The sequence below is a fragment of the Sinohyriopsis cumingii genome, chromosome 11 (genome assembly GCF_028554795.1).
Source record: "Sinohyriopsis cumingii isolate HCF-2022 chromosome 11, ASM2855479v2, whole genome shotgun sequence".
In the NCBI taxonomy this organism is placed as follows: domain Eukaryota; kingdom Metazoa; phylum Mollusca; class Bivalvia; order Unionida; family Unionidae; genus Sinohyriopsis; species Sinohyriopsis cumingii.
The window spans coordinates 39,908,179-39,964,587 of record NC_142971.1 but is presented as its reverse complement, the minus strand read 5'-3'; the positions used below and the strand labels follow the sequence as shown (position 1 = coordinate 39,964,587).

The following is a 56,409-nucleotide window of genomic DNA, read 5'->3' as shown; positions in this document are numbered from 1 at the left end:
ACCTATAATAAAAAGATGCTATTCATACGTAGGCTATTAAAGCAAAATGCTTCTCTCCCTTCCTTACAAGTTGGAAAACACACGTACAACGTGAGCTGGTAAGAGTTTATTGAGTAAACATAAATACTTTGTTAAACATAGTATTGTAATATATTGAATTTAAAGAGTAGTGTGATGACCATTAACCCCAGATTTCAATTAGACTGAACACAATTTTTCTTCCAGGATTTGCCAAAATGTGTTTATCTCCTTATGCAAGTGTCTCAGATTTACAGTTATATATTTTCTTGTCTTCTCTGAATTCATGTTTTCTTTTCCTATCCTTTGCTTTTCCTTGCGTTTTCTTTGGATTCATGTAGGTTGTTCTTTATAATGTTTTCTATCATTTTATTGTGCCTGTTCTTTTCACGTCGTTCTGTTACATTTACAGTTGATTTGTCCTTTGTATATTTTGCTTTTTTGAAAGTTCAGAACTTCCTGATATCGCTCTAAACGAGTGACTTGGCACAAGCGCATTTTGCTGTTACTCGTCAAGTTAGAAACCCATACTCGATTATTTTCTTATTTTTACTTTTGAAACTCGAAGAGACTGTGCACACTTGTAAACCTCCTTATTTTTTAAATTATCACTTTTTTAAAATTAGGTTTGTATTTCATATGTTGGAAAACTATACTCACTGGAGAGAACGAAATGAAATGGAGGGGGGGGGGAAGCGAGATGGTGTGTACAGAAAGGATAAAATAATCATTTCGATTATCAGATACACTCATTTTTGCTAAGACAGCGAGCTCTTTGTTGTTTATGGCACACCAAAAATACATCATTTCTTAATCTTAAAGCCAGAATAAATTTGGTAATGTTGTGGTAAACATATATTTTATGCTGCAAGATGTTATGTGGATGAATCTGTTGGTATATGTATTTTATAATAGTCATGCTTCCGTTATTTGCAGGCGGTTTAGGTCGTACTCCTGTTGTACAGATAATAATTAGAGTAAACTATTCCAAACATCCCCTGGCGTCAAATGGATGTGTTTCAGAGCAAATCCCGCGATACAGGTTACTAAAATGTCTTAACACTGGGAAATTCATCAGCTATGGAACACGAACGTTGAGGGAAATCAGTAACCTCAAAGACAACTCAAGGATGAGGGAAATCAGTAACCTCAAAGATAGCTCAAAGATGAGGGAAATCAGTAACCTCAAAGACAGCTCAAGGATGAGGGAAATCAGTAACTTCAAAGACAGCTCAAGGATCCACATTCTGAAATGTGCAACTGAATGAAAAGATTGGCTTCCCAGCATAAAGAGGAGGCATCTTCAGCCTCCATTGTTTACACGTTTTTATTTTCAGGGAGGAAAACGACAAAGGTATAGCTCAACTAGGGCGCCAACAACCCTTTGTGTATCTTGCTTTTTTGAAACTTCATAACTTCTTGACGCCAAAGTTGTAGTTCAGCTAGGGCACCAAAAACCCGTGGTCCGACCCTAGGTAAAATGTATATAGTTTAATGGGCTTTTTTTCCTGTTGTGTGTGATGAGAAATTGAGCCACAGAAAAGATTAATTTGAAATCTGAAAATGAAGAGTTGAAAATTGATTTACAGTTCGTGAAAATGTAAATGTTCAACTTGATGCAGGACTGACCATTCTCTTGTAAAAATGATGATAGCTTTCAAAAAGGAATTTAAAAGGAAAAATTCAAGAAATTTAATAATTCAAGATTAGAAGACCTGGAAAATGTTATAAGAGTAAAATAAGCCATCTTAAAAGATAAACATTAATAGGTTTGTACTGAACAACTGGACAATTTTGAGCCTGTATCTTCATCGGATTCTGAATGTATAACAAATGATCAACATCTATTTAAAATGCTTCTATTACAATTTATTGGAACAACAATTTCGTATGCATCTTGTATGAAAAGAAAACTCAAGATGGACAGGAACATCAACTAATTGCAGTTATAAAATTTTAGACGAGAGTTTTTAGTGAAGCATGACAACTTGTGGAAAAAATAAAAGAGTTAGAAGATTTTAGGAAGGTAAAGTTGGATGGAATGAGGGTGCGGTCTAGAGCTATGTAGACGGAAAGAAAGTAACTAAATTTCTCTGTCATTTGGAAAATAGAAATTATACGAGTAAATTGCCGCATCTTGCAACAAGCAATGTTTTTAACACAGAGTCAACAAGACATCTGAGGTTGAGCAAAACAAGTTTATATGAGTTTATATAAAATTCGTGAAGGTGATTCTGTTTCTCTTGAAATGCTACTTAATTGCGCAGACATTCAAGTACAGAAACATTACTTTAATGGTATCGTATCACATACAGAAGCTGCACATTTTTTAAAAATGCCATGAAAAATCCCAGGATCTGGTGGATTATTTTGGAAAGATGTTGGATAGTGTCTAGCGAGGGTCATTAATTTTAGGTATGAATTGGTGAATTATCTTCCCTCAGGAGTTATTACATGTGTACCACAATGTGATAAACCCAAGTGGTACATTTCAAACTGGAGACCCATTTCACTTCCAACTGTATCATACAAGGTTGCTTCTGCAATTATTGCAAGTAGGGTTGATACTTTGTTTCCCATAGTTTTTCATATGGAATAAGCAAAGTTTCTATAAGAACAAGAAACTGTAGATAACACAAGAAACCAAAAAAGCTCACTTTTTCTTTACTATATATATTTTGATTCGTTTTGAAAAGATTTTGTTTGTGTGGTTGTGTGTGATTTTAATTTTTGACGTAGCTTTAAAACTTTTTAAGTCATATCGCTACGATGTCTGCAGTGTGGGATAAACTACTTTAAGATCTGCGTTGACCTTCAGATTTTGCCATCATATTTATAATCCATGTAAGTGTCACAATGAATGAACAATGAATGTATCATACCCCAGCTGCAAAAAAGCACTTCTCAAAATAATGTATTTCCTGTTCAGTTCAAAATTTTGGTCACTTGTACTGACTTTTATGCAGAATAGACCTTTAGGACCTGTCAGTCAACCTTGCTGAGTAACTGCTTATCTAATTACCTAGTCAATGTGGGAGCAATATGAATCACCACAGGTCAGTTGGGAGTACATGTACTTAATTTGTATTGCACAATGTAGGACAACCTGTGGGAAATGTTGCCACAACATGACTAAAACCTGGAAGCAGGAGTTACTTTCTTTTACGTAATATAGGACAACCTGTGCAAATGTTGCCACAATCTGGACTGAAATATTCAAAATGTATAGTAACCCTAACCCAAAGTATCTCATTTTACGCAAATGTTTTAAAATTATCTTATTGTTGCATGAAAAAAGATTTTTTTTGCAAATGAGCACAAAATATAAAAAGGTGGAATTTTTATATAAAGTAAGATTTTTACAAAATCAAAATTTGTGCGTGTGTGTGTGATTTGGATTTTTAATGTAGCTTTAAAACAATTTCAGTCCTATCGCTACGCTGTCTGAAGTGTAACAGTTCATAGTGATGTGTAGCACTAGGACATCATGCCGCAGACGCGTAACATGATGCCTCACCCAGTCACATTATATTGAAACCAGTCCGACCAGTCCTTAATTAACCTCTTAATGCTGAATGCCTAGCGAGTGAGAAGATTTTGACTAAGATGTATGGTCATATATATATATATATATATATATATATATATATATATATATATATATATATATATATATATATATATAATTGTATGCAACTTTAATGTCGAAACAACAAATGTTTTCGAATTAGTTTGGTATCGATAGAGGGCGTTGACAGGGATATCCATTCTCCTCATGTCTTTTATGCTATGTGCGTTCTTGACCGTTCAGAGAAATCTCTAATATCTGCTTTACATCTTTCATATCAATATTCCAAAGTTTCCAAAAACGATAAAAACCAATAGTAGTACAGGACTGGAAATATAATATGATTCTTTGATTGTTTACCTGAAAGTCCTATAAACTGAATAGTAGTTGATATTGATAAATTGTATATTGACCCTAATAAACGATCTGAATCAAAATTGGAAGCATATAATAAAATGGCAAACGTTTTTTTTTTTTAAAGGAAGAATGTGGACCATAATTTTATTGATCTAATAATGAAAATATGGAATAGTAAAAAGAATTTTAGCGACAAAGCATTGAACATTTTCAAACAATTATATAACTTATTTGGGTTAGCAACGAAAATAACAGACCAAAAAGTCCACCTTTATTAGTAAGCGACATATTGGTATCGCTACGTAAGTTATATAATTTAACTAAGCGCACTCCTGGTTACATTTTATTCATATTGAATATTTTAAAATGTAAACCTTAGGATGAAAACTCGTCTGATTTTATACGATTTTGATGAATATATTGTGTCTTAAATTACTACCAATGGTATACTTTGAAATATCAATTTTTGCGAATAATAATAACCACAAAAAATAATAAGCTATTTTCTCCATATTAATCGATGTTTACCTGTGACGATTTTCTGTACGTTAGTAAGATGCTTACCTGTTGCAAATTTCTCCACAGTCCTTGTAAGGTTTGCTACTTTCAACATCAGGATTTCCATATCATTTTCCAATAAAAGACGTTTCTCCTTTTCTTCTTCAAGACGAAACTTGACGGCGCTGACGTCACTGCTAATCATGCTGTCTAAAATGCCGAAAGAAGATTGGGCGAACAGAAAATGTAGAGCAATACAGAAAACCTCCATTTTCTTCCAACCTTTCTAAAATTATTGGTGGCAAAAGCAAACTCAGAATGTAACTAACATTAATTTGTTTACAGACTTTGCTAAACCCAGTAAATAGAACACGCAATTCAGCATCATTATCTATATACCAGATGGAATTCCGGAAGCTGTTTAAGCGTTTCTGCTACAATTTAATGAGACTAATTTGAATTCCTTGATATGCATGACATCATACATTAGGTCACAAAATCAAGGTCATCTTTGATTATCCTGTTTTTCGTTATCTCGACGAACTGCTTAAACAAGTACTGTCACAAACCATTACTATTAGCTGGCTAGAATCTTTCGACGATTTGTAACATTTAACAAGCCTCATTTCGTCCTCATAAAGGGGTACATCATATTAAACACAGTGATAGATTTGTCCTATTTAAACCCACTTCTCTGACATAAAAGTGTCAAGCATTTATATTTTAATATTAAGAGACGTAAACCAAGAATGGGAAAACCATGGCAACCTAACCAACACATTGGTAATATAGTGTCACGTTCTCTACCTAGAGACTTCAAACATTTGTGATACTTACGAATTAACAACATAATTATACAGATAAGAGAATTTTTAATTCGTATTCAACTGCACCCATCGCCTTACCTGGAAGCACGGACCTGTATACCATCTCAGTCATGCACACATCACCACAAATTACGCTATAAAGTCGCTGCCGTTGTAGGTTTTAAAACCCCGGAAAGAACCACTGACCCACGAGAAGCTATCAGCAAGTTTTCTTACATATACATACCCGCATTGGTCGAATATATATATATATATATATATATATATATATATATATATATATATATATATATATATATATATATATATATATATATATATATATATATATATATATATATATATTAGATGAGAATAATTATTGGATTGATATGCAGATGTGTCTTCTGAGAACGTGTATTTAACATTAGTATCGATTATACTTGCTGAGAATTTAGAAACTCGCCAAACCAGACATCGATAAGAAAATATGTACCTAGTAAAAAAAGAATGAAAATGAATAAGAATAATGAACGAAAGGAGAAATAACATAAAGAAAAAGAAAACAAATGTAAATAGTTCAATAATCTGGATTTACTTAGAATAAAGAGGGCCTTAACCGTTGTATTCAAGAATTGTATCCTCACAGCATTCGAAAGTTTCCATTCACTTGTGTTGTGGTTAAATAATAATAATGATAATAATAATAATAATAATAATAATAATAATAAGAAGAAGAAGAAGAAGAAGAAGAAGAAAAATAGAAAATTACACGAATGATGAGCAAAATGCTCAGCAAATATATATTCTACTTTGCTGCATCCAACCAAAATTATTGGACTATTTGCCTCAAGATACAATCCAAAAGGGTCATAACTCTTACTAAAGTCATGATGATCATGCAAAGTATTGTATACCAAGTATCAGAGACGTCTCTCAGCAACTACGAGACAAGCTTTAGTCCCAGGATTATGACAAATAGAGCAACCAGTTTTAAGCCAAAAGGGCAATAACTCAGTCTACAAGCACAAGTGCACAGTGATCTAGTGGTTTCATGGATTAAACATATTTTATTGTCGCAAAAAATACAATAAGATTGGACACAATTTAAATATTTGCCCTCTCTCTTTATACTACAAGTATCACAACATATTCAACATGAATACAGTGACTAATAATGACACGTGATTGGAGAGAGAGAAAAAGAGACAGTAATCGCATTTTGAGTAAGTTATTGCAGTCGTCAGGCAAAGGTTATATATTTAAATGCATGTATAGTTCTATATTTTTCAGCTTGCATCGCCCTATCCCCAAAGCAGTAAATCTAAACTATCAGTTGCATTTGGCAATGAGTAATTTCTCATTAGCTCAGTTTTTTGTCAACTATACCTGGGACAGAACAAGAAATGCATGGTGGTTTCAGTTCTATGGCAAGAAGAAAAAGGGGTGTCAGCAAGCTGAACACGATAAAAATCAGCATTTAATGAACTTACAATATGTCGTAATCCAGTATGGATAATATCTAGGGTTCGAATAAGAAAACTTCGCTTTTTCCAAGATACGATTTTTGGACACAAACACTTTTTTCAAAGCAGAAAGACATGCAACACAAGGTATCCTATTCCACAAGGCAACCAATGAGTCTGTAAAAGATGATTTGGTAGAATTTAGCCTGAACTTGACAATGACCATATTGTTTGAATGTCGAAGGTTATAATTTGTTTGTTCTGACACGGGGCGGGGAGAAATTCACTGAGATAGAACGGAGTTTGTTTCCTTTTAATGTGGTACAGTTTTAATTTTTGTCTCATTCTTCTAGACCGCAGACTTTCCCACTCTGTTTGAAAATAGAGATATTGCTTACTAATGTTTAGTTTTGTTGAAGTACTGTAACTATGTGGAAGTCCTGTAACTATGTTGAAGTCCTGTAACTATGTTGAAGTCCTGTAACTATGTTGAAGTCCTGTAACTATTCTTGTCGCTTAAAGCAGTAGTTTTTTCAATTTTTCTGAATCCGTCAACGTGCATAAGTCCTAGACTGCACTGGCATATTAAAAGATGGGCCTTATATTAGTTTCATAAAGTTTTGATAAAATTACCTACTAAGTTGGTATTTAAGTTTTCGAAGAGAGGCTATTCGAAATGATGTTGTTTTTAAAATGCTATAAATGCTACCAATGTGAAAAGTCAGTTTGATATTTGCTGAAGGTAGTAATCCAAAATGGCGAAGAGGATTCACATACTTGAGATGAATATTTTCAAAAACAGCTTCAGGAATATTTTTTCAGTTTATATTCTTGAAAAACATAGCCGTTCTTTTTTTCCTGGATTAAGAATGGAAGTGGTGGAATAAAAGTTGAATGATTTATCATTTCAAAACTGATCTTGTAATTTTCCAAAATGTTTTTGGAGCATTTTTGTTTAGAATCTGTAATATGTGTATCAAATATATTGATTTTTAGCATGCATTTTAATGTTGCTTACCTTATTTCTTATTTGTTTGAATTTATTCCAGTCGATTAGCTACCACGATTCAGGGCAAATTTGCGTGCTCTGTCCCATTTCCTTGTCATTTTTCTTAATTGGCAACCAAATCACGGTTCATTGCACGGGCGAACTGCTGCAGATTTAAAAGGAAAACACAAAGCTGTCAATTGTAATAATTTGGTTTTGAATACATATGTTGGAACATCATTATCCGTTGGTGCTAGCAAAAGATCTGCCCAGTTAGTTCCTGTTATCAGAGCTTTTCATTAGCTAAAATCAACTTTGCTGTAAACCCAGACAGGGTAGGCCGTTTGGAGGTAGACGTTAAACACTGATTGCTGTAGTAGAAGCATCACGGTCACTAAATTATTTATCAATTTTTAAAATGTATGCATGAATATAGTTGTAGCATTATTTACAAAGATTGGATCAAGCAAAATTCTAGTAGTGGAAGTGACTCGTGTAGGATATGCTATCACATTTCGTCGACTATATATTTCCATTAAATGAACTAAAGTTGCAGAGATAGAAGGTACAAGTAAATCAGTATTATAGTCCTTGATAGTAATAATATGTTTGTACGTGTCACTAACGATATCAATCGAAGATTCAAAATTTTGCCTGAAACTTGTAGGAGAGAAGTTGGCTCTGTGCCCTGCCCCAAAGTATAATGTATCTGAGGGTAACGTAATCGGTTAATGTGCACATTTTTCTACATAATACTAGGATTTAAACTAGCCTATCAAGAAACTAAAGAAGACTGTATCATTAACTTGTGTTAACCTCGAGATTAGTCACGTGTGTATTTATATACCACATGTAAATGAAATACGGGATCCAGTCATCCATATTTATCTGCGTCATGGTTTGCATCAGGAATTTGAAAGCACATTTGATATCTGTTGCCTCTGTTGATTGTCTGGATTATGCGCCTTGTTGCTGTGATAATTTGTCTGGATTATGCGCCTTGTTGCTGTGATAATTTGTCTGGAATATGCGCCTTGTTGCTGTGATAATTTTCTGGATTATGCGCCTTGTTGCTGTGATAATTCGTCCGGATTACGCGCCTTGTTGCTGTGATAATTAGGAGACTCTCCCCAAAAATAAAATCGACAAACGCTCTTCTTTTTATAACGGCAATGTGTAGCATTGCCTTTTTTCTGTACACAAGCGTGAGATTTCACCTGACAATCGGGTATTTTGTCACGATATCAATAAGTAAGCAAAAATACATAATGGAAGCTTGACGGGATTTAATATTTGACATTATATAATATATATATATATATATATATATATATATATATATATATATATATATATATATATATATATATATATATATATATATATATACTCTCTAAGGAAACTCATATATAGATTGGCCTAGACGGATATAGAACAAAAATAAAAGCCTGTATCATGACAAACAAATAAGGTATAGATTTTTATGCTGTGAAATCTGTTTTACAAACACCTTGTCATAATGAAGATAGACCATAAAAATACAATTTAGATTGCTGCAGAAAATAACCCTGTACGGCATTAACTATCTTAACTATGTTTTTCAAACGACTTTTATTTGATTTTGACCTTTATTTACTTCGTGGATGTTAAATGTACTTTGTAAATTCCATACAAGCATAATTATATGGTGTGACTTATTGTTGCTTTCGGGTGTGATTGCAAGTGCGCGTAAATTCAGCTTAATTGTTCTCGTAGCAACATAAATAATAGCTATTACTTACAACATGTACTTGTTTAATCAGGATGATGAGAGAAACACAATTTGGTATATTGCATACAATTAACATACCATTCCTATGGAATGACACTTGTTACACTTCCATCAATATTATTCAGTCTCTGGCAAACAAGCTTCGGCCCAACAGTAACTGGGGCCAAAATAACAAGCATTAATAAATGATACAATGAATAAAGAAACAAAAAGCGATGGTTAGCAGCAAATACTTACATCAGCCTTCAACAACGTCTATATGCCTGCCTTTGATACAAAAGTCAAGAATTAACAAGCTACATAAATGTGGTTCTTGTGCATTTGTATAATCTCTGTACAACTGTGTCACGGCATATTGGACGGAATGACATGCAGTGACGTCGGTGCCGTAAAGTTGCGTCTGGAGGAGGAAAAGGAGAAACGTCTCCTGTTGCAAAATGACGTCGAGATTTTGATGCTGAAAGTAGCAAATCTTGAAAGGAAACTAGAGAAAGACGCTGACGGTAAGACGATTATTTTGATACAACATTTCACTTTATAAATATTTTATCCTTCTGAGTAAGGCAATGAGTTCTTTCTGAACAACTCAAAAATGACATGTTCAAATATAAATACACAGTAAAACAGTAACATTGGAAAAATCACACACCTGTTTGGCATTGTTTTGTCGACTAAAGACAGCGTTTATTTGGCAAATTACTATGTAGTCAAGACTTTTTACTCACACAGCTCCTCCCCACGCTAAATTTACGAGAAAGAATGAATATATGAAAATAAAAATACTCGGAATTTCGATTATTTCCTTTAAAATCTAGTCACAGTCAGATTTTCATCTAAAACGAGAATAACAGAATTGTCATGTTCTATAAAAAAAAATTCTGGTGGGTCTCTATCATTAGCAAACCTGAAACCTAGATAAAAATGCTAATTTAAAATTAGAAGTCAGGTCTTAAAAGAATATTTTCATAATTCCCCATTCTCAAATACAGCACGTATTCAACTGACCTGCACTTTCTTAAAAGCTACTGGACCGGATGTTGTTAAGAATCAAATAGTGAAAGTACTTTTGCAGACATATGTTCTGCGGTGGAGTAGAGTCATTGGAAACATTTCATTAAAAACAGTAACCTAGCCGCATAATAATAATATTTTGCATTTATTTCATAAAGGTTCATCGTCCAGGTGCAGAAATGTTGCCTTTATGGCTTATCGAGACACATCTATGACAAATCTCGGACTGAAACAGAAGCTAGTGTTCGACAAGGTAGCTACGAATGAAGGTAACGGATATTCTGCGATCACAGGCATATTTACTGCCCCCGTTTCTGGCATCTACTTCTTTACCTGGATGACTTCCCACGCAATGGGTATTGCTTCTCCTGACACCGACCTTGTAACCGGGATCGTCGTGAACGGCGAGTACAAAGTTCATGCGGGTATTGCCATTACACATGGTTTCCATATGGGAGGTAACTCTGCAGTGTTCCGACTCAATGCAGCCGACATTGTGTGGATAGGTGTTTCCCACGGAAATGGGATGTTTTCTAATTCATTTGAACGCTGGTACTACCCAGCATTTTCCGGATTTCTTGTGCAGCCTTAAGGATTAATACCCGTATCCTTAGTCCGAGTTTCCTCTGACCCTTGCCACCCCAAAATGTCCAAACGTCAAAAATGGGGTGGCAAGGGTCAGAGGAAACTCGGACCACTGTATCCTATACCGTGCATATAAAGTTAGACAAGTTCCATCAGTACTTATTGATATAACCGGGATGTACAGTTGTCAGTCTCAGTCCTAAAATGTACGACATCGACCCCGATATTAATGTCTGGAGGTGGGGTCGAGGTCTTACTGCCCAAGAACGCTGTGTAGCGTGTTCTGATATCGACTAGCATGGAAACATGAAGTCGCATTTTCAGGAATATTTCACACACTTGGCAGCCCTTATCGACGCTTTTCTACAAATTAATGTCATAATGTTTTAGTCAGACGGTTCTTTCTCTGATGTCTATATTTCTAATACATTCAAATTCTCACACAAGCAAATGAACGTGTTTGCAAATCCGTTGTCCTACAGTTCAGCTGTCTGAAATGCGACGGAAGCCGGGAATGCTGAAATTGGATTAAGCTGAGCTATGTTTCTTTAAAGAAACTAATAAAAATACACTTAAAACGTGTTCATTAAAAATAATTATTATATTTTTAACCGATTTCGGCATTTCCGGCTTCCATCGCTTGCAAGTTAAAGAGTGGGAGATATTTCTGAAAATTTGGGAGAGATTTTTTTTTCTTCTGCTTCTTATAGTAAGTTGTTGACTTACCTCGCTTCAGAGTAGGAAATGGTTCTACTAGAGCTTTTTTGAAAGTTATTTGGTTTCTCACAGTTTATTTCTTCGAGTTACTTCCAATACTGTCATGCAATTCTTGTGGTTTTTATTTGAGTCTTTGGATTAATAGTTACATATATAAAGTTCACATTATTGTTAGTATTATGTATTTCATATATATATATATATATATATATATATATATATATATATATATATATATATATATATATATATATATATATATATATATATATATATATATATATATATAAAAAACATAGTCGGTATACTTTACCTACAGTGTGTGCAATGTAATAATTTTGGTATTATAACATGTTAACATAACACTTTATAGATTGTAAGAAAAGTATAATCTACTTTTAAACGTCTAAAAGTAGATTATGCTTTTCTTACAAACTATAAATCAAAGAATAAGCGTCCTTCCGAATAAATAGAACATTTTACATAGTCATTTTTGAACACAGAATGTTCAATGTGTGTGATGTCGCATTGTTTGATGCAGTACCCGTTTGAGTACTGTTGACACTCAATGTTTACGCAACCTTAAGTGTCATCTTCACAACTAAACATTACATTGTTGCGATATCCATGTGAAAGAAGGTTTACTAGATCGAAATTTCCATATTTACTGTAATGTAGTCGTGACCGGATATTTACAGTATTTGATTTGGAACAAAAGGCTACCGAATATGAGAGTCGGAATTGCATCACAAATGTACAGCATAAATATGCTGTGTTTGGATAAAGTTCTGTCAGATGGGAAACCGGTTTATGACCACTGTCTTCTGTGAAAAAAGGTGAGTTTATTTACTTCTGTAAGTTAATATTTAAACCACGCTTTAAAAAAGGGTGGATATATACCGAACCCTCAACCCCCACCCCACAGACCCACTATCAAATGTGCAATACCTTTAGTTTTACTTCTTGTTTTTGTTCTTGCCTTGGGATTTTACGTCATGTTTCATATGATGATATTGTTATTCATGGCGTCATAAACCACTGTGTGTGTGTGTGGGGGGGGGGAATTGACCGTATTCAGACAGACTAGACCATTTTTCCTCAATTCCCTTTCGTGAGTCGACTCGAAAAATGGTAGCCAAATTGTTAATTGAAAACAAAACATTCTAGAAGGTGCAGTTGAAAAAGCTTTCCCACGATCGCAGCCAATCAGTAACGAGAATATTGCATCATAATTTCCAGGGCTTATTTGGACCAATCAGAATCACATAAAGTGATAGGTAACACGTTGTGATATTTAAAAAAAATATGAAACTGCACATACTGTAGGAAAACTATACCGACCATGTGATAATACACAAAAAGAAGTGCCTTGATGTCACAAAGAGTCGACGTCGTAACATCAAGAATACTAGAATAAAAAGTTGCTATTATAATCGAATGATTTCGTCAAACTTTTTCATCTCAAATTGCAGGAATAACACCAGAGTTTGAAAATACAGGTATTTCATTGATAGTTGAAACATCGTCGAGTGTTATTTTCAACACCTGTCATTTTATAGGTATATATTCTTTGCATATGAATCCGAATGTACGTCCGCCAAAAATTTAGTAATTTTTCGAAGTATTACTGTGATTACATAGGAGTTTCGTTATCGTCGCAAGCCTCAGACGACAATCCACTACGCTCCGTATTGAGATTTCTCATGACTATGCATAAACCTGCTTAACCAATCACTCGCCATTGTGATCAGACAGGGCCGGCCTTAAGGCAAGGCGGTTGCCTTGGGCCCCGCCCCTTCGGGGTCCTGTGCTCGAAGTTACAATTTTTTTTTATTTTACGCATAGTACAGTAATGCACCGGCTGGGCCCGCTGCTAGCGTGACTCCTTGGGCATCGCCAACTATACGACCGGGTCTTCCAACATCATGCTGTTGGAATGAGCCAATTGTTTCTTTTCCAAATACAAGCCTTCTTCTGTTGGTTACATGGGAGCTTTCACTGATGTGTAGGTGTCAGCTACACTGTGTTTTTGGTGACGTATTTTTGTTCATGTGTACTCATCGGAAGCGGGAAATTCTAAGCACAGGCAGCCACGTTTGATAAAGGAGCGTAGTGGATCGATGTCCGTGGCTTGCAACCATGAGACTACTTCAGAGAATCGAAGTCATTTCAACTTGATAGGAAGGAGACGAGGATGTTCCTGTAGAGTCTGGCAGAAGACATATAATGTAACCCTTCCATTGGGATTTCTTTGTCTCGGTGCCCACCACATTATTGATTCCATTATTCTCCACACATACGACAGCATCAAGATTGTGTCTATGCTGAGATATATAGGTGTAATAAAACTTGTTTATAAATCTCAAGTGACTGAATTTTTTATATTATTATGTTGTTTTCATACTTTTACTATAGAAGTAAAATTAGTACTTTTAGTTATGAAAACGAATCGGCGTAAAGTAGACAAACCGAAAAGGGAGAGCTCTAATATACGCGACTAACGTAATACGTGACGCAGCCATTTGTATATGCAAAGGAAAAATTATTTATTTTATCATCCATGCTACACGCAAGTTACCACCGCTACAACAGCTCCAATTAAAATAAGAAAATGCAGACGAAACCACGGAAATATCCTGTAAGTATGTAAGAAAAGTTAGACTTTGATCCTTGTTTTTTGTTTGTTTTGTACATGCCAGACAATCCAAAACAAACGTAGTCTGGATAAATGTGGCTTTACCTGGACAATTGGTCTGAGTCATATTACATGGTATTTAAGACGTTAGCAAACTGAGAAAATTTTAAATGAAGTAATGTAGATATTATTATTATTATTATTATTATTATAGTTTGACAAAAATGGTTCCTAAAACTATTACAAAACTTACAAAATTAGTACAAAACTAATACAAAATTAATACAAAATTAATATCTAAAAGAATGTTAATAACTATAGTAGTATTCTAAAATAATTTATTGATTACAAAATGATGAAAAGTGACTTAATTGTAAATTATGATAAAATAATTTGCTTGAAATATAGTTTCAATTTTTCCTTTAAATCTTTTATTAAATTTTGTGCTTTTTTACTGTTAGACTCCAATTATAAGCCTGTATGTACGGTACTGTTTTACCAGCTAGTGTATACTCGTGCGCTTACAGATATCGTACAGTATTTTTTTAATTTTTTTTGGTTGTTTGTTTTTGGCAAGAGATAGCAAAACAACACTGATCATATATACGTACAGCTTCAGGCCCGTCGACCATATACAAATATATGCGGACTAGGCGGTCGCCTAGGGTTCCAGGTTTAAGCGACGCCAAATTAGACTGAAGTGATTTTTCGCGGAGGGGGAAAGTTGGGAGCGCCAAAGTCAAAGGTCGTCAGGTGCGCCTAAAACCCCTAGGCCGACATTGTACATCATTATTAGCGATGTGTTTTATCATATATGGTAATATAAAACCACGTCACTGCCCAACAACAACTGAGCAAATATGTCAAGGTTATTCTTGAGAATATTATATGACACAATGATTTATATCACATGTGGAGTTTGTGTCACTGAAACAAGGTGGTTAAGTTACTAATCCATCTAAAAACGGAGAAAGAGAACGAGTGGTATACTTACAAATGCGTCTAAACACACACACACACACACACACACACACACACACACACGTGCAAACCCGCGATGAACCATCAACTCGCAGGAAACTGCTAGTAGGCTCTCTCTAGCATATCTGGAATGGGATTAAAATTAATTTCTCTTTATATTCTCTACATTTGTTTCTCAGTACTGAACTTTCCGTTGTGTCCAAAAGATAATAAATCGCATCTTATTCTAAGGTACTTTCAAAGATAAACTCATGATACAGGTCTTGTCATATGTCGTCCGACATTTGTTTTGAGAAGCTGAGCTATAAACAAAGCATCATAGATTGGTTACAGATTCCACTACCGGATCATTATCAATGCCTCATTACTCAGTGTGCACTGTCGCCGAAATGCACACAGACAAGCACGTCATACTGCTCATAATTCTAAATAATAAACAATTACCTTTAAATCAACAGCAAGAATGCCTAAATCTTACTCTTGGATCTCCACCAAAAGGAGACAGAAAAAATACTCTAAAAATAGACTGGGATTACATTCGTGGGTTCTGAATTGGAACTTACAATTGTGATCCGATTCCACCTATGTTGGTCAGGCCGAGACCCGAACTCACGTGGACAGAGTTGAGATGTGTTTTCTGTTACTGCAAGCGCCTACTGTCTATCATTCGGCCACGTGGGCCTCTGAGGGAGAAAGAGAAATCCCCATTTACCTGTCAGGAAACAAATATGCACAGGTACAATTATTCTATATAGTGTTTTATGAAAACCCCAATATCCATTTAGAGTAACAACTTTTTAATCGTATAAACGATTAGAAACAATTGATGTTAATAACAAAAACAGAAGTCATCTGTTTTATTCCATGTAACTATGCTGAGAAAGTTTACAGTTAAAGTCACGCCTCAACCATGCAAGAGAATCAAACCAGGTTATATGACGGCCTAACGTTGCAGAGCTATATGTATCAAGTATAGATTTTAGTACAGCTTTTGGACAAGATTGCTGCGATGATCGACAGGATAGATTCTAAATCAATTTGCCCAGTGCTAAATGTCATAATACTCGACCAGACACCGTGTTGAACCTAGCTCGTATATATTGAACATACATTTCAAAAAGGGGTGGGGTGGCGGTAGTGACTTAAACTATTACGTTGTCAAATAAAAGATTTCATAGTCAGAATAAGAGAAACACAATATAGATATATTGCTGGGGTTTTGGACATTGACTAAAAAAAATATTAACGGCACTAGCAATATTATATATAGTTTTAGAATATATGGATGATAGATTAATACACTTGAAATAATAGCTTTACTTTGTACATACTTTATTCTTTGAACTTCCGTTGATATTAAAAATGAAGATATTTTATGTGAAATTTTAAACATTTGTCCTGCTAAATACACTGATAAAGTGACAATTGAAAAAATGTAACCTTTAATTTTCTTGTTTAAAAAAAGGAAAACTCTCTTCAATTCGAAACAAACTTCCTCATGGTTCTAACACGGGACAAAACGAAGCACTGTCGACCTGCACTAGACGAAGAGTGTAAGCTGTTCGATACAAAATTGCGGCATATTTTCCAGGTAAATCACCGAACAAGATTCCGGTTTTAATCTTATGTCAAAGGAAACAACAGCTTTCTCATCGTGTACGACAATAAAGGTCAATGCTCAAATGGTGTTGACAAAATCCCTCCAGGTGCAAAATTACTTTAAATTTATGGTTTGAGGCACTAAAGATAAATCGTAAGATATTAGATTATATTTTTAGGACAAAACTTTCTATTTTAAAAAATGAAATTGGAGTAAATGCCCCCCCCCCTTTATTCTCCTTGGTGAAGCATTCGTGTTCTGCACTATGCCTAAAGAAATATGTTTGGAAAACGTTCCATTATGTGGAAGATCAAAATTATGTCATATCGTGTATTGCTAGAGATCTCCGTAACTTGCTTGTATTGAAATACAATGACGTGGTAACAAAACAAGAATATTACATTCATGTCTGTGAAAGAGTAACCTCGGAACGACGCAGTCTTACTGTTGGGCCCCTGGAATTGTTTGTATAAGAAGTGTTTATTAAAAAAATCTGAAGTAAACTCCAGGATCTTCCGTCATAACGCCTTGTCATTTAAAATGCACCGATGGATCCAGTTATTTCGGGAGGGGGACAAGTAAACAAGTAGGCATGGGGTCTGCGGGATGGAACCTCTGAGCTCCTGCATTTTTAACTGTTTTCAAGGCATAATCTTAACCATTTAACTGTCAAGACAACTTACCCTTTGAAGTGTTCCGTTCGTTACGCACTCATTTTTATTTATTACTTTTTTGTTACTAATTTTTTAGGGTGCGTCATCCGCGCAACCCTATGTACAATTCATGAAGGTGATGTGTATCTAAATTCCCACAGTCGACATAGTTATGGCAAACATTTACATTAATTTGTTTATTTGCTAAATGTTCTATAAGCAACCCTATATATAAACCATAAAATTGCCGCCATGTATAGCCTGGCATGTGCTGAAAAATGGCGTCATGTCCACAACAACAACAAGACATATACTAGGTTTATAATAACTTTTATTGACTGGCAACTCTTCCAAAACTCAACATACACCGTCTTCGTTCTAGAATTGACTCGATGATACAGAGAAATGCGATTCGTTTGTGGGTTAGGCGGTATGTCATGCAGAGACATCAGGCCGTTATGTTTCAGCATCCATTCTAATTAAAACGCAGCGATTCTCGTCCGGAAGACATGACATTTATAACGAATATTTATTTTAAAAAATTCGCGTTATTTATGATAGTCTTTGATTTTGTATACCAAACTCGCCTGTAAGAAAGCAATTAAAAGGTCCCTACCAAACAACAGAGTTGAGTTCGAGCAAAAATTTTGAATTGTGTCTGAGTTAGAGGAGGCATTTTAAATTGTCTGACTTAGAGCAGGAATTTTAAACTGTGTCTGAGTTAGAGCAGGAATTTTAAACTGTGTCTGAGTTAGAGCAAGAGAATATGTCTCTAACACTGAGGCAATCTCATTAACGTTAACTACAACACATTCACGAGGATTTCATTTTATTCATATTATCTGAAAATGGTAAATTCAAGACAATTACGTTTTGCGTTAAATTAGTTAAAACATTTATGAAACACATGCATATAATAGATGATGCCGTAAAACTTAAAAAGTTCAAACACCAGTCACCCAAATACTCAGCACCATTCGAATATTCGAATGACTAGCTCAATCACAGTGTATCACCTTTTCATTTCTTGCGACTTCCGAAACTCAAGACTTAAATACTTAGCAAAAAAAAGAAAGGAAGAAACAAAAATTTGTAGGTAGCTATTCCTGTTTTACATGAAGTATTTTTGTTCTCTTGTTTTGGCTCGATCTTTTTATTTATTGCTGAAAATAGAACACTTTCTTCTGACACTATCAGTAGTAATGGATTTAATGTTCCTCCTGCTGATACAATTCCTGATGTTGTTAGTATCATTGGAATGTAGTTCAGCATGCTTATTATTTTAATGTAATATTTTCTAGCTTGTCTGACGCAGTAATTTTTTTTTAAATTGTACTATTTATAGTATTTGATGAACTTATCCCTATCATTGTCTGACAGGCCTGATGATATGTGGTTGAAATCAATAATTTCTTTTTCTTTGCCATTCTGAAACTGTTTCCGTAATTATTTCAATTGCTGTAGTGAAGGTATTTCAGCGGCAGCCTTATCGATCGGAACACTAAATTTACTATTAACAGGATTAGCAAGAAAATATCTCTACTTATCATACACTTCATACATTCCATAAACTTCATACACTTCATACACTTCATACACTTCAGACACGTCATACACTTCAGGCACTTCATACACTTCAGACGAGATCTCATTATATTTGCTATCAATTAAAACTTTACGATCTGAGGATGAAATTGGGGGGGGGGGGTCAAAATTTGTATTTCAGTAATAGAATTGACTCTATCACGATAAATATCATCTATTTCATCGAGATAACTAACAACATAACATAAATGTCCCAGTTTAAATTTGTTAAAATACTCGATATTGCCTGAGAATCGCATGTGCTGTTGTAAGACTCAAAAGACCGCAAATATCTGCTTGGTCTATATTTATGTCGCTGACGGGCAGGTTTAGGTATTTAGTAATCAGCTCTTTGATATTTCTGTATTTTGCTTCTGTGAGTAACTTTCCAGCTTCTTTTTTTTTTTACAGTTTTTCAATGCAATTTTTAAAAACTATTATATATTTTATAATCTTCATCAATACTTGATTCTACAATTAAAATATCAAACTCCTGATAAAATATATCTCGTTCGACATCATCATACGACTATCCTGGACTAAAGTATCTGATATTGCGTTTAGTGCTGCATTAATATGATATACTTTATACTTTTGTATAGCGGTGAGAGACTCTATTAGAACTAGATATGCTGTTGTCAGCAGGTTAGTGTCAGTATTATTATCTACCATTTCCAACAGTGTCTTTTTGTCATAGTAGTCCATTCGTAGCACACTAAATACTCGACGTTTAATGTGTCTTTGAGTTTACGCTTTTTAAGAAACTTGTGTTTTCTAGTTTGTCAAGCTCGTCGTGAATCTTCGCTCTTGCTCTAGCTTTTACCACCATGAATTTATTAAAAAAATAAGGTTAGATTTGTCGATCGTCAGAACATTTACTTCGTGTAGCCCAAACAGTGTATTTATCAACAACTTTTCAATTTTTACTCGTCGTTCCTCACAGTCACTCACAGGACAGTATTTGCTAATTATATCGAAGTCTCTGATCGCGTATCTCATTTGAGGGCCTCTCATTCCAGCAACTCTAGCAAAATTGTCACTGTTCTCATTTAAACCCGTTGAATATAAAGTTAATTTTTTTATTCGAGCATTTGTATTTACCGCTTTGCTTCCTCAACATTTTCTGGATCTAGCTGATCAACATCAGCTATATTGATTTCGATCATCGACGCAATAGATCTGAAGCATCATCAAACCTGGATATGGACCCTCAACGTCGACAACATAAATCCGAAAATACGAGTACTTATTTGTGGTTACTGCGAATCAAGTGTAAATTGCAGAGAAGCACTAACATAAACATTCGATGCCTTATGCAGCGCAGTCCATTCCGAATCATTATTCGATCCTCGTAATTGCCATATATAAATTATTCCGACATTGGCATTTATTAGACCTCGTAGTTGAAATTTCCATATTGAAACGACTGGTAAACACTTTATTTTGATCCAAAAGTTAAAAAAACTTTCTGCGTTTGTGACCACTCATATATATATATATATATATATATATATATATATATATATATATATATATATATATATATATATATATATATATATATATATATATATATATATATAGCTGTTGAACGCAAATGCATAACTTGGATTATTCTCCCAATAATATCTTGACAAAACCCGATTGATTGTTTCTAGCATCAGCGACATTTAGAATATGACCTACGCTATTTTAATTCGTTTTGTACTACCACAAATCGCATGCGATTGGGTAACACTATGCTGTTTATTGACAAACTCAACTGTCGAAACGGGTACATACGTAGAAGTTATCTTGTTGGCAGCCATATCGATCGCACCTGTAACTGTTCCTCTGGATTTTTTAAAAACATAATTAGCATTCACAGCATTTATTGTTCTTGCATATGCTACATTTATTTCAGAGTCAACATACCATTTATTTATAAGCTCAGACGGGGCGACTGGATTATAAGTTGTTATTTTGTTAGCACCCATATTAAACTTTTTTCCCGCTCATATTGATATTTCCCGTCATATTTCCACCTGTCAATGATAACTTGCTATTACTGCCCGCGAAGTTGGGCAAAACCTATTGATGGTAAGTTATCTACGTGGATACGTGGATATGTTGTTTCAAGGTCTAGCACTTGCTGACCTGAGATACTTAAGTTACCAGCCATTTTTCCACCTGTCAATGATAACTTACTATTTTCGATCGTCTTTTGTTAGGCAAAGCTTACTGCTTGTGAGTTATCTGGGTTGACAGGTGGATATGTTGTTTCAAGGTGTAGCGCTCGCTGACCTGACATATTTAAGTTACCTGTCATTGTATCTACAGATTTTTTTGGGAAATAGTTTGCTAAATCTGCTCCAGCCGCGGTAGTTTATATTGCTGCTGTTGTTTCTGTTGAGCTTTCGATTATCGTACCAACTTTTGTGTAATAGCTCATTCTTATTATTACTGTGAGATAAAATTTGTGAATACTTGGTACAGAATGAGCATAATCACCTTTTACACGGAGCGCTTAATGACATGAGCATAACCACGGCCTACCGGACTGTCATTATCTGATAGTAGGACGAACTGGATCGGACAAAACTAATCTTCTGATGAATCTGTTACACAACGACCGCTTCAACTACGATCGAGGTTATACACGATCAATCCACAGCAGGATAAAAATAAGCTGCTTAGCGAATACAAGGGAAAGCTAAAAACAATGAACTTGGCGCCGGTGATGATACAGTTATCATAAAACAATACGGAAAATATGATTTCTGTTGCTGAGCTAGATTCTGATGAGCATACAATTATTGTGTTGGATGACATCCTGATAAGTCGAAGTGGATACGAAAATATCTTATTTTTCACTATCGCGCAACAGAAAATGTAATGCAGTTTATCTGGCACAAGGATTTTATAATGTCGATCGATTTATCAGGCGAAATACAGGTTATTTTATACTATTCGCTGCATTTGACAAAATATAGGTCGAGAGCAATGGGGATGTGTATCAGAAGATAAAATTGCCGAGCTTTATCATAACGCTACTGGCAGGTTGCCTGCGTCGGACCAGCCTGCTGCTCAGGGAAATCACAGTTTCTATTTATTTGATAAACTAGCACGAGATCGAAATCGTATGTTCAGATGCGGAATAGACACGTTTTTGGTCAGATACTTAAAGAAATGGATGAGAAACGAATTGAAAGTTCTACAGAAATTTGTTGTAACAAGGGCCGCATTTAAGAAAAAAGTCGAACAGGAATGAAGAGAATAACAGCAAACTACAGAAGAAACTGGTAGACTTTTTAGACCAGTGAGTGAAGGTGTACTTGGCAAATAACCTGATATTTCCGCGGTATCACTAGCAGATAATAAAAAAAACAGCATTACTAAAGAAAGGACTACTTGGTCTAGTTGTAGAAGTACAGAAAAAGCTGCAGCACAAAAATTATTGAAAAAATAGAGGATCCGTTTGTATGACAGGCTAAGATTTTACGCGAAATTGGAAGAGTCGATCGAGTTGAAGAAGAAAGATCAAAAATAAAACGAGATAAAAAGAATGACTAAAACAGGAGAAACTGAACATTAGAAAATAACAAAATCGATTAAGCAACATTGAAAAAGCAATAAAATTAATTAGAAACGAATTTCATGATAGCGAAATAGTGAATCTGGAAAACGATGTGTTGGAATCAGAAAAACGCATTACAGTAGGTAATATCAGAAAACTGGATGATGCAAAAATTGATGAATATATCGAGTTATTAACAGATATATAAAACTGAACGAATCTGAATACTGTAATAATATCAATAATTCTGATGATTTTTGGGAAGCGTACAATCTTGTTAAAAATTACCGAAAAAGTATTATACCTGAGATATACATTACAATTTTGGAAAATACAAAAATTCGACAAAAAAATATAATTGGAATACTAAATTACTTACTCTGGCGAAAATATAAAGTATAAATCTGTACGATTATGTCGTGATCTTAAGATCTCTCAAGCTGAAATAGTTGACCGGTTGATGCTATTAATATTATCAAAGGAAACAGGAAATGTGAGCACATAAACTGACAAGGCAATTGTTGAAATTTTAGATAATTTCAGATCAAACAATTATCTAACATCCGACGAATATTAGATTTTACATAGTGATTTGATTCGCTAACAGCAAAGCACAAACTGCCAACAGTTCAGTGTTAGATATCAGATAAAATAAGAATGTTATCAACTACATTACTGCTTGATTCATCGCAGACTGCATCAGACAGTGCAAACTTCCCTGTTATTTATAATCCACCAATCGAACTTGACAGCAATAAACAATACGAAATTGGACTAGTATCAGCTACTGATGGGCACGCTATGTCAAATTTATGAACTAAGGTGAATGACGATTTCACATTTCAATCGATCCAGCCAGCTGTGGTCCAGTTTGGATTTCTGTTAAAATATCGCAAGGCTCTCATAAAGTTACTGATCTAAATAAAGCATTAACGTTCAGACAGTTTTGAGCTTATTCCAAACTATAACACACTGCGTGCCAGAATTACTTTGAAGAACATTTTTTCAAATTAGATTTTATTACCGCCAACATCATCGGGTTGTTAGGTTTGCTCGAAAACAGTACGGTTCTGGATCGAAAAGTGCTTCAATTTCATAATATGGCGAATCACCGGTGGACATAACAAAAATAAATTCGATTTTAGTGAACTGCTTAACTGCCAGCGGATCCTATACGGCACATGGTAGTCAAGGACAAACAATTTATTCTTTTAATATTAATGTCCCAGCAGGTTCTTTAATGCAAGTGGCACCACATCAAATAATCTACAATCCTGTTAGTGTCGAAAATCAAATATCTTCTGTCACGATGACACTGACCGATCATTCCGGCCGGCAGCTAAATGTCAATAACGAAATTGTAACATATTATCTGCATTTGAGGTCGATAGATTAACCGATCGCAGCTAGCTGACCAGGATAAAATTTAGCAAAATCATTGGCATGAATTTATGCCAAGAGTTCAGCCCTGGTACGAGGCGATAGATCACGTTTCTGCCTCTTACTTTCTTCTTCTTTCTTCTCAAATGAATTGGATCGTTTCATCTTGATAGCAAACAGTCAAACGACTAAAGTTTAAACACCATGGACTAATTTATAGTCATAGCAGACCAGCGTATATAAAAGGATATGTGTCTTGTCCTTTCACTATTCATTTCACTCTCAAACCGAGCACAACGATGGAAGAGACTACCCAGATCGAACGTTTCATCAGAACTTTGCGAGGGGTCATTAGAAAATTCTCTTCAGACCAGCCGAGGGACTACTCTCCTTCCTTTCGAGATAAAAGTCAAGATAATTGCTATATCTGTCAGAAGAAAGGGCATTGGTCTTCAGAGTGTCCAGACCGTCAAAAAAGAAAAAAAGCTGTTAGAAGAGACAAAAGTCAAGATACCTGTTATTATTGTCAAGAAAAAGGACATTGGTCTCCAGATTGCCCAAAAAAGAAACAAGAGGAGTCAGAAGAAGAGAGGGATTCTTCAGAGGAAGAGGAAGAAGAAGAGGAAGAAAACAGACAGGTGAAGAAAAAGAAACAGGAGAAGAAAAGAAGACGGGAAGAAAGTGAGGAGGAAGAGGAGGAAAAGATTGTGATGGTGAAGAAATTAAAAAACAGAGAGAGTGAACAATGAGAGAGAGGAAGTTTATGAACTTTTTTAAAGTGCTCTTGTGAATAGTGAATTGGATTGTAAATATTTATAAAAGAATAAATTAGGTATAAAAAGGTAAGTGTCCTTGGGTTTTGATTTTAAAATAAGAAGCTACACTCACGCACTCATACACAGACACGTACTATAGCGGTAAAATGGCTTTTTTTTAGTTTGAATGGATGTTGGCAATTGAAAGTCTATCTCTTTTTCGATAGACGTGGGTGGCCATAAAAAGGGTCTTTTTTGGTGTAGGGGTGAGATTAAGCAATCAGCTTTAACTGTCTTAAGCCTTTGCCACGGCCAAGGCGTACTTCTGGACTGCGTACTATTGATGATGATGATTTGGTTGAAATCACTAAGGGTGGCACGGTAGGCTTAGTCACAGGGTTGGAGTGTTTAGCTCGGGATGGTCGTATTCTCTTCGGTCGTAATAAAGAAGTCTGATACATTTGTTTCAGACTTCTTAACTCCACTAAAATGTCTAAATGTACCGTGACCGTTTGATTTTCACACCCTTGTTTCTTTGCTGCTGCTTCTTGTTGTTGTTGTTTTTTTCTTACCTCTTCTTCTTGATGTTGTTGCTGTAGGAAAAAAGCTTGTTCCGCTTCCTTTTGCTGTTGTATAAATTTCTCCAATTGTTCTTTCTGTCTCTGTCTAATATTCTCCGGTAATGAAGGAGAAGGTGACGAAGGTTCCGGAACAAATTCTTGCGAGGTAAGAAAATCCACAAAATCCCAATTCACCTCTTCTGAAAGTAAGTCCGGGTTCCCTTGAGTAGTCTCCATGGCTGGTGCACCCCAATTGATCGTTTTCTGAGTTTTCGTCATGTTGAAAAACTGTCGCATGAATTGACTGCGCACAGGCACTAGCGAATCTATATAGACCACGTGACGTCACAGACTGCTCTCTTCGGATTGGATGTGGGCTGACTGAATTTTGTAACGCCTGTTTGGATTGGTCAACGAACTCAATCCGTTTCAATCCTTCCTCTCCCTATAAATAAGCGCAGTTCACTGCATTCCTTCACCTGTTCTCGGCACCCCCAACATGTGGACCGACGTACAATCTTCCACGCTTGTGTCTTCGATGATGTTCCGGACGGACATATTAATGTATGTCCGATCCATCTGGACAGTTATCCACAGGACAGACACCAGCCTGTTAATGCGAAGAGTCTATGTGGAGAGGCAAGGATGCCTCAAAAGAGTGTTAATATATGGTCCTACAGTTAGGCGCAGGCTAAGGACAAGAAGAAGATGTCACAGATGCCCTTTATGTTAAGGGTATATTAACATAAACCCAAAGGCCCTTTTCAGGGCCACTCGTAGGTCTCGAAAAGATCTTGACTTTCATTGCCTACCCCCCATTTTTTAAATTTTTTTTGTCTTAAAAAAAATAGAGACCCTCCCTGTTTCAATTTTCCCCTGTTCCATTTTTATAGGCCCCATCAGGTCGGGACCGTATTAAAAATAGGGTCCCGACCCTGTTCGATTTCCCCTAGTCCCTAGACAGTCCCACGATTTATTCCCATGTTAAATTCCCCTTGTCCCTAGAATGGATATTTTTTTTTCTCCCATGTTAAATTACATAGTCCCCAGAGTGTATACTTTTTTTTCCCATGTTAAATTTACATAGTCCCCAGAGTGGATGTACACTTTTTAACATGAAAGTCCCCTAGTCCCTAGACCGTCCCTATTCACTACTACTGAGCCTGCACATTACGTTATTTAATGCAGAAGATGAGCTGCAACTACAATATCTTCTAGGTAAAAGGTTACTATCAGGTGTAATCGACAAAGAAAACTCCAAGCTATTCGCCCTGTATGCAGCATACTTTGTCATGCAGTGTGCAGCTATCTTCTGTAAATAAGGTACTGAAACTTGCAACTTATGAGTTGACGAACACTTTGTTGACTGATATAGTGTAAGAATTTGTATTTTTTTAAAATACTTATTTATTGATTGTATTCAGATGATTTATTCTTATATCATGCAATCTTCCATGGAAGGAAATAAAGATGATGATGATGAGTATGTATACGTGTTAACTCTCAGCGCACAGTCCTGTTTTTACAATTTAAAGTAAAGCTCCAAGACGTAATGGTAAAATTTCAAATTCAAGACTCTTTCAAATTAACTCAGCCATATAGATCTACAAATTACTTTAAATAAAAGATAAAGGTAATAATAAATAATCCTTAAAATACATAGTCAACACCTAAAATATACACCACATTCTATTTAAATATTGCAAAACATTCTTTGGTTGTTCTTATGTTAATGTTTAGGCTCGGATCAACGGTAACACAAAGAAGAGTGAAAACAACAAGCTTTGAAAAATATAATTTATTTCCCTGGAAAAATACTGTAAAAATGAAAACCAAAAAATGAACTTAAGGTTTCCAGAATCAAATCCAAAAATAATCCAAGAATAATCCACAAATAAAATTTTAGAAGTCCTGATATTGAAATGTTCTAATGATTTCAATTTCGAGTCCCGACGAAGAATCCAAGATGGAAGGCGACGACGTATGCTGTAACTTGTACTTTTTTGAAGTCAACAGTTCCTGGTAGAAACACAATAATTAATCCTTCGGTCTTGGAAATTCAAATAACATTTTCAAGAAATGTCCTTGTTCAATAATTCTGTATGAATACAATAATATTTCCAAAGAAACGAATTCATTTTTTAGAGTCCAAATAATCGGAAGAAAAATTAAAAAATAACTCAAAACTCTAAAATTCAATACTGGCCACAACAGAAGAAAACAACTTGACATCAAGTGTTTAAAAGTCCGGTCTCTGAGCTCTCTCTCTCTCTCTCTCTCTCTCTCTCTCTCTCTCTCTCTCTCTCTCTAAACATCACTATTAATACTAAGTATTTCGCAATTTTGGAAATGCCTAATTGCAAAATAGAGGATCACGTGATCATGTTTACATATAAAAAAAATCACGTAGCCCCTGTGTGTCCTTGATAAGATCCAATCATTTTACTCCGAGAATAAAAGTTGTTTACTTGACCCTCAATCAAAGGAAGGAACTAAGTTGTTTTTGTTGTAGGATTTAACGCCATTTTTCAGCACAAAATAGGTTATACATGGCGGTCAGTATTAATGGTGGAGGAAGTACCCGGGAAAACCCCGGAAAGAACTACCGACCCACGAGAAGCTACTGGCAAGTTTTCTCACATACCCACATTGGCAAAATCCAAGACTCGAACCCACGCAGACGGAGGTGAGATGGCAGTGATCCGTAACGGAGAGCGCTTTAGACCACTAGGCCACTAGGGGCCCCCAGGAACTAAGTCAAAAATATAAACAAATGGTTTTATTATTAGGTATTTATGGAAAGATTCAGGTCAAACTAAATTTTCTGGAAAATATCAAATTCCTTGTAAGCAAAATTGCATTACGTTCACATGTAAATAAAATAAAAGATTCCAAAACGCACAAACAAATCAAATCAAACACAAATTAAATCAAATGCAAATCAAATCAAATATACGTAACATGGTAAATCCAGACCCTGCCCTAGGGCAAGGCGAACGAGGCAACCGCCTTAGGCCCCCAGCTTTCAGGCAAATGCAATGTTTTTGTTTGGGGCCCCGTGCTCATCGCTTGTTGAATTAGGCCCCGCACATCCTGGGGTCTAGCTTGAGTAAATCCTCAAAATGCTCCTTAGATGAGTCCACATCAAAAACCTTCTGCTTCATCCATTCAGAAACAGGCGACATCGGGGTAACTTCGGCTGCTTTGTCTGACCTGTAATTGTCGTTAATACCAATGTGGCTACACATACAATAGTACAGAATGCATTTGCCAGGTTGTATGAGTAAATCATGTTTGGGGCAATCCATTTAGTACGTACGCAAAACTCTGGCAAGGCTTAACCCCTCCCCCGTCCCTGTACACATGCGTACTTTTTTTTAACCCCCACCTGGGTACGTACGCTCAACGCCCCCGACCCATTTCTATAGAACGGCCTTTATTTAATCCACGCAGAAACCATAAAGGATTAATAATATTAACATGTTTAATAAAACAGATAGTCCACCGACGTTGAATGTCTGGCTGCACCAAAGAAATAAGCCGCGTAACTTTAAACAGTTTGCCTAGTGTCCGCTAAAATTCAAACCCCGCCTGAACCCAGTCGAACAGGTTACGTATTAGACAAATTATTATTGAAGTTTCACCCACCCCCGTTTCCTAAGCGTACGTACATTATCAGTAGACACGCCCCCATACCAAAGCGTATGCATTTGGGTTACCCCCTCCCCCTCCATGCGTACGTACTAAATGGACGGCCCCTTTTCGTTAGAAACGGGACATCAGTGGGTTGTCGAAACGTAAGGTTTTGCACAGGAAATGGAATCCCAAAAAATGATGAAATTTCTTTCTTTGAGATGTTTCAGTGTAGTTCAAAGATTTAAGTATGAATGTAGTCTTTACGCGGTAACCAGATTTAAGTATGAATGTAGTCTTTATCCGGTAACCGGATCCATATAGTGACATGGATGTTGCAGCATTGACTCCATCTTTCGAATCGTCTAGTGACGACATAGACCTAAAATAATGGCATAATTATCACGGTTCACATGAATACATAGGCAATCGAAACTTTTCGATTCTAAAAGTAGTACAGAAGAGCCGACATTACATGCAGTTGCTCTTGACAAGGCTTTGCTTAGCCACGGGATACTAAACACACAACCAATATCCAGCAAAATTTGTAGTTTTTCGAGTTATCTCCCTTAGAGCATGAACCTAAACTCGATTTCGGCTTGTGTATATTATTTCTACTTAGTATACTATTATGGACACACACACACACACACACACACACACACACACACACACACACATATATATATATATATATATATATATATATATATATATATATATATATATATATATATATATATATATATATATATATATATATATATATATATATATATATATATAAAATTTGCACATCATACAACTACAACGGAAGATGCATTGTCTCCATCTTTCTAATCATCCTTATACAGGGACGCATGACCACGATAGAGGATTCGGAATTCATTGTATCTAGATAGGTGATTCGGAATTCATTGTATCTACTCCGAAAAGCGAGACGGCAGGTAGCCTTTCCGCAAAAGCAAAGATCAAAGATGTAATTAGTACAGCACTTGTTAATAATGACGTGAGTCAAATATGGGGTTTTATTTTAATCAACCTGACAATTTAGGGATAGAGATATTTGCAGTATTGTTGCTTTTAGAAGAGGACGAATTCATTTGCTAAATGATTTGATGAAATCTGGCTTTTGATCGTACAAATGTGTATAAAAGATGACGTCACACTCGGGATTAGACTGATTAGAAGACAGTTTTGTAGTATACTGAAATAAAGTCATGGTTCATTTGCCTCAGCGTAGATGCATTTTTCCTTCCGAAGTCTCAAATCCCTGCCTATGACTAATCTTGCCTCTGCTGGTAGATTTACGAGATGATCCGTACACAGTCTAGCTGATCCGTACACAGTCTAGCTGATCCGTACACAGTCTGGCTGATCCGAACACAGTCTAGCTGATCCGTACACAGTCGAGCCATTATCAAGTTTAGATTTTTACTAAAGTCCTGTATAACTGGAGTAAATTCTTCTGGACTGGTAACCAATCTGTGTTTGATATGACAAGTATTATAAGCAGGGGTTTTGAGGTATCTAATATACTGAAGAGGATGCTCTTTGATTGTTTCAAAACTGAAGAAATAACACTAACTTGGAAAATTACAAAATTCAAATGAATAAAAGGTAAGAAAGCTAAAAGGAGAGGTATAAGTATAATTCAGTATCAAACATTGTCTATTCAATAAGGCCAAAACTAATGATCATACAATAATTCGAATGGAATGAAGCATGCTCGTATCTGACCAACTTTTTTGTATGCTCAACTTTTTCCGGCGGCCTAATGGTTAGAGCTTCCGCCTCAGGTAACGATTAACAAGTATGCAAATGATAGCACTCTTTCTTTTACACACGCATACATTGTCTACTTTAAGGATTTGTTTCAGCGGGAGAGTGAAGCCATCGTTGACTGGTTTGCCTAGAATTTAAATAAAACCAAACCAGACAAGTTAGATACCATCTGCATTAGTAAAAACTGTCTACGGCTGAATATATTTCTCCACTGAGATCGTCTGTGACAACATTGTCTGGCTGCTTGGGGTTGTCATTGGCTGACTTATAAAATTTGATGAGCAGATCAATGAAATACGTAGGAAAGCTTCACGACAACCAGTTTGTCAAAGGGTCAAAGGGCATTGGTAGGTATAAAACTTTGAAATAGGAAATTGAGTAGCTATCTTTTAATCTTTTATTCTTTCTGTCTTTAACTACTGTCCTTTAGAATGACACTTTTGTGACAAAGAGCCAACTTTGAAGCTAGAAATGAAAATACATCTACGCAGTTTATAAGAACATATATGGCATTACACCGATATATTTCTCAAACCTTGTTTAAAGAATATAAAATATAATCTTGTTATAATTTCAGGTACAGTAAAACTTAGAGAGGAGATTCTAAGGAAAGACAAAGCTTCGAAACGTTCAGTAAGTTATTTGATCGATTTTTGCAGAATATTATGGCATCTTAATTATAATTACTTGGAATATGTATACTTAATTATTAGGATCGTTTAGTATGTAGAATCACCTTTGTAGTGTTTCATTTACATGCGTATTTGAGAAATGGGCTTGAGTTTTACGTAGAGAATTATGTAGATTGTAGATTGTTAGCTTGTGGTTAGAATTAATTTTGTAATTCGCTATTAGGTTAATTCGTAGTAAACTAGTGAATTTATTAATGTTTATGTTAGAAGTTACACATGCTTGAATTGTGAGTTGGGAAAATGGTTGAAGCATGCAAGATTAGTTATTGTGGACGTATTTATATACTAGAGCATGGATATTTGAATATTTGTATACTTTGGATGAGTTGTAATGTAAAGAAATGCGCCTGATTGTTGTGACATTGTTTAGTATAATGGGATTAGGAATATGTACTGATGCGTGACGTAATTTATTGATGTATGTATGAGAAGTAATTGTTACCGTGCTTTTATTACTTTTATTACGACGTTCGTTTACCATACAAGCACGTATGTGTATTTCGATGGAAATAAATGCGTGACCGATGAAATTTAACAGCCGTTTTCTGATGATAGGCTGTGTGTAGTGTGAGATGAGAGGGCTACGGAAAAATTTTATAACGTCCTTGTGTTTTCACAGGAAGCTTTTTAGGGGACTGAACTTCCGGTTCAGTTGAGTCCTGAGTCTCCAAGAGGTGGAGACGGATGTGTGGCTAGCAGAGCAGTCGGAGTGGACCACAGTCTAGTCGGTGAAGAGAAGGTGTGAGAGAAGCTGTATAGAAAGTGGAGCATGAGGTAAAGGTGGATAAGGAAGATGAGTATAGAGAGTCGAGGAGCAGAAGGAATGTGGAGAAAGTCGAGAGGAAGAGAACAAGGAATTGAGAGGAATAGAAGATATACAGATGAGTAGAATACAAGGACAGTTGGAAATCTATCTCACACTACTAATCACGTGATGCAGTAGGCTATTACAGGGTCGATAGGAAGGAGAGTACTTGGGAAATGTGAATCATTTATTATTAAATTGTTATTAGTTGAAATTCACTTTTTGTATATTCAATCATTTAACCGTCGGCATTGCTGACTGGGGGCTCGGAGCGTTACATCAATATTTCACTAATATGACGTCCAATATTGGGAGCACCCCACCCCAACCATAACATCCCTCACAGTGGGCTATGCTAATTATATGCGGTGACGCCTTTAACAAAGGGCAAAAGACAGGTCATGATGGTCTAGTTATATTTAGTGTTGCATGTGACAAGGTCTCCGACTCCAGTAGTATAGTTTTACACACAATTTTTGTAATTGCAAACAGAATGACACTGAAATTAAACTTCAACCAGACCTCTCGCAGGGGTTATGTGAGGGACCCAGATAAGGAAAAGATTTCAAAAATCCGCGCAGGAGTGTTAAAGAAGGTACTTATGACACAAAAACACACTGACCGATAAAGATTGAGTTTTTCATTTATGTGTGAGCTTTTTACGTTGTCTTTGCCGGCTGATACAGAATGACCTCTACAATATACTAATTTAAAATATAAACTTTTTTAATGAGATAAGTTTATATCTTTAAAATGTGTATGCGAAACGAATCTCGCAAATAACTGGATATTTATCCTTACTATAAGTTATCATTAATAACTTTAAGGCGTTGACATCACGGCTAGAAAGGTTGTCAGAGATGCAGGTGCAGCATTGTTCTTATTGCACGTGCTTAGGCTCGAATAAATAGTAAAACAAGAAAGAGAGTAAACAACAAGCTTTGATAAAATACAATAATTTATTTCCCAGGAAAAATTCTGTAAAAGTTATACGGTTTTATAGAATCAAATCCAAAAATAATCCAAGAAAAATCCACGAATAATATTTTAGAAGTCCTAATAACAAAATGTTCTACTGATTTCAAGTTCTAATCCCGACGACGAATCCAAGATGGAAGACGATGACGCATGATGCAATCTGTAGTGTTGAAGTCTACAGTTCCTTATAGAAAGAAGAATTATCACTCCGATTTCGGATATTTAAATAAATTTTTATTAACAAAACTGTCCTTGTTCAACAATTTCACATGAACACACGTATGTTCCAGACAAATAGCAGAATTAATCTTTCTGAATGCAAATAATTTTAAATAACTCCAAACAACATAACATACAACTTCCAGTGTAAGAGAACGCCCAGCTGCAGATGAGAATATCTCTTCAAAACAGAGGTTATATCGTCTCCTAAAACGTAAACAAGGGGTCACGTGATCATGTTCTAGAAGCTTATAGAAATTAGATACATGCTAAGTTCACGTCCACCCAGTATGGCCCTGACGAAAACCAATTACACTGGACAACAAATTTTTACAAAAGTCATGTTACTGAAATAAAATTAGTCAATTCTTATCAATTTTTATGTGCTGAACACGAATATGACAGTCAAATTGCAAAATTGGCTCTAGATTTTTTGTAATCTGCAAGAAATTAATGTTTACATAACGAAATGCATTCCAATAGTAAAAGGTCAACTGTAATAGCCTACCTATAAAAAATCAAGTCATTGACTACATCTTAGATTTCTTCGCCTGTCTCTTGTACAGCTGTTCGGGAGCATCTCTGAGGAGTGTCCAGCAGTAGTCAGCCAGCATTGTAGTGGACCATTTTCCCTGGTATCTTTGTTCCATTGTTGCGATATCTTGATGAAAACGTTCGCCGTGTTCATCACTAACAATACCACAGTTGCTAGGAAAGAAATCCAAATGGGAATGAAGGAAGTGAATCTTTAGAGACATATTGCAGCCAAGTTTCTTATACTTCATCAACATGTCTTCTACTAGTTCCTTATAGTTTTCTGCCCTAACATTTCCGAGGAAGTTTGTAGAAACTAGGCGAAAAGTATTCCATGCTTGTTTCGCGTCACCTTCCAGCAAGTTGTTGAACCGGTCATCTTTGAAAAGCTCTCGAATCTGAGGACCCACAAAAACTCCCTCTTTAATCTTTGCTTCGCTGAGTCGAGGGAATTTTTCATGCAGGTATCGGAATGCTGGCAAAGTCCGGTCAATGGCTTTCACGAAGTTCTTCATCAAACCTAGTTTGATGTGAAGGGGTGGTAGCAAGATTTTCTGAGCCTCAACCAGAGCTGGGTGTTGGATATTTTTCTCTCCAATGGCTACATTCTGCCTGTGAGTCCATTCCTTCCTCATGTAGTGCATTTCCCTTGCTCGGCTATCCCACTCGCATAAGAAACACATGTATTTTGTATATCCTTGCTGCAGTCCCATTAAAAGGGCAACTACCTTCAAATCACCACAGAGGTGCCAGCTGTACTTGTTATACTCAATGGAATTCAGTAGCTGCCTTAAGTTATCGTATGTCTCTTTCATGTGGACAGCATACGCTACTGGAATAGATGGAAGAATGTTTCCATTGTGCAAAAGCACAGCCTTGAGACTCAGTTTCGAAGAGTCCACAAATAGTCTCCATTCTTGTGGGTCATGAGTGATTTTTAAAGCATTCATGAGGCCCTCAATATCGGAACAGAATATCAGATTACTTTCCTTTCTGAAGAAAGGCTCCAATTGCTGGTGGCGCTTTCGATATGCAGTAATTGTGACATCTTCTTCTAGAAGATTCCATTGTTGTAGTCTTGATCCTAGCAATTCTGCCTTGTTCTTTGATAAGTCCAAATCACGAATCAGGTCATTTAGTTCTTCCTGTGTTATTCTGTGTGGGGTTGATGATGCACCACAGTGAAAATCTGGATCACTGCATGCTGATGGACCAGGAGAAGAACAGGTCGACTCACCTTTGTCTTCGTCAGATGAATCAAGAGAATATTCTGCTGGAGGTTCTGGAATAGGAAGTCCCTCACCATGTGGAACTGGTCTCAATGCAGACGGAATGTTTGGGTAGACTATTCTCGACTTCTTTCGCTTCGTTATTCCGCCGGAAAGAGGAGGAACCAAGCAGAAGTAACAGTCATTTAGGTGGTTGCTTGGCTCTCTCCACACCATTGGGACTGCAAACGGCATTGATGACCTTTTGCAATTCAACCACTGTGAAAGCTGTGTTGTACATGTAGCACAGCATATATGCGGAGCCCAAGGCTTGTCTTGGTCACCAACCTTGCATCCGAAGTAAAGATGATATGCCTTCTTCACTTGAGAATTGATACTTTTCTTCTGGTTGGCAAATGTCACTTCCCCACAAATATAGCAAAAATTGTCCGCGGTATTAACACACTTTCGAGGCATTACTGTTCTTTATTGTACGTAAATGGATAAAATAATAAGTTTTATGTAACAGTAGCTTGAACTGTCTCGCACAACGTCTAAAATATTTTAAATGCTGAACCTATCTGATTGGGCTTTATATAGTACACTGCTTACGTCAGCTTCAGCAGCCGCCTGGCATTAGTATAATAGGCCTACACATGTATAGTACACTGCTGACGTCAACTTACTTCAGCAGCCGCATGGCATTAGTATTGCATTGCATCAGAAAATGATGCAATCAACTGTGGATGATGTGAGCATGATGGTATTATGCAATGTTACATCATTATTCCGGATGTTGCTGCAGTCCTACTGGAGAAATTTACACAGTGAAACATAGAAAATGAGGTATATGAATATCTTCAAAACGAGAGCCAATACAAATTTTTCACGGTTATATTCGTGTTCGGCACACCAAAATACTACAGATTAGGGCCTTTTCAAGTCAGTAATGATTTCACTGTTGACCAGTGTTATCTTACTCTAATAAATAAATAAAAATATTTAAAAATTCTTTACGTCGTGGCTAAAAATTTTGAAGCAAGGTCCTGATTTACATCAACACCTGGTGTTTATAAAACGAACAGTCATGGTCAAACTATTTTCTGAAAAACGTATCATCTCTAGTGAATAAATTTACATTACAGTAGCATGTAATGAAAAATATAAAAAAATTAAACTGACAAACAATTAAATTGAAATAAATATATATTAAATCCTATATAATTAAATCAAATCTACATAACAATTGTGCATAAAGAAAATGCGAAGAACTGCCATGTTCCCAGTTCTGAGAAAACTAAATGTTATGAGCCAATGCAGCTGTGACTTTCATTTCACCTTGTCTTTTGTGTTGGGGGTGGGGGTGGAGGAGAGCAAACTTGCTTGGTTTACATGATTTAATTAAGCATGAAGTTCTGCTCTGAATGCAATAGGTAAAAATCTTCATTGTGATTTTATTAGCCTAAACAAACTAGCTGCAACTCTCTCTCTTGTGCAAACGGTAAAAAGGAGGGCTTACATCACCTAGCTCATAGTAGACCGGTATGATCACTTGTCCGATATTTCAATAAGGCACGTACGACCTAGATAAAGAAAAATAAATATTTTGCACTGAAAAAAATAACATTTATAGCAATAATTAATAACTCTTTATTTTTAATTTAATACACTTACACTTATAAAGATCATAAAGATTATACAGATTATTATTATTATTATCATTATCATTATTATTATTATTATTCACGAATACCTTTTCTTTAAAGAATAGCCCATGTATGAGAATATCAAGTGTAGGAGAATAATGCTTCTTAGCCGTTTTTCTCAGTATAGAAGTCAAGGAGTTTATCAACTCTTGAAAATCTACTATTGGGGAAATGACCGGAAGTGACGATATATGGTCTAATATTTGTTAGTCTGAATATTATCTCTACTCACTGAACTGTGGTTATTCAGACATGATAGTTGACTAACAGTTCTCCTTAAATTATGTAGCAATTATTATATTTTGTCTTGCTGCAAGCAGGATACCAGTGAAGCTACAAAAAAGACAAATATTCATAAAAAGTTTTGGCGATAAAAGTTTAATTTGTTTTGGGCGAGTCAATTAACTATTGTTGCCTCTGCAATTAAAAAAAGTATCATCAAGCAATCAGACAAGCATGATTTCGTCACCAGTATAAGGAAGTATGGATTAAAGTTTAACTTAGGTGTCCAAACTAACTTGGACGAAAAATGTGGGAAACACATTAAATGTGTATCCGATATCCAGAAAAGGTCGGGTAGAACCATCCTGCGGCTGTATTGGAATAAACTCCATTTCCCTTGGAAACGCCTATCCACACAGCATCTGAAGTGTTTAGTCGGAGAACGGCCGAGTTACCTCCCATATTGAAAGACATTTCGACGCCAATCCAAACATGGACCATGTATTCCCCGTTGACCACAAGACCTGTCACAAGATATGTATCAGGAAGGGAATAACCCTTGGCATGTGCAGTTGTCCATGTAAAGAAGTAGGTCCCCTGAACAGGAACTGTAAAAATCCCCGTCGTCGCAGAGTATCCATTCCCCTCATTTGTAGCAACCTTGTCGAAGATTAGCTTCTGGTTAACTCCTAGATTCGTCAAGACTGTTTTGCGATAAGCCATAAAGGCAATGCTTGGTGCTGTGGTGGATGGGGAAGTTGAGGAACCTATAATAAAAAGATGCTATTCATACGTAGGCTATTAAAGCAAAATGCTTCTCTCCCTTCCTTACAAGTTGGAAAACACACGTACAACGTGAGCTGGTAAGAGTTTATTGAGTAAACATAAATACTTTGTTAAACATAGTATTGTAATATATTGAATTTAAAGAGTAGTGTGATGACCATTAACCCCAGATTTCAATTAGACTGAACACAATTTTTCTTCCAGGATTTGCCAAAATGTGGCTATCTCCTTATGCAAGTGTCTCAGATTTACAGTTATATATTTTCTTGTCTTCTCTGAATTCATGTTTTCTTTTCCTATCCTTTGCTTTTCCTTGCATTTTCTTTGGATTCATGTAGGTTGTTCTTTGTAATGTTTTCTATCATTTTATTGTGCCTGTTCTTTTCACGTCGTTCTGTTACATTTACAGTTGATTTGTCCTTTGTATATTTTGCTTTTTTGAAAGTTCAGAACTTCCTGATATCGCTCTAAACGAGTGACTTGGCACAAGCGCATTTTGCTGTTACTCGTCAAGTTAGAAACCCATACTCGATTATTTTCTTATTTTTACTTTTGAAACTCGAAGAGACTGTGCACACTTGTAAACCTCCTTATTTTTTAAATTATCACTTTTTTAAAATTAGGTTTGTATTTCATATGTTGGAAAACTATACTCACTGGAGAGAACGAAATGAAATGGGGGGGGGGGAGGGAAGCGAGATGGTGTGTACAGAAAGGATAAAATAATCATTTCGATTATCAGATACACTCATTTTTGCTAAGACAGCGAGCTCTTTGTTGTTTATGGCACACCAAAAATACATCATTTCTTAATCTTAAAGCCAGAATAAATTTGGTAATGTTGTGGTAAACATATATTTTATGCTGCAAGATGTTATGCGGATGAATCTGTTGGTATATGTATTTTATAATAGTCATGCTTCCGTTATTTGCAGGCGGTTTAGGTCGTACTCCTGTTGTACAGATAATAATTAGAGTAAACTATTCCAAACATCCCCTGGCATCAAATGGTTGTGTTTCAGAGCAAATCCCGCGATACAGGTTACTAAAATGTCTTAACACTGGGAAATTCATCAGCTATGGAACACGAACGTTGAGGGAAATCAGTAACCTCAAAGACAACTCAAAGATGAGGGAAATCAGTAACCTCAGAGACAGCTCAAAGATGAGGGAAATCAGTAACCTCAAAGACAGCTCAAGGATGAGGGAAATCAGTAACTTCAAAGACAGCTCAAGGATCCACATTCTGAAATGTGCAACTGAATGAAAAGATTGGCCTCCCAGCATAAAGAGGAGGCATCTTCAGCCTCCATTGTTTACACGTTTTGATTTTCGGGGAGGAAAACGACAAAGGTATAGCTCAACTAGGGCGCCAACAACCCTTCGTGTATCTTGCTTTTTTGAAACTTCATAACTTCTTGACGCCAAAGTTGTAGTTCAACTAGGGCACCAAAAACCTGTGGTCCGACCCTAGGTAAAATGTATGTAATTTAATGTTTTTTTTCTGTTGTGTGTGATGAGATATTGAGTCACAGAAAAGATTAATTTGAAATCTGAAAATGAAGAGTTGAAAATTGATTTACAGTTCGTGAAAATGTAAATGTTCAACTGGATGCAGGACTGACCATTCTCTTGTAAAAATGAAGATAGCTTTCAAAAAGGAATTTAAAAGGAAAAATTCAAGAAATTTAATAATTCAAGATTAGAAGACCTGGAAAATATTATAAGAGTAAAATAAGCCATCTTAAAAGATAAACATTAATAGGTTTGTACTGAACAACTGGACAATTTTGAGCCTGTATCTTCATCGGATTTTGAATGTGTAACAAATGATCAACATCTATTTAAAATGCTTCTATTACAATTTATTGGAACAACAATTTCGTATGCATCTTGTATGAAAAGAAAACTCAAGATCGACAGGAACATCAACTAATTGCAGTTATAAAATTTTAGACGAGATTTTTTAGTGAAGCATGACAACTTGTGGAAAAAATAAAAGAGAAGATTTTAGGAAGGTAAAGTTGGATGGAATGAGGGTGCGGTCTACAGCTATATGGACGGAAAGAAAGTAACTAAATTTCTCTGTCATTTGGAAAATAGAAACTATACGAGTAAATTGCCGCATCTTGCAACAAGCAATGTTTTTAACACAGAGTCAACAAGACATTTGAGGTTGAGCAAAACAAGTTTATATGAGTTTATATAAAATTCGTGAAGGTGATTCTATTTTTCTTGAAATGCTACTTAACTGCGCAGACATTCAAGTACAGAAACATTACTTTAATGGTATCGTATCACATACAGAAGCTGCACATTTTTTAAAAATGCCATGAAAAATCCCAGGATCTGGTGGATTATTTTGGAAAGATGTTGGATAGTGTCTAGCGAGGGTCATTAATTTTAGGTATGAATTGGTGAATTATCTTCCCTCAGGAGTTATTACATGTGTACCACAATGTGATAAACCCAAGTGGTACATTTCAAACTGGAGACCCATTTCACTTCCAACTGTATCATACAAGGTTGCTTCTGCAATTATTGCAAGTAGGGTTGATACTTTGTTTCCCATAGTTTTGCATATGGATGAAGCAAGGTTTCTACAAGAACAAGAAACTGTAGATAACATAAGAAACCAAAAAAGCTCACTATTTCTTTACTATATATTTTGATTCGTTTTGAAAAGATTTTGTTTGTGTGGCTGTGTGTGATTTTAATTTTTGACGTAGCTTTAAAACTTTTTAAGTCATATCGCTACGATGTCTGCAGTGTGGGATAAACTACTTTAAGATCTGCGTCGACCTTCAGATTTTGCCATCATATTTATATTTCATGTAAGTATGACAATGAATGACCAATGAATGTATCATACTCCAGCTGCAAAAAAGCACTTCTCAAAAAAATGTATTTCCTGTTCAGTTCAAAATTTTGGTCACTTGTACTGACTTTTATGCAGAATAGACCTTTAGGACCTGTCAGTCAACCTTGCTGAGTAACTGCTTATCTAATTACCTAGTCAATGTGAGAGCAATACGAATCATCACATGTCCTTAATTTGTATTGCACAATGTAGGACAACCTGTGGGAAATGTTGCCACAACATGACTAAAACCTGGAAGCAGAAGTTACTTTCTTTTACGTAATATAGGACAACCTGTGCAAATGTTGCCACAATCTGGACTGAAATATTCAAAATGTATAGTAACCCTAACCCAAAGTATCTCATTTTACGCAAATGTTTTAAATTTTCTTTTTGTTGCATTAAAAAAGATTTTTTTTTGCAAATGAGCACAAAATATAAAAAAGTGGAATTTTTATATAAACTAAGATTTTTACAAAAATCAAAATTTGTGCGTGTGTGTGTGATTTGGATTTTTAATGTAGCTTTAAAACAATTTCAGTCCTATCGCTACGCTGTCTGAAGTGTAACAGTTCATAGTGATGTGTAGCACTAGGACATCATGCCGCAGACGCGTAACATGATGCCTCACCCAGTCACATTATATTGAAACCAGTCCGACCAGTCCTTAATTAACCTCTTAATGCTGAATGCCTAGCGAGTGAGAAAATTTTGACTAAGATGCATGGTCATATATATATATATATATATATATATATATATATATATATATATATATATATATATATATATATATATATATATATATATATATATATATATATATAATTGTATGCAACTTTAATGTCGAAACAACAAATGTTTTCGAATTAGTTTGGTATCGATAGAGGGCGTTGACAGGGATATCCATTCTCCTCATGTCTTTTATGCTGTGTGCGTTCTTGACCGTTCAGAGAAATCTCTAATATCTGCTTTACATCTTTCATATCAATATTCCAAAGTTTCCAAAAACGATAAAAACCAATAGTAGTACAGGATTGGAAATATAATATGATTCTTTGATTGTTTACCTGAAAGTCCTATAAACTGAATAGTAGTAGATATTGATAAATTGTATATTGACCCTAATAAACGATCTGAATCAAAATTGGAAGCATATAATAAAATGGCAAACGTTTTTTTTTTAAAGGAAGAATGTGGACCATAATTTTATTGATCTAATAATGAAAATATGGAATAGTAAAAAGAATTTTAGCGACAAAGCATTGACCATTTTCAAACAATTATATAACATTTGGGTTAGCAACGAAAATAACAGACCAAAAAGTCTACCTTTATTAGTAAGCGACATATTGGTATCGCTACGTAAGTTATATAATTTAAATAAGCGCACTCCTGGTTACATTTTATTCATATTGAATATTTTAAAATGTAAACCTTAGGATGAAAACTCGTCTGATTTTATACGATTTTGATGAATATATTGTGTCTTAAATTACTACCAATGGTATACTTTGAAATATCAATTTTGGCGAATAATAATAACCACAAAAAATAATAAGCTATTTTCTCCATATTAATCGATGTTTACCTGTGACGATTTTCTGTACGTTAGTAAGATGCTTACCTGTTGCAAATTTTTCCACAGTCCTTGTAAGGTTTGCTACTTTCAACATCAGGATTTCCATATCATTTTCCAATAAAAGACGTTTCTCCTTTTCTTCTTCAAGACGAAACTTGACGGCGCTGACGTCACTGCTAATCATGCTGTCTGAAATGCCGAGAGAAGATTGGGCGAACAGAAAGTGTAGAGCAATACAGAAAACCTCCATTTTCTTCCAACCTTTCTAAAATTATTGGTGGCAAAAGCAAACTCAGAATGTAACTAACATTAATTTGTTTACAGACTTTACTAAACCCAGTAAATAGAACACGCAATTCAGCATCATTATCTATATACCAGATGGAATTCCGGAAGCTGTTTAAGCGTTTCTGCTACAATTTAATGAGACTAATTTGAATTCCTGGATATGCATGACATCATATATAAGGTCACAAAGTCAAGGTCATCTTTGATTATCCTGTTTTTCGTTATCTCGACGAACTGCTTAAACAAGTGCTGTCACAAACCATTACTATTAGCTGGCTAGAATCTTTCGACGATTTGTAACATTTAACAAGCCTCATTTCGTCCTCATAAAGGGGTACATCATATTAAACACAGTGATAGATTTGTCCTATTTAAACCCACTTCTCTGACATAAAAGTGTCAAGCATTTATATTTTAATATTAAGAGACGTAAACCAAGAATGGGAAAACCATAGCAACCTAATCAACACATTGGTAATATAGTGTCACGTTCTCTACCTAGAGACTTCAAACATTTGTGATACTTACGAATTGACAACATAATTATACAGATAAGAGAATTTTTAATTCGTATTCAACAGCACCCATCGCCTTACCTGAAAGCACGGACCTGTATACCATCTCAGTCATGCACACATCACCACAAATTACGCTATAAAGTCGCTGCCGTTGTAGGTTTTAAAACCCCGGAAAGAACCACTGACCCACGAGAAGCTATTAGCAAGTTTTCTTACATATACATACCCGCATTGGTCGAATATATATATATATATATATATATATATATATATATATATATATATATATATATATATATATATATATATATATATATATATATATATATATATATATATATATATATATTAGATGAGAATAATTATTGGATTGATATGCAGATGTGTCTTCTGAGAACGTGTATTTAACATTAGTATCGATTATACTTGCTGAGAATTTAGAAACTCACCAAACCAGACATCGATAAGAAAATATGTACCTAGAAATAAAAAAGAATGAAAATGAATAAGAATAATGAACGAAAGGAGAAATAACATAAAGAAAAAGAAAACAAATGTAAATAGTTCAATAATCTGGATTTACTTAGAATAAAGAGGGGCTTAACCGTTGTATTCAAGAATTGTATCCTCACAGCATTCGAAAGTTTCCATTCACTTGTGTTGTGGCTAAATAATAATAACAATAATAATAATAATAATAATAATAATAATGATAATAAGAAGAAGAAGAAGAAGAAAAATAGAAAATTACACGAATGATGAGCAAAATGCTCAGCAAATATACATTCTACTTTGCTGCATCCAACCACAATTATTGGACTATTTGCCTCAAGATACAATCCAAAAGGGTCATAACTCTTACTAAAGTCATGATGATCATGCAAAGTATTGTATACCAAGTATCAGAGACGTCTCTCAGCAACTACGAGACAAGCTTTAGTCCCAGGATTATGACAAATAGAGCAACCAGTTTTAAGCCAAAAGGGCAATAACTCAATCTACAAGCACGAGTGCACAGTGATCGAGTGGTTTCATGGATTAAACATATTTTATTGTCGCAAAAAATACAATAAGATTGGACACAATTTAAATATTTGCCCTCTCTCTTTATACTACAAGTATCACAACATATTCAACATGAATACAGTGACTAATAATGACACGTGATTGGAGAGAGAGAGAAAGAGACAGTAATCGCATTTTGAGTAAGTTATTGCAGTCGTCAGGCAAAGGTTATATATTTAAATGCATGTATAGTTCTATATTTTTCAGCTTGCATCGCCCTATCCCCAAAGCAGTAAATCTAAACTATCAGTTGCATATGGCAATGAGTAATTTTCTCATTAGCTCAGTTTTTTGTCAACTATAGCAAGAAGAAAAAGGGGTGTCAGCAAGCTGAACACGACAAAAATCAGCATTTAATGAACTTACAATATGTCGTAATCCAGTATGGATAATATCTAGGGTTCGAATAATAAAACTTCGCTTTTTCCAAGATACGATTTTTGGACACAAACACTTTTTTCAAAGCATTAAGACATGCAACACAAGATATCCTATTCCACAAGGCAACCAATGAGTCTGTAAAAGATGATTTGGTAGAATTTAGCCTGAAATTGCCAATGACCATATTGTTTGAATGTCGAAGGTTATAATTTGTTTGTTCTGACACGGGGGGGGGGGGGGGGGGAGAGAAATTCGCTGAGATAGAACGGAGTTTGTTTCCTTTTAATGTGGTACAGTTTTAATTTTTGTCTCATTCTTCTAGACCGCAGACTTTCCCACTCTGTTTGAAAATAGAGATATTGCTTACTAATGTTTATTTTTGTTGAAGTACTGTAACTATGTGGAAGTCCTGTAACTATGTTGAAGTCCTGTAACTATTCTTGTCGCTTAACACAGTAGTTTTTTCAATTTTTCTGAATCCGTCAACGTGTATCCGTCCTAGACTGCACTGGCATATTAAAAGATGGGCCTTATATTAGTTTCATAAAGTTTTGAAAAAATAGCCTACTAAGTTGGTATTTAAGATTTCGAAGAGAGGCTATTCGAAATGATGTTGTTTTTAAAATGCTATAAATGCTACCAATGTGAAAAGTCAGTTTGATATTTGCTGAAGGTAGTAATCCAAAATGGCGAAGAGGATTCACATACTTGAGATGAATATTTTCAAAAACAGCTTCAGGAATATTTATTCAGTTTATATTCTTGAAAAACATAGCCGTTCTTTTTTTCCTGGATTAAGAATGGAAGTGGTGGAATAAAAGTTGAATGATTTATCATTTCAAAACTGATCTTGTAATTTTCCAAAATGTTTTTGGAGCATTTTTGTTTAGAATCTGTAATATGTGTATCAAATATATTGATTTTTAGCATGCATTTTAATGTTGCTTACCTTATTTCTTATTTGTTTGAATTTATTCCAGTCGATTAGCTACCACGATTCAGGGCAAATTTGCGTGCTCTGTCCCATTTCCTTGTCATTTTTCTTAATTGGCAACCAAATCACGGTTCATTGCACGGGCGAACTGCTGCAGATTTAAACGGAAAACACAAAGCTGTCAATTGTAATAATTTGGTTTTGAATACATATGTTGCAACATCATTATCCGTTGGTGTTAGCGAACGATCTACCCAGTTAGTTCCTGTTATCAGAGCTTTTCATTAGCTAAAATCAACTTTGCTGTAAACCCAGACAGGGTAGGCCGTTTGGTTAATGTTAAATTTCCATTGTCGCTAGGGTGACCCCATTCACTACTACCCATACAGGGTAGGCCGTTTGGAGGTACACGTTAAACACTGATTGCTGTAGTAGAAGCATCACGGTCACTAAATTCTTTTTCAATTTTTAAAATGTATGTATGAATATAGTTGTAGCATTATTTACAAAGATTGGATCAAGCAAAATTCTAGTAGTGGAAGTGACTCGTGTAGGATATGCTATCACATTTCGTCGACTATATATTTCCATTAAATGAACTAAAGTTGCAGAGATAGAAGGTACAAGTTAATCAGTATTATAGTCCTTGATAGTAATAATATGTTTGTACGTGTCACTAACGATATCAATCGAAGATTCAAAATTTTGCCTGAAACTTGTAGGAGAGAAGATTGATCTGTGCCCTGCCCCAAAGTATAATGTATCTGAGGGTAACGTAATCGGTTAATGTGCACATTTTTCTACATAATACTAGGATTCAAACTAGCGTATCAAGAAACTAAAGAAGACTGTATCATTAACTTGTGTTAACCTCGAGATTAGTCACGTGTGTATTTATATACCACATGTAAATGAAATACGGGATCCAGTCATCCATATTTATCTGCGTCATGGTTTGCATCAGGAATTTGAAAGCACATTTGATATCTGTTGCCTCTGTTGATTGTCTGGATTATGCGCCTTGTTGCTGTGATAATTTGTCTGGAATATGCGCCGTGTTGCTGTGATAATTTTCTGGATTATGCGCCTTGTTGCTGTGATAATTCGTCCGGATTACGCGCCTTGTGGCTGTGATAATTAGGAGACTCTCCCCAAAAATAAAATCGACAACAAACGCTCTTCTTTTTATAACGGCAATGTGTAGCGCTTGCCTTTTTTCTGTACACAAGCGTGAGATTTCACCTGACAATCAGGTATTTTGTCACGATATCAATAAGTAAGCAAAAATACATAATGGAAACTTGACGGGATTTAATATTTGACATTATATATATATATATATATATATATATATATATATATATATATATATATATATATATATATATATATATATATATACTCTCTAAGGAAACTCATGCATAGATTGGCCTAGACGGATATAGAACAAAAATAAAAGCCTGTATCATGACAAACAAATAAGGTATAGATTTTTATGCTGTGAAATCTGTTTTACAAACACCTTGTCACAATGAAGATAGACCATAAAAATACAATTTAGATTGCTGCAGAAAATAACCCTGTACGGCATTAACTATCTTAACTATGTTTTTCAAACGACTTTTATTTGATTTTGACCTTTATTTACTTCGTGGATGTTAAATGTACTTTGTAAATTCCATACAAGCATAATTATATGGTGTGACTTATTGTTGCTTTCGGGTGTGATTGCAAGTGCGCGTAAATTCAGCTTAATTGTTCTCGTAGCAACATAAATAATAGCTATTACTTACAACATGTACTTGTTTAATCAGGACGATGAGAGAAACACAATTTGGTATATTGCATACAATTAACATACCATTCCTATGTAATGACACTTGTTACACTTCCATCAATATTATTCAGTCTCTGGCAAACAAGCTTCGGCCCAACAGTAACTGGGGCCAAAATAACAAGCATTAATAAATGATACAATGAATAAAGAAACAAAAAGCGATGGTTAGCAGCAAATACTTACATCAGCCTTCAACAACGTCTATATGCCTGCCTTTGATACAAAAGTCAAGAATTAACAAGCTACATAAATGTGGTTCTTGTGCATTTGTATAATCTCTGTACAACTGTGTCACGGCATATTGGACGGAATGACATGCAGTGACGTCGGTGCCGTAAAGTTGCGTCTGGAGGAGGAAAAGGAGAAACGTCTCCTGTTGCAAAATGACGTCGAGATTTTGATGCTGAAAGTAGCAAATCTTGAAAGGAAACTAGAGAAAGACGCTGACGGTAAGACGATTATTTTGATACAACATTTCACTTTATAAATCTTTTATCCTTCTGAGTAAGGCAATGAGTTCTTTCTGAACAACTCAAAAATGACATGTTCAAATATAAATACACAGTAAAACAGTAACATTGGAAAAATCACACACCTGTTTGGCATTGTTTTGTCGACTAAAGGCAGCGTTTATTTGGCAAATTACTATGTAGTCAAGACTTTTTACTCATACAGCTCCTCCCCACGCTAAATTTACGAGAAAGAATGAATATATGAAAATAAAAATACTCGGAATTTCGATTATTTCCTTTAAAATCTAGTCACAGTCAGATTTTCAACTAAAACGAGAATAACAGAATTGTCATGTTCTATAAAAAAAAAATTCTGGTGGGTCTCTATCATTAGCAAACCTGAAACCTAGATAAAAATGCTAATTTAAAATTAGAAGTCAGGTCTTAAAAGAATATTTTCATAATTCCCCATTCTCAAGTACAGCACGTATTCAACTGACCTGCACTTTCTTAAAAGCTACTGGACCGGATGTTGTTAAGAATCAAATAGTGAAAGTACTTTTGCAAACATATGTTCTGCGGTCGAGTAGAGTCATTGGAAACATTTCATTAAAAACAGTAACCTAGCCGCATAATAATAATATTTTGCATTTATTTCATAAAGGTTCATCGTCCAGATCCAGAAATGTTGCCTTTATGGCTTATCGAGACACATCTCTGACAAATCTCGGACTGAAACAGAAGCTGGTGTTCGACAAGGTAGCTACGAATGAAGGTAACGGATATTCTGCGATCACAGGCATATTTACTGTCCCCGTTTCTGGCATCTACTTCTTTACCTGGATGACGTCCCACGCAATGGGTATTGCTTCTCCTGACACCGACCTTGTAACTGGGATCGTGGTGAACGGCGAGTACAAAGTTCACGCGGGTATTGCCATTACACATGGTTTCCATATGGGAGGTAACTCTGCAGTGTTCCGACTCAATGCAGCCGACATTGTTTGGATAGGTGTTTCCCACGGAAATGGGATGTTTTCTAATTCATTTGAACGCTGGTACTACCCAGCATTTTCCGGATTTCTTGTACAGCCTTAAGGATTAATACCCGTATCCTTAGTCCGAGTTTCCTCTGACCCTTGCCACCCCAAAATGTCCAAATGTCAAAAATGGGGTGGCAAGGGTCAGAGGAAACTCGGACTACTGTATGCTATACCGTGCATAATAAAGTTAGACAAGTTCCATCAGTACTTATCGATATAACCGGGATGTACAGTTGTCAGTCTCAGTCCTAAAATGTACGACATCGACCCCAATATTAATGTCTGGGGGTGGGGTCGAGGTCTTACTGCCCAAGAACGCTGTGTAGCGTGTTCTGATACAGACTAGCATGGAAACATGAAGTCGCATTTTCAGGAATATTTCACACGCTTGGCAGCCCTTATCGACGCTTTTTTACAAATTAATGTCATAATGTTTTAGTCAGACGGTTCTTTCTCTGATGTCTATTTTTCTAATACATTCAAATTCTCACACAAGCAAATGAACGTGTTTGCAAATCCGTTGTCCTACAGTTCAGCTGTCTGAAATGCGACGGAAGCCGGGAATGCTGAAATTGGATTAAGCTGAACTATGTTTCTTTAAAGAAACTAATAAAAATACACTTAAAACGTGTTCATTAAAAATACTTATTATATTTTTAACCGATTTCGGCATTTCCGGCTTCCATCGCTTGCAAGATAAAGAGTGGGAGACATTTCTGAAAATTTGGGAGAGATTTTTTTTCTGCTTCTTATAGTAAGTTGTTGACTTACCTCGCTTCAGAGTAGGAAATGGTTCTACTAGAGCTTTTTTGAAAGTTATTTGGTTTCTCACAGTTTATTTCTTCGAGTTACCTCCAGCACTGTCATGCAATTCTTGTGGTTTTTATTTGAGTCTTTGGATTAATAGTTACATATAAAAAGTTCACATTATTGTTAGTATTATGTATTTCATATATATATATATATATATATATATATATATATATATATATATATATATATATATATATATATATATAAAACAAAGTCGGTACACTTTACCTACAGTGTGTGCAATGTAATAATTTTGGTATTATAACATGTTAACATATCACTTTATAGAGTGTAAGAAAAGTATAATCTACTTTTAAACGTCTAAAAGTAGATTATGCTTTTCTTACAAACTATAAATAAAAGAACAAGCGTCCTTCCGAATAAATAGAACATTTTACATAGTCATTTTTGAACACAGAATGTTCAATGTGTGTGATGTCGCATTGTTTGATGCAGTACCCGTTTGAGTACTGTTGACACTCAATGTTTACGCAACCTTAAGTGTCATCTTCACAACTAAACATTACATTGTTGCGATATCCATGTGAAAGAAGGTTTACTAGATCGAAATTTCCATATTTACTGTAATGTAGTCGTGACCGGATATTTACAGTATTTGATTTGGAACAAAAGGCTACCGAATATGAGAGTCGGAATTGCATCACAAATGTACAGCATAAATATGCTGTGTTTGGATAAAGTTCTGTCAGATGGTAAACCGGTTTATGACCACTGTCTTCTGTGAAAAAAGGTGAGTTTATTTACTTCTGTAAGTTAATATTTAAACCACGCTTTAAAAAAGGGTGGATATATACCGAACCCTCAACCCCCACCCCACAGACCCACTATCAAATGTGCAATACCTTTAGTTTTACTTCTTGTTTTTGTTCTTGCCTTGGGATTTTACGTCATGTTTCATATGATGATATTGTTATTCATGGCGTCATAAACCACTGTGTGTGTGTGGGGGGGGGGGGGAATTGACCGTATTCAGACAGACTAGACCATTTTTCCTCAATTCCCTTTCGTGAGTCGACTCGAAAAATGGTAGCCAAATTGTTAATTGAAAACAAAACATTCTAGAAGGTGCAGTTGAAAAAGCTTTCCCACGATCGCAGCCAATCAGTAACGAGAATATTGCATCATAATTTCCAGGGCTTATTTGGACCAATCAGAATCACATAAAGTGATAGGTAACACGTTGTGATATTTAAAAAAAATATGAAACTGCACATACTGTAGGAAAACTATACCGACCATGTGATAATACACAAAAAGAAGTGCCTTGATGTCACAAAGAGTCGACGTCGTAACATCAAGAATACTAGAATAAAAAGTTGCTATTATAATCGAATGATTTCGTCAAACTTTTTCATCTCAAATTGCAGGAATAACACCAGAGTTTGAAAATACAGGTATTTCATTGATAGTTGAAACATCGTCGAGTGTTATTTTCAACACCTGTCATTTTATAGGTATATATTCTTTGCATATGAATCCGAATGTACGTCCGCCAAAAATTTAGTAATTTTTCGAAGTATTACTGTGATTACATAGGAGTTTCGTTATCGTCGCAAGCCTCAGACGACAATCCACTACGCTCTGTATTGAGATTTCTCATGACTATGCATAAACCTGCTTAACCAATCACTCGCCATTGTGATCAGACAGGGCCGGCCTTAAGGCAAGGCGGTTGCCTTGGGCCCCGCCCCTTCGGGGTCCTGTGCTCGAAGTTACAATTTTTTTTTATTTTACGCATAGTACAGTAATGCACCGGCTGGGCCCGCTGCTAGCGTGACGCCTTGGGCATCGCCAACTATACGACCGGGTCTTCCAACATCATGCTGTTGGAATGAGCGAATTGTTTCTTTTCCAAATACAAGCCTTCTTCTGTTGGTTACACGGGAGCTTTCACTGATGTGTAGGCGTCAGCTACACTGTGTTTTTGGTGACGTATTTTTGTTCATGTGTACTCATCGGAAGCGGGAAATTCTAAGCACAGGCAGCCACGTTTGATAAAGGAGCGTAGTGGATCGATGTCCGTGGCTTGCAACCATGAGACTACTTCAGAGAATCGAAGTCATTTCAACTTGATAGGAAGGAGACGAGGATGTTCCTGTAGAGTCTGGCAGAAGACATATAATGTAACCCTTCCATTGGGATTTCTTTGTCTCGGTGCCCACCACATTATTGATTACATTATTCTCCACACATACGACAGCATCAAGATTGTGTCTATGCTGAGATACATAGGTGTAATAAAACTTGTTTATATATCTCAAGTGACTGAATTTTTTATATTATTATGTTGCTTTCATACTTTTACTATAGAAGTAAAATTAGTACTTTTAGTTATGAAAACGAATCGGCGTAAAGTAGACAAACCGAAAAGGGAGAGCTCTAATATACGCGACTAACGTAATACGTGACGCAGCCATTTGTATATGCAAAGGAAAAATTATTTATTTTATCATCCATGCTACACGCAAGTTACCACCGCTACAACAGCTCCAATTAAAATAAGAAAATGCAGACGAAACCACGGAAATATCCTGTAAGTATGTAAGAAAAGTTAGACTTTGATCCTTGTTTTTTGTTTGTTTTGTACATGCCAGACAATCCAAAACAAACGTAGTCTGGATAAATGTGGCTTTACCTGGACAATTGGTCTGAGTCATATTACATGGTATTTAAGACGTTAGCAAACTGAGAAAATTTTAAATGAAGTAATGTAGATATTATTATTATTATTATTATTATTATTATAGTTTGACAAAAATGGTTCCTAAAACTATTACAAAACTTACAAAATTAGTACAAAACTAATACAAAATTAATACAAAATTAATATCTAAAAGAATGTTAATAACTATAGTAGTATTCTAAAATAATTTATTGATTACAAAATGATGAAAAGTGACTTAATTGTAAATTATGATAAAATAATTTGCTTGAAATATAGTTTCAATTTTTCCTTTAAATCTTTTATTAAATTTTGTGCTTTTTTACTGTTAGACTCCAATTATAAGCCTGTATGTACGGTACTGTTTTACCAGCTAGTGTATACTCGTGCGCTTACAGATATCGTACAGTATTTTTTTAATTTTTTTTGGTTGTTTGTTTTTGGCAAGAGATAGCAAAACAACACTGATCATATATACGTACAGCTTCAGGCCCGTCGACCATATACAAATATATGCGGACTAGGCGGTCGCCTAGGGTTCCAGGTTTAAGCGACGCCAAATTAGACTGAAGTGATTTTTCGCGGAGGGGGAAAGTTGGGAGCGCCATAGTCAAAGGTCGTCAGGTGCGCCTAAAACCCCTAGGCCGACATTGTACATCATTATTAGCGATGTGTTTTATCATATATGGTAATATAAAACCACGTCACTGCCCAACAACAACTGAGCAAATATGTCAAGGTTATTCTTGAGAATATTATATGACACAATGATTTATATCACATGTGGAGTTTGTGTCACTGAAACAAGGTGGTTAAGTTACTAATCCATCTAAAAACGGAGAAAGAGAACGAGTGGTATACTTACAAATGCGTCTAAACACACACACACACACACACACACACGTGCAAACCCGCGATGAACCATCAACTCGCAGGAAACTGCTAGTAGGCTCTCTCTAGCATATCTGGAATGGGATTAAAATTAATTTCTCTTTATATTCTCTACATTTGTTTCTCAGTACTGAACTTTCCGTTGTGTCCAAAAGATAATAAATCGCATCTTATTCTAAGGTACTTTCAAAGATAAACTCATGATACAGGTCTTGTCATATGTCGTCCGACATTTGTTTTGAGAAGCTGAGCTATAAACAAAGCATCATAGATTGGTTACAGATTCCACTACCGGATCATTATCAATGCCTCATTACTCAGTGTGCACTGTCGCCGAAATGCACACAGACAAGCACGTCATACTGCTCATAATTCTAAATAATAAACAATTACCTTTAAATCAACAGCAAGAATGCCTAAATCTTACTCTTGGATCTCCACCAAAAGGAGACAGAAAAAATACTCTAAAAATAGACTGGGATTACATTCGTGGGTTCTGAATTGGAACTTACAATTGTGATCCGATTCCACCTATGTTGGTCAGGCCGAGACCCGAACTCACGTGGACAGAGCTGAGATGTGTTTTCTGTTACTGCAAGCGCCTACTGTCTATCATTCGGCCACGTGGGCCTCTGAGGGAGAAAGAGAAATCCCCATTTACCTGTCAGGAAACAAATATGCACAGGTACAATTATTCTATATAGTGTTTTATGAAAACCCCAATATCCATTTAGAGTAACAACTTTTTAATCGTATAAACGATTAGAAACAATTGATGTTAATAACAAAAACAGAAGTCATCTGTTTTATTCCATGTAACTATGCTGAGAAAGTTTACAGTTAAAGTCACGCCTCAACCATGCAAGAGAATCAAACCAGGTTATATGACGGCCTAACGTTGCAGAGCTATATGTATCAAGTATAGATTTTAGTACAGCTTTTGGACAAGATTGCTGCGATGATCGACAGGATAGATTCTAAATCAATTTGCCCAGTGCTAAATGTCATAATACTCGACCAGACACCGTGTTGAACCTAGCTCGTATATATTGAACATACATTTCAAAAAGGGGTGGGGTGGCGGTAGTGACTTAAACTATTCCGTTGTCAACTAAAAGATTTCATAGTCAGAATAAGAGAAACACAATATAGATATATTGCTGGGGTTTTGGACATTGATTAAAAAAATATTAACGGCACTAGCAATATTATATATAGTTTTAGAATATATGGATGATAGATTAATACACTTGAAATAATAGCTTTACTTTGTACATACTTTATTCTTTGAACTTCCGTTGATATTAAAAATGAAGATATTTTATGTGAAATTTTAAACATTTGTCCTGCTAAATACACTGATAAAGTGACAATTGAAAAAATGTAACCTTTAATTTTCTTGTTTAAAAAAAGGAAAACTCTCTTCAATTCGAAACAAACTTCCTCATGGTTCTAACACGGGACAAAACGAAGCACTGTCGACCTGCACTAGACGAAGAGTGTAAGCTGTTCGATACAAAATTGCGGCATATTTTCCAGGTAAATCACCGAACAAGATTCCGGTTTTAATCTTATGTCAAAGGAAACAACAGCTTTCTCATCGTGTACGACAATAAAGGTCAATGCTCAAATGGTGTTGACAAAATCCCTCCAGGTGCAAAATTACTTTAAATTTATGGTTTGAGGCACTAAAGATAAATCGTAAGATATTAGATTATATTTTTAGGACAAAACTTTCTATTTTAAAAAATGAAATTGGAGTAAATGCCCCCCCCCCCTCCCTTTATTCTCCTTGGTGAAGCATTCGTGTTCTGCACTATGCCTAAAGAAATATGTTTGGAAAACGTTCCATTATGTGGAAGATCAAAATTATGTCATATCGTGTATTGCTAGAGGTCTCCGTAACTTGCTTGTATTGCAATACAATGACGTGGTAACAAAACAAGAATATTACATTCATGTCTGTGAAAGAGTAATCTCGGAACGACGCAGTCTTACTGTTGGACCCCTGGAATTGTTTGTATAAGAAGTGTTTATTAAAAAAATCTGAAGTAAACTCCAGGATCTTCCGTCATAACGCCTTGTCATTTAAAATGCACCGATGGATCCAGTTATTTCGGGAGGGGGACAAGTAAACAAGTAGGCATGGGGTCTGCGGGATGGAACCTCTGAGCTCCTGCATTTTTAACTGTTTTCAAGGCATAATCTTAACCATTTAACTGTCAAGACAACTTACCCTTTGAAGTGTTCCGTGTTACGCACTCATTTTTATTTATTACTTTTTTGTTGCTAATTTTTTAGGGTGCGTCATCCGCGCAACCCTATGTACAATTCATGAAGGTGATGTGTATCTAAATTCCCACAGTCGACATAGTTATGGCAAACATTTACATTAATTTGTTTATTTGCTAAATGTTCTATAAGCAACCCTATATATAAACCATAAAAAGGCCGCCATGTATAGCCTGGCATGTGCTGAAAAATGGCGTCATGTCCACAACAACAACAAGACATATACTAGGTTTATAATAACTTTTATTGACTGGCAACTCTTCCAAAACTCAACATACACCGTCTTCGTTCTAGAATTGACTCGATGATACAGAGAAATGCGATTCGTTTGTGGGTTAGGCGGTATGTCATGCAGAGACATCAGGCCGTTATGTTTCAGCATCCATTCTAATTAAAACGCAGCGATTCTCGTCCGGAAGACATGACATTTATAACGAATATTTATTTTAAAAAATTCGCGTTATTTATGATAGTCTTTGATTTTATATACCAAACTCGCCTGTAAGAAAGCAATTAAAAGGTCCCTACCAAACAACAGAGTTGAGTTCGAGCAAAAATTTTGAATTGTGTCTGAGTTAGAGGAGGAATTTTAAACTGTGTCTGAGTTAGAGCAGGAATTTTAAACTGTGTCTGAGTTAGAGCAGGAATTTTAAACTGTGTCTGAGTTAGAGCAAGAGAATATGTCTCTAACACTGAGGCAATCTCATTAACGT

At 35.5% G+C, this 56,409-nt stretch overlaps 3 protein-coding genes across 4 annotated transcripts in view; 1 reads left to right on the top strand and 2 right to left on the bottom strand.

Moving 5' to 3' along the window:
- Window positions 1–4,776, bottom strand: part of LOC149787977 (C1q-related factor-like) — a 7,051-nt gene extending 2,275 nt beyond the window's left edge. Inside the window, exons 1-2 of the mRNA XM_089975695.1 lie at window positions 4,508–4,776; window positions 1–2 (exon numbers count right to left, since the gene is read on the bottom strand). The exon at window positions 1–2 is cut by the window's left edge and continues 2,275 nt beyond it. Of these exons, the coding sequence (XP_089831821.1) occupies window positions 1–2; window positions 4,508–4,712 (207 nt within the window). The 5' untranslated portion in view covers window positions 4,713–4,776. The remainder of the gene's footprint in view (window positions 3–4,507) is intronic.
- A 4,846-nt stretch (window positions 4,777–9,622) lies between these two features.
- Window positions 9,623–52,112, top strand: LOC149787975 (complement C1q tumor necrosis factor-related protein 4-like). The gene is made up of 4 exons (XM_089973502.1): window positions 9,623–9,975; window positions 10,642–11,063; window positions 47,782–47,971; window positions 48,639–52,112. The coding sequence occupies exons 1-4, from the start codon at window positions 9,777–9,779 to the stop codon at window positions 49,070–49,072; spliced, it is 1,245 nt and encodes a 414-aa protein (XP_089829628.1). The 5' UTR covers window positions 9,623–9,776; the 3' UTR covers window positions 49,073–52,112.
- LOC149787976 (C1q-related factor-like) lies at window positions 36,980–45,887 on the bottom strand. 2 transcript variants are annotated; one of them, XM_089974250.1, is made up of 3 exons: window positions 45,701–45,887; window positions 42,545–42,688; window positions 36,980–38,038 (listed from the first exon to the last, which is right to left on the bottom strand). In XM_089974250.1, the coding sequence occupies exons 2-3, from the start codon at window positions 42,681–42,683 to the stop codon at window positions 37,593–37,595; spliced, it is 585 nt and encodes a 194-aa protein (XP_089830376.1). In that variant the 5' UTR covers window positions 42,684–42,688; window positions 45,701–45,887; the 3' UTR covers window positions 36,980–37,592. The 2 variants fall into 2 exon arrangements, with proteins under 2 accessions (XP_089830376.1, XP_089830375.1); XM_089974249.1 differs by lacking the exon at window positions 45,701–45,887 and having other exon boundaries at window positions 42,545–42,836.
- Window positions 52,113–56,409: the final 4,297 nt, after the last annotated feature.

What these genes read in the sequence shown, in the direction of transcription:
- LOC149787976 (XM_089974249.1), bottom strand. Translation starts at nt 42,749, where the DNA reads ATGGAGGTTTTCTGTATTGCTCTACACTTTCTGTTCGCCCAATCTTCT. An exon ending in TGTGGAAAAATTTGCAACAG is followed by an intron (nt 38,039 to 42,544) that starts GTAAGCATCTTA and finishes TTTTTATTATAG; the next exon opens with GTTCCTCAACTTCCCCATCC.
- LOC149787975 (XM_089973502.1), top strand. Translation starts at nt 9,777, where the DNA reads ATGTGGTTCTTGTGCATTTGTATAATCTCTGTACAACTGTGTCACGGC. An exon ending in CAGCATTTTCCGGATTTCTT is followed by an intron (nt 11,064 to 47,781) that starts GTGCAGCCTTAA and finishes TAAATGTGGTTC; the next exon opens with TTGTGCATTTGTATAATCTC. An exon ending in ACTAGAGAAAGACGCTGACG is followed by an intron (nt 47,972 to 48,638) that starts GTAAGACGATTA and finishes TATTTCATAAAG; the next exon opens with GTTCATCGTCCAGATCCAGA.